The following is a 72,089-nucleotide window of genomic DNA, read 5'->3' on the forward strand; positions in this document are numbered from 1 at the left end:
ACATATACTAGAAGCCGCCCTGGGGGACTTCTAGTATATATACTTTGATCTCTCATTGAGATCTCTGAGATAGGCACTGCTGCAGCCGGAAGTAAACGAGTGCCGAGTCAGGGACGGCGCCATCTCGGACGAGTCCCCGGCCGGCATCAGACAGGGAGATCGCTCCTCCGGGACAACGTCCCGGAGGAGCGATCTCCCCCACTAGACACCAGGGAACGATTGCCTCCGGTAATCGGAGGCAGCTGTCAACTTTGACAGCTGCCTCCGATTAGCTAATTAGCGGGCACGGTGATCAGACCGTGCCCGCTAATAGCGGCGGTCCCGGGCTACACGCGGCACCTGGGACCGCGGCGCTTCAAAGCGGGGTCGCCGCGCGGCCCCGCTTTGAAGTGCTAATGAGGACATATGACGTACGGGTACGTCATATGTCCTTGAGAGGTTAAGCCTAGATTTCTCAAGAGAAAACAGGATTTGCCCTCCTAAGGACCACCTGTGCCACCTCAGCAGTGACCACTGCAATCCAGATTTGCAGTACATTTTTATTACACTGATGGTGACTTTATGTAGGTTTAACTCCAACCTGGTTCTTGAAAGTTCATGATCGTATAGTGGTTAGTACTCTGCGTTGTGGCTGCAGCAACCCCGCTTCGAACCCGGCTCACGTTATCAGTTTCCATTTTTATCAGTGGAAGAATCGTCTGGGTTTTTCAGGAAATAGAACCCAAATTTCGTCTCCTCCATGATTTCTTCTTCTATTTTATGGCTCCTGTCTGCAAAGTAGTAATTTCCCCTCTTGTACAAATGTGTTGTAAGGACAATAGAGAGCTCACGTGAGGTCTGATCGTATGAAAATGGTGAGGCTGGTTCTGATTCGAGGTGCAAGAAATGAACGGCACTTATGGCAATGGTACCCTGTCGCAGGTTTTTACAGTGATTGTCAATTGTGGCGCAGGAGCGGCTGAGTTGTTTTCCACAGGACCAGCAGCAGAATGGATAAAGCGTCTGACTACGGATCAGAAGATTGTAGGTTCAACTCCTACCTGGCTCAGGAACACTGCCGTGATCGCATAGTGGTTAGTTCCAAGTTCCATCTTTGCCTCCATGAACACATTATCCCAAAAGGCTTTGGAATAATTTTTGGCATGCTTGTCGTAGTTGGCTCTGTTCACACTGTAGTGCATATTTTTTGAAGTGTGCAACTTCAACTACCCCAGCATAAGTGACATCCATGACCTCAAGTAAAATATAGGACAAAATCAGAGGTCACTCCCAGAATTCCTGTTCAGCCAGCTAAGGCTGAACAGTAGAGTTGGGCCAGCTTGGAGGGCACTTGGGTTCATCCGAACCAGAGCATGCGGCGTTCGATTAGTGGTGGCTGCTGAAGTTGGACGCCGCCCAAGGAGTCCTGGAGAAATAACCAAATTTGCTCACGTCTACTGAACAGCATTTATCCTTTAATAAATGAAATAATTATTTAAAACCAGCATTCTGATAATATAAAACTAACAGACAACCCGACCTGTAGGGTGAATGCCGGCCTACTAGATCGGCCCTCGCTTACAAAGCCTATTACACGGCTCAATATTCGTGTCATCAGGCCTGCACAAACATTGCTAGTGATGTCCGTGCAGCCCTTTCCTGTAATCAGCCATCGGTCACACATCACCTAATACTTGGAGAGATGTGCAGTAGACAGAATATCTCTTGACACGCTAAAAGACAACGATCAGGCGACCAACGAAAGGTGACTTGTCGGCTAATCGATGGCTATATTACACTTTTGCCTAATTTGGCACATAACCTCTCCATTAAATAGGACATTTAATATGGATTTATCAACCACATGTGCCGGAAGGTTGTTCCAAGCATCTACTACTCTTTCAGTAAAATATTTTGTCACCTCGCTACCCATTAAGAACAGAAAGCAACTATTTACTTCTCCTGCACTTACCCAGCTCTATTTTATGCATATTTCTTCTAAAATCTTGCCAAAGGCCAACTTCCTATCCTTGGGTAGAAAAAAAAAATAATAATAAATAATATGAAACAAACAGATAATACTGCATTTCCCTTACGTCCTCAGCAGCAGCACAAATGGGGAAGATCCTATCTTCCTGCAATGGTAGGACAGATGGTACTAATAAAAGATTGATTAGGAGCCCTATAAGAAGGCCATACAGACCCCTCCTCCTTGTGTTTTTTTCTGTCCTCCTGTGGGACAGGTGGTAGGAGAGGGAAGCAGGCTCAGGCCTATGTTTGTGTCTGGCTTTCCTTTCCAAAGATTCTTCCTTTCCACATGGTCGTGTGGAGAGGGGAAATTTATAGAAATGTTGTTTTTCCTGCTCTGCTGTATCAGAGAGGAGATTATTTACTTTTTAGTAGAGTTATCGCTCAGCTTCTCTGCTGTATGGAGCCGCTGTGTGAGGGAAGCCATGAGGCTGCCGCAGTAAGTATCATGGTGCTGCCAGACCTGTGTCCTCACCTGGGCGGCTGCTAATGTTTCTTGATACTTCAGCAAGGTAAGATATGCTGTTTTTTCTTTTGAGCTGGAAGCCTGGCATGTGTATCAGGAGGATTATTGGATATATATATATATATATATGTTGTATGAGGCTTTTATGCCTCAAATGTTTCGTTTCAATGTTTTTCACTTTTTTTAACATTGGTTGTGCAAGTCCTGTTAGACTGCTTCACTATATGAGTGACCTATGTAACTATAGTGAGTATACATGAACACAGCTTTAAAGCTGCTAGTTGGGTATTTAGTACACCTGCTGTCTCATTATTTTCTCCAGTACTGCTACAATGAAACTGTGTATGTGTGTGAACACAGCCCTAGAGCTGCTAATTGTGTACACCTGTTGCCTCATTACTTTCTATAGTACTGCCATCGGATGATGCAGTGAAGCTATAAAACTGTGTGTTTGTGTGTGCACACAACCCTAGAGCTGTTAGTTGTGCAGTGTGCACACCTACTGCCTGATTACTTTCTATAGCACTGCTACCAGATGATGCAGTGAAGCTCTGAAACTGTATGTGAACACAGCCCTAGAGCTGCTAATTGTGCACACCTACTGCCTCATTACTTTCTATAGCACTGCTACCAGATGATGCAGTGAAGCTATAAAACTGTGTGCTCACAACCCTAGAGCTGCTAGTTGTGCAGTGTGCACACCTGCTGCCTGATTACTTGCTATAGTACTGCTACCAGATGATGCAGTGAAGCTCTGAAACTGTATGTGAACACAGCCCTAGAGCTGCTAATTGTGTACACCTGTTGCCTCATTACTTTCTATAGTACTGCCATCGGATGATGCAGTGAAGCTATAAAACTGTGTGTTTGTGTGTGCACACAACCCTAGAGCTGCTATTTGTGCATTGTGAACACCTGCTGACTAATTACTTTCTATAGTACTGCTACCAGATGATGCAGTGAAATTGTGTGTGTGAACACAGCCTTAGAATTGTAGTTGTGTAGTGTGTATACCTGCGGTCTGATTACTTTTCCAGTATTTCTATCAGATGATACAATGAAGCTATAAAACTGTGTATGAACACAGCCTTAGAGTTATTGTGTAGTGGTAGATACACCTCCTGTCTAATAACTTTCACTAATACTGCTAACAGATGACGCAGTCACCCTATGGAGCGTCTGTGTGCTACTCCAGTGCTGCCATTTAAGAATGCAGTGAAGCTACTGTGTATGAACACGGCCTTAGAATTGTTAGTTGTATACTATACACCTGCTGTCTATTTACTTTCACTATACTGCTATCAGATGATATAGTGATCATGTGGACCTTCTGTGTGCTGACATTTAAGAATGCAGTGAAGCTACTGTGTGTGAACACTGCCTTAGAATTTAGTCGTGTACTATGTACACCTGCTGTTTAATTACCTTCACTAATACTGCTATCAGATGATGGTTATCATGTGGACCTTCTGTGTGCTGCTATTTAAGAATGCAGTGAAGTTATGAAGCCACTGTGTGTGAACATTGCCTTAGAATTGTAGTGTACTGTGTAACACCTGCTGTCTGATTTCTTTCACTATACTGCTATCAGATGATGCAGTGCCCTATGAAGCTACTGTGTGTGAACACAGCCTTAGAGTTGCTAGTTGTGTACTGGATACATCTATCTAATTACTTTCCCTAATACTGCTATCAGATTATATAGTGACCATATGGAGCTATGTGTGTGAGCACATGCTTAGAGCTGCTGGATGTGTACTGGATACACCTGCTATCTGATTACTTTCCCTAATACCGCCATCAGATGATGCAGTGATTCTATGGAGCCTTTTTGCGCTGCTCCAGTGCTGCTATTTAAGAATGCAGTAAAGCTACTGTGTGTGAACATGGCCTTAGGATTGTAGATGTGTACTATCTGATTAGTACTGTTATCAGATAATGCAGTGACCTATGAAGCTACATTCTTAGAGATGCTGGATGTGTACTGTATATACCTACAGTCTAATTACTCTGTAATACTGTGTACACCTGCTGTCTAGTTACACTCTGTAATACTGATATCAGATGATGCAGTGACCCTATGGAGCTTCTGTGTACTGAAGGATGCAGTAAAACTATGAAGCTGCTATGTGTGAACACTGCTTTAGGATTGCTGGTTGCATATTCATTGCACCTGTGTGTCTGATTCCAGGCACTCTGCACTAGTCTGTTAGTCGGCCGGTCAGTCTGGCACAACTTCCATCCTTGGATGTAGCAGGATTCTGGTAACAGAACTTCTGGGGAAAAAGCTTTCTTGGCGTACAGATCCTGCAAGATTCCACTTTAAGGTGGCAGAGAATTCATTTGTGGATTGCAACTTTTTCTCAGAAGAGACAATGACTGCTTAAGATTTTACATCTGAATGATAATCTACAGGCTGAACTGGATGGAGTCCGAGGTCATGGCTCCTTCAGACGCACAAAGTCCTTGTTCAAAAAAAAAAAAAAAAAAAAAAATTTCTTAGTAATTTAAAAAAAAAAAAAATAATAATAATAAATAAATTAAATAAAAATAAATAAATAAATAAAATAAATGTCTATATTACTATAGCTGAGCAGTATACTTGGCTGCCCGATCCCCACAGTTTGGAGACTGGACCTTCGTTGTAAGGGGGCAGATGTTCACTCCAATATAAAGATAGTTGGATCTGTATTGGACATTCTCATGAAAGTCTAATAAGAGAAGGAACTTCTACTTTGTTCGACATTCCGTAGGAATTCTAGTATGGAAGGTAAAGGAAAGAATCCTGCACAAGAAGGACCAGACGTCTCGGAGGCCTTGGGGATGGGGACAAGAACTTGTGACTACGTCTTTTCTGACAATTTATTTCCATAATGAGAGAGGTCTGTACCAGTGTTATATGATAGGAAAGGCTACCATATTGAATTTTGATCTGTGGGTCCCTCCTAGAGGGATGTTATCTGACCGTGTATACCTGTATACAGCCTCCTCTGAGGAAGGTGCTGTATGTGGGATCTATGATCTGTAGGTCCCTCCTAGAAGAAGGATGTTATCTGACCAGGTATACCTGCATGTACCTGTATACGGCCTCCTCTGAGAAGGCGGTTGTATGGAGGATTTATGCTCTGTAGTTCCCTCCTAGAAGAAGGACGTTATCTGGCCATGTATACCCGCATGTACCTGTCTACAGACAAAAGCTGCATATTGCTTTACATCAAGACCTTTTGTACAAGGCAATTGGCATTCTTTTCAATTTACAGCCCTTCTATCTGGAATAATCTTGGCTCCATCTACAGTCACCAAGAGGATGTCTATTGTACTTTGACTGTTTGAGAAAATTGAAGCTCATCATTGTTTCTGGCATGGGCCAATTCCTAAGGAGGAGAATAGATCCCCAGTCTGTGACTTTCTTCCTCCAGAGAGATTACAGAAGTTGACACAAGTCGGGGTTCTCAGTACTCCCCAGTTGCTGTCACTTCATCTGATACCCTTGGGTCTTATGTCTACACTGGAAATAACACCCAGAGACAAGGATAGCTTTTCCTGCTCAATGGCAACAGTCTCCCAATGAAGTGGGTAGAGAAAACCATTGATATATCAAGCAGTGGGGCGCTTGTATGAGCAACGGGCAAAGGAGCCTTAATCCCCATCAGAGATGTTGCTGGCATCCAACATATGAAGGGAATACTAGTCCACTCCAGCACACCAATCTATGGTAAGCTATCAGTATAAGATCAAACCGCATCTAGGATGGCGCATACCGATCTTTATAGGGGCACTACTGGAGGCAGGGGCATTTTGTCTGCTGGCAATCTATGCTGCGATGTAACCCTGTCGGAGGAACGGTCTCTGGACCAGAAGCTTTCTGGAAAATCGCATGGAGGATAGACCTATTCCTATTCAAGGTTCAAATTGGAAACCCTTTTTTCCTCACTCCTAAAAAGCCCAGAGTCTTGCAGAATCTGAGACAAGGTTGGGCCTTGGTCAGCCTCATTTGCCCCTATTGACCCAAGAGGGCATGGTTCACAATGGTGAGCCCCCTGCCTAAGAATCTTCTGGGAAGTCTCCCAGTCTCCCCAGCTACTGACAGAGTAGCAGAGATTACTCCCAGCGTCCCTGCCAGGTGTGGGCAGAGTCTAAAAATCTTGCAAGTAGCAAGTCTCTGGTTTCATGATGGCCTCTTATATTATCTAAAAGCATGGCGCTAATTCCATAGGAATAATCTGGAGGCTTCTGTATACCCTCAGTTAATAACTCAAGAGGGCAGGCTTGTACGAAGCTTGACTGCCGTCAACAAGGTGGGAATTGATATGCTGTCAAAGTGGTGACCACTCTTCTGTAGTCCAGAGCCACAACTGCCTACAGAACCTACCTGAAGGTAAAGAAGATGAAGCCTGGTGGGTGAAAGTCTCTTCCACATCTCCATTGTTACAATCCATTACTCCTGCCAATACGAGAGAGAAGGAGCTTCATCCCTTAGATGTGGGAAGGGCTTGGAGCATGTATATTGAACGGGCAAACTCCTTCAGGAAATCTAACCACTTGGTTTTATCCTTTGCAGGGAAAAACAAAGGATGCAAGTCATCCAAAGCTTCTCTGTCCAGATGGATAAGGGAAGTCATCTCCATATGCTAACAAGAAGCTGGATTACAGGTACCTGGTGCAATCAAGGCATATTCAACGAGGGCAATATCCTCCACATGGGCTGAAAAAAGATCTGTACCCTTGGAACAAATATGCAGGACTGCTTCATGGTCGTCCGTCAATACCTTTTGTCAAGCACTATAGACTAGATATTCACGAGTCAACCAGTTTTTGGCTCAGCCATTCTGTCTTCTGTAATGTAATGGCCCTCCCTAGTCTGTTTTCATAGCTTGCTATATCCCCATTTGTGCTGCTGCTGAGGACGTAAGGGAAAGGATAATTTTTTACTCACCGTAAATTTTCTTTCCTGTAGTCCGAAGCAGCAGCACAGACTTCCCGCCCTGATTTAAACAAACTATTATTTATGCAGCATACCTTGATTGTTTTAATGCCTTATTAACTAAGTTTTTATTATGAATTTTAAATTTTTTTCGTCGTTAGAATTAACACAAGGAGGAGGGGTCTGTATGGCCTTCTTATAGGGCTCCTAATCAATCTTTTATTAGTACCATCTGTCCTACCATTGCAGGAAGATAGGATCTTCCCCATTTGTGCTGCTGCTTCGGACTACAGGAAAGAAAATTTACGGTGAGTAAAAAATTATCCTTTGTTCAAACAATAACAAAAAAATCAGCCTTTTTTTTTAAACAAAACTTTATTGGTAATTTTGTCTCAAATGTTTACAGTATAACACATGTAAGAAGTGAATGTGTGTGTGTATATATATATATTTATATATATATAGAATTTATTTAAGTGAAAACGCAATAGAAATTCACAGATCTGCCCCCAAATTATCCCACTTCCCTCACCATCAATGACTGCTCAAAAGCCAAACCCCCATTCATTTGCCATAATGTAACAGGTTGGAAAAGGAGCGGCCAATCATTCATGTCTCATCCGCCTTCATGCTGGACAATAATAAATAATGATAAAATAAAAAAGAAACAAAAAAAAAAAAAAAACACCACAACTTGTACCTCCAACTTAGGTGCCGACTATGTACTGCCATGAGGAAAGCCAGGGGCGATTCAAAGAACACGTTGAGATTTGGCATTTTATTATAGAATACTCTGGTAGCCATGTTCCCAGCCAAGTAGCTATAGGGTCCCTTCATCCAAATCGGAACCCTTCTTCCTCATGTATCCGAGCTGACTTCAAGGGACTGTATGAGATTACAAATCTATGGCTGTTTTTTCCCCCCTAAAACAGCACCACCCTTGTTTGGGGGCTATGTCTGCTATTGCAGTCATGGATGCGACTCATGGAAAAGGTGGTGCTGTTTCTTTAAGAAGGCAGCCATTTTTTTTCCCTTCCAATTTCATACAACCCATTCCAACATCCATTTGGAAGGGGAGAGGTGAGGAACAAGCCTTCATTTCCAGGAAGAATATGGTGTCCTATATGTCCTGGTCGGACAGTCCAATTTTCTATAGCTATCCCAGACATAGACAAGATATAAAATAAATAAATATATCGTGACCTCACTAAAAAGTGAACTACACATAGCAAACATGTAACTATGACCACTACAATACTGTGGATAACATTTATGACTGTACCACGCTAGTGTGTCATGGGCCAACAGGTCCTTTGTCAAGATATTAGAATGTTACGACTGCTTTCTTCCAGAAACAGCACCACATCTGTCTATAGGGTGCGTCCGGTACTGCAGCTTGGCTCCACCAACTTAAATGAGGTCAAACTGCAAGACCAATCACAACCTGTGGACTAAAGTGGCACCATTTTGGTAGAAGGCAACCCTGAACAACCCCTTTAGTCAAAAAACATTTAAAAAAAAAGCCCATGTAAGGTATGTAACAGGACGGACACAGTTCACCTAAGCAATGGTGCTTAGACCTGGCGTACACCTAAAGATGCCCTCATTGTATCCTCTGCCTCATTTAATGGCATTATACTACTAAAAGCACCAAATCCATGGAGTAAACAAGACTAACGAAAGCCAATGGCATGTGAACAATAAGTTAAAATCTGTCAATGCCCGTCTAATGTGTAAGCGAGTCACCAAACCTGATGACAAGCGGGCAGCTCATGCCAACACTAAAGATAATGCCACACTGCCTTCAGTCCAGTGTCGAGGTAAATAGGACGCAGGCTATCTCTGCGTAACATAGACTGCTCAGGACCTCACTAAACAGATGGCAAAAGCCCCAATAACACACTGTAACAACCAGCTTCCTGTAAAAAAATATGACAAAAACTTCATCCTGACCAGCGAAGCACGTGAGAATTTCCTCTACTATTACCACCACCAACCCTCCTTCTACTCCGTAGGCAGCCAATAAAGATATGATTGGACCTACCGGAAGGTGGTTATGGCTTCAATGATGGGAGAAGGGGTTAACCCAGAGGCAAAAACGTGGGTACGTGAACTAAACAGTAGTGCGAGGTGGAGGAGGATCATGGGTGTGTTTGGGAAGGGAAGGGGTAAAAACTGGCACTTCAGTTTAAAAGTCATTCTAGGACAAGGAAAGCCGGGGTAACGGGATAGTGATTGGCAGGGAATAGAATTCAGATTAAAACAGTTCAATATTTATAAACTATGTAAACTAAATGATTAAAAACCAGTAGCCAAGCTCTTCGGATGAAAATGTTAAAAAAAAAAAAAAAAAAATTAAACAAAACGAAAATTAACATAGGCCACATCCTGAAGGATATAGGCCCCGCCCCTAAGGTTCTGACTCCACCCTAGAGGAACCAGTCACATTTAAATAACTTTCTTGGCCCCTCTGATCTGTCAAGGAGAGAAGCAAAAGTGTGAGGGAAGTGGGGATGACAGAGACTGGGGGGAATCTCCAGGACCAATCGAAACCAGCACCACCAGATCCAGGATAAAATAAGATGGCCGCCAAGTCGATTCTGCACCACTAATAAAAGCTAGAGAGGTGGGAAGTGTGAAAGGGAAGGAGAAGTTTGTGTGCCGGTCAGCGGCGTTCTCTCCATCGGTCTCGCTTGATCTCAGGAGGTCTTGGGTAATGGTTCCTCCTCTCGACACGCTCTTCAGAACTCGGAAAATTCTTTGGCGCACTTATCTGTAATGGAGACTCTGATTTCCTCTTCTTCATAATCATCAAAATTACTGGTGTCACCCGGGCCCTTGCACTTCGGTATGAAGGGAGCCTCCACCTGAGAATGATGAAAAATGAGGAAGTGAGGACATTAACCCCTTCCCAGCCAGAGACATAATATCAAGGCGCTAGAGCTAGGCACTTAAAACAGGCTGCCAAAGCCAAAAACACAGTATCATCTTGATCCTATCTCAGAAAGAAAGAAAAAGGAACTATGGGACTGTCTAATACAGTGAGCGGTGTACTCAGCAATTCAGAAGGCCCATAAAGTGCGAATTGAGCATTCACACTGCACCTCCACTCGGGTAAAAAGGGATCTTTGTTTCCTTTGTGATTGGTGAGGATTTCATTGGCTGGACCCCCAGTGTTCAGCTAGCTATTACCCATCATGTGGTAGGCGATAACTAGAGATGAGCGAATCTTGAGCATGTTCCAGTTCATTTCAAACCAGAGTGTGCGGCATTTGATTACTGGTGGCTAAAAAAGTTGGATGCAGCCCTAAGGCTACCTGGAAAACATGGACACAAGCATAGGCCGTATCCATGTTTTCCAGGACTTCCCAAGGCTGCATCAAACGCCGCACAATCGGGTTCAGAAAGAACCGGAACATGCTCACTAATGGCTTATCTCTAGGGATAACACTTTAACCTTTCTAATAAAAGTCTGGTGGTGTAACCTCTCCTAAATACTCTATCTAGCCGTACATGATCAGATACATCAATAAACAGGCCATGATGCAGGTCGGTACCTTCTTCTGATAGACGGCGATCCAGTCTGTGGTGCTGAACCATTTATGACCCTTGATGTCTGTCACGCCATTCTTTAGGTTTCCAAATCTCTTGGTGAGGTCGACCTGTAAGAGGTTTCTGAGGAGATCCTTCAAATCAGAACTGAAGTGTGAGGGGAAGCGCACCTGTCAACAGAATGATCATCAGTTAAGCCCGTAAACCAAATATGTTAAAAAAAAAAGATGTAAAAAAAGGTGTGGAAAACACGTTTGTAGCTACTTCAATATGTCAAAAAAGTCACAGATAGGTGGCGCTATTCAATATTCAATATAATTTGAATAGATAAGGGATGAGGAACCTTTATCAATCCAGCAAAACTACAATTCCCATCATGCCTGGACAGCCAAGGCTTCGCTGACATAGATTGAAGCTTTCCCAACTGCACAGGAGATCAGCTGTAATTTTCCAACCACGCGGCCTCCTCGCTCACCTGTTCTCACCCCATGTGACTTCTGGTTATGGGGTTCCTTAATGGTGCGTTCACACCTACAGGATCTGCAGCTGATTTTCTGCAGCAGATTTCATTTAAATAAATGAACACAGCATCAAATCTGCTGCAGATCCTGTAGGTGTGAACGCACCCTAAAGGATCAGGTCTTCTGACACACCAGCATACGTCGGCATGTTGTAACGGTTAAAGTATCACGGTTGTTTATTTATTTTTTTTTTTTTGCAGAAATCAATAGTCCAGGCAATTTTAAGAAACTTTGTAATGGGGTTTATTAGCCGAAAGATGCATTTTTATCATGAGAAATCATGGGCTCTCCCCCCTGTCTTCCTGGTTTTCTATGGAGAGGGGAGATGAAGCACCAAAACAAGACAACAGAGTTAATTTACAGCTACATCACCAGGCTATCTCCTCTGAAGTCAGCACTGACCCCTGAATACGGCTATCACACAGCTCCCACTGTGTAATACTTTGTTCTCTCCTCTCTGCTTCAGACTAGTCTCCCCCCTCCCCTCTCCATAGGCTACACAGGGCACATCTGATGTAAAAGAGTCGAGATTTCCTGATAATGAGCAGTGGATGAGAGAGAGGGGGGGGGGACCTGGGGAAAGTCTTTTTGAATGTAGATAATGCCATATTTGCCTAATAAACCCAATTACAAAGTTTCTTAACTCTTTGGCGACCCTGGACGTACCTGTATGTCCAGGGCCGCCTACATGTGTTCAGAGCGGGGCCGCGCTCTGATCCGCCGCGGTCCCGGGTGCCACATGTAGCCCGGGACCACGGCTATTAGCGGGCACGTTCCTATCGCCGTGCCCGCTAATAAACTAATCGGATGCAGAGGTCAAAGTTGACAGCTGCATCCGATTACTTGAATGCAGTCATCCCTGGTGTCTGGTGACGTTGTACCGGAGGAGCGATCCACACATCCTACTCCTTCCGGGCTCAGCGCCGTAATGGCGCTGATCCCGGCTCGACACTCAATTGCTTCCGGCTGCAGCAGCCGGAAGCAAAGTGCCTATCTCATCGATCTATCCTGTATTAGTGTACAGGAGAGATCTCAATGAGAGATCAGAGTGCTTATACTAGAAGTCGCCCAGGGGGAATAACCCTAACCACAGGGGGGCTTCTAGTTTAAGTGTAAAAGTAAAAAAAATCATGGTGCAAAAAATGACACCTGACACAGCCCCATAGACCCAAGGATAAAAGCGCTATAAGCCTGGGAATGGAGCGATTTTAAGGAACATATATTTGTTAACAATGGTTTGAATTTTTTACAGGCCATCAGATACAATAAAAAATATGCATGTTACATATCGTTGTAATCGTAGCGACTTGAGGAACATATATAACATGTCAGTTTTACCTCAGGGCGAGCAGCGAAAAAACAAAAAAAAACCCAAATAAAATGCATTGGGTTTTTTTCAATTTCACCACACATTGAATTTTCTTCTGGTTTCGCAATGTACTTCATGGAAAAATTCAGCCTGTCATTGCAAAGTACAATTAGTGGCGCAAAAAACAAGGGCTCATGTCGGTTTCTAGGTAAAAAAAAAAAAAAATGCTATGGCCTTTTAAGCACAAGGAGGAAAAAACGAAAATGCAAAAATTGAAATTGGCCGGGTCCTCTAAGGGTTAAAATCGCCTGCACTATTGATTTCTGCAAAAAAACAAAAAAAAAAACAAAAAACACAACAGTGACACTTTAAGGCTGACTATGTTTAATGGAGGAAGACATGATCTTGCGAATACTGAGTGCTGTTGAAAGCCAAGGGGTACATTTGCAGCAGGATTTGCATAGCTAAAACGCCACCTAATGGCAAACTTTTGAAACTTTTTTTTATTTAAAAAGTAAAAAAAAAACAAACTATTGAGCACATTATCGGAAGTATCCGCCACCCAATTTTCATCTCGCTTGGGGCTGCAGAATGTTGGGGAACTCACTAACCTGTTATATCGTAATATAGTAGCGTGATCTCTATAAAAAGATTCGATGAACTTGGACACTCACCTTCCCAGATACGATCTTCTCATAGATCTGTATAGGCTGGTCAGCAAAAAATGGCGGATAACCTGCAGCCATTTCATAAATCAGGACACCAAGAGCCCACCAGTCCACCGCTTTATTATACCCCTAGGAAAGAGGAGAGGGGAATTATTTCACCTTAAGCTAGGACAGTGCTCTACATCTACTAGGCATGTAGTTTTGTTCATACAATCAAGATCACCCTCTAATCCGGGGGTAGGAAACCTTCAGCCCTCCAGCTGTTGCAAAACTACAACGTCCATAATGCCTGGACAGCCAAAGCTTAAAGAAGCAGTTCACTTTTTATTTTTTTGGCCCCCCCCGGGTTGCCGCTGTCATGTATACTTACAGAAGATGATTGGTGTCCCGTTCCCGTCGGTCAGTTCCGTCCCGCGGTGCCGTTCACATGGGGCGCACGCTCACTTCCGCCGGTTGCTGCGAGTCCTCTTCTCTGCCCAGTGATTATATGCCGGAAGTCACTCGCTTCCATGCATTCTCTATGGAAGCGCGTGACTTCCGGCGTTCAAATGACAAGGGAGAGAAGAGGAGTCACAGCGCCGGCGGAAGTGAGCGCGCGCCCGATGTGAACGGCACCGCGGGACGGAACTGGCCGACGGGAACGGGACACCGATCATCTTCTGTAAGTATACTTGACAGCGGCTACCCGGGGGGGAGAAAAAAATAAAAAGTGAACTGCTTCTTTAAGCTGTAGAGCCAAGGTTCCCTACTCCCGCTCTAATCCTAGGAGAGAGCACACCACCATGATTGATAGCTAAAAGTAGATGCATACATTTACCAGCCACTAAAACATGGGGGCTCAGCATTGTGCCCCTTACTTCAGATTTTATAGGAAGTTTCAGGAACGTTCTATGATTCTATACATTGCATGCTTGGCTCTTCAAAAACCAATACGAAATTAAGGGCCCAACACTAATCCAAACTTCTGAACAATAAAAAGTTTTTATAAAAATGATCGGAGGAGGAGAGAGGTGCACACTCAGCACTTCTGGTATTGCTGTTTGCTTTCTGCCATATACAGTAGCGGGTGCCCAGAGGTCCGAGATAGCTAGGGACTCTGGGTAGAGTGTGCAACTGTTTCTGTCTTCTATTTCCAAGCTTCCAAAAGACTTAAAGTGACACTGTCACCTCCTTTTGCGAGTGGGCGATGCTGCGCGGGATTAGCGCCACTTAGCCCCGCCCACAGTGCCACCATTGGCCCCGCCCCCTCATCGCCCATTGGAACAGGCTGGCCTAAAGGTCTAGGCCCCACGCCCTCTAGGTCAACCCACCAATGGGTGTCAAGGGGGCGGGGCCAACGGTGGTACAGTGGGCGGGGTTAAGTGGCACTATTGCTGCGAGGCCCAGCCCAGTTAACACAGTCTGCAGTTGATAAAAAAATCACTTTTTACTTGAGCAAGCACCACGACGTATGATATAAAATAAGGTATGAAAAACGCTAAATTTACCCTTTACACCTGTGTAGAGGTGTCAGAATGCACAAAGGGGGGTGACAGTGTTACTTTAATTGATGCTATGTAATAAACTGAGCAGTAATAATCTCGCCTCTGTTGGTTCCCACGATCATATGATGTCTCAAAGTCTCTGATGTTCTCTTGGGGAAAGGGGGGGGGGGTGCATTAACAAAATAAAGGTCTTGCCCATAAGAGAAGGAAAAGGGACACTAGACCACCACATGACCACGATAAATAATACGGACGGAAACCCTCTGGTGACCATAAAATTAGCTGTAACCCCTTTAATGATCAAATGCAGAGAAAGCTGGATTCTCTTATAGTATTTTGCTCAGTAATTGTCACCAAAGCCAGGAGTGGATCAGACAGAGAAAACTAAAATGGAAACATTAGCAGCTTTCTCTGTGTTTTGGCTAAAAATACTGACTAAGGGTATGTTCACACTGAGCAAGTCAGGTGGAATTCTGTGGCGGAACTTTCCACCGCGGAATACAGCCTCTCTCAGTGTGTCATTGCTATGGGAGAGTGCACGCTCCTCCGCTCAATGTAGTGACATGTCACTTCTTTGAGCGGAGCGGGGAGGAAGCGGACACGCGCGTGCCCTCACATTCACTCACTGCAGGACACTGAGCACAGCGGGATTCCACGGCGGAGAGCTCCGGAATTCCACTTGATTTGCTCAGTGTGAATATAGCCTAATATAGTGACCAAAGTACTGTGTGTGAACCCAGCCTAAACATATGGCAGGAGGGGGATCTCTTTGTTAGTGCCAGCAGTGAGTTCCTGCACAGGGACAAGAAAGGGACCTCTTAGCTAAAGGCAAACCAGGGAGAGAAGGGTGCTGCTTACCTTGCTAAGGATGATTTCAGGGGCCAAATACTCCGGGGTCCCACACAGAGTCCAAGTTCTTCCCTTTACTCTCTTGGCAAAGCCAAAATCTGTCACCTATGTAAAAAGGTCAGAATGTAGTTAGAAATAATAATAAAAAACACTATTTCTGGTTCCCAACAAAGCCTCCAGATGGCGCCATGTCAAATATGTAACCAGACATATAAACAGGAAATGCAGCTACATGTAAGAAAAACACAGACACAAAAAAAAAAAAAAATGAAGCTCAAGATGAGTCCTATGATATGCAATGTGGCCTTTCGTACCTGTATGTAACCTTGCTGGTCTATAAGCAGATTCTCTGGCTTCAGGTCTCTGTATATAAGATCCAGGGAGTGCAGGTATTCAAAGGTTAATACAATCTGGGACGCATAGAAGCGGGCGTGAGGTTCACTGCATAGAAAGAAAGGGCTCGGGTCAACCATCATGGAGGATGCAACCAAGTCAAAACCATCAAGCTCCTGCCCAGCAATATACAGCGGCATAAAAGTAGTATGCCCCCCCCCCCCTAATCGCTGCTGTGCCCGCTTCCCCAATCATTCTGCAGGTGGTGGGCAGCGGCCTGGAAACACAGAAGCGGCCGGAGAGCGGGAGAACAGATTGTCGCAGATCCGCCTCTCTGTCAGCCCGGGATAAAGAACGTTTTCTAGCAATACACCCGATCCCGCAGCAGCAGTGAAGGTATGTATGCCATGCTCGTGTAATCAGCTATAGGATCTGCCAGAGTAGACAGATGCACATCCATGCTGTCAGTTCCCCTTTAAATTATTTCCAAAAGGCATAAAGTTACAGGTGACACTTTCCCTTTCTATTTTTAAGAAGTCCTGTGAAAGTAAACAAAAAAGCAGAAGGAAAGGGGTGTGTGGGAACATAATAAACAATGTAAACTCACCTGTCCTCGTGGCTCCATAGCACTGCTCCCAGGTCCCGCTGACGGTCGCCAGCTGTCATGTTCGGCTGGAAACCGGGTACGTTGTGTACCACTGTCTTCCTCTCTCTCCAGGTTAGCTGTCTATTGACTTGGTAACCCGACCCCCAGGAGACATCATCTGCATCATCTCCATGCACCTGTGCTGCTTCCATAGACTTAAATGTGTCCCTGAGCCTAGGTTTCTATAGTATAAAAAGTTACAACACTCTCTCTCTCTGCTTGCTGTCAGTGAATGCCAGTACATGCAGGGCCGTATTTACCACTAGGCACCCATGGTCAGATCAACCTGAACCTCCCGTTCAGACTTGCCAGTAAAACTGGTGTCTTTTTTTTTTTTTTGGGGGGGGGGGGGGGGTATGGTGTGATCGGTGAGGTCTGGTATGGCAGTGTTTTAAGCAGTTAAAAACCATGAAAAACGGTTTCTACATGTAGAGAAATACATGTGGCCGAAACGAGGGCATGATTAGGGGCCGCCTTCCGAGAAGAATGCCTAGTCTGTAGCTATAGACAGTGCTTGAAACACTCAGCAGAGAGAGTCGTGGTGAAGACTACCAAAACGTGAGTCAATCCTTTTTCATTGTAATACTTACAAACATTGAGATAAAAGGGAACTTGAATACTGAAGGTGTATATAGGTCGAAACCAGCCTCCCATTTCTTCCCCAGTAGTCATGTGCTGTTACCTGGATTATTGGCCATACACCTATTGGTTGCTGCATAAGGGTCTGATTTCGGCTGCATGTGGTGACGTACAGTAAGTGTGGAAATGCGGCCTAAGACTGATCAAATATCAATATAATGCTCAGAAAATAGAAAATCCTGATGCTAATTGGTGAGTGAAGATGGGGCGTCTGCTGTTAAAGGGGTTGTCCGGCGATAAAAAATTATTCACAGAATAACACACATTACAAAGTTATACAACTTTGTAATGTATGTTATGTCTGTGAATGGCCCCCTTCCCCGTGTTTCCCCCCACCCACGCTAGACCCGGAAGTGTGGTGCATTATACTCACCGCATGTCGTGTCGTCCACGGTCTCCGATCGTCAGCAGTGACGTCTTCTTCGTGAGTCCGGCGGATCTTCCCGAGTGCCGGCAACCCTCTGCAGCGTCATCCGAAGCTCAGCCGCGATTGGCTGAGCATAACTGTGCTCAGCCAATCGCGGCTGAGCGGCTGATGACGCGGCCACGTCATCAGCTGCTCAGCCGCGATTGGCTGAGCACAGTTATGCTCAGCCAATCGCGGCTGAGCTTCGGATGACGCTGCAGAGGGCGGCCGGCACTCGGGAAGATCCGCCGGACTTACGAAGAAGACGTCACTGCTGACGATCGGAGACCGTGGTCGGCACGTGAGAGGTAATGTATAGCGCACCACACTTCCGGGTACACGGGTGGGGGTGGTGGGACACGGGGAAGGGGGCCATTCACAGACATAACATACATTACAAAGTTGTATAACTTTGTAATGTGTGTTATTCTGTGAATAATTTTTTATCGCCGGACAACCCCTTTAATACGGTCTTGGGTACATGTACCTGTCTTTGTGTCACAGCTCTGTATATTGTAGTCTGGATGGAACTAGAATGTTGTCATTCACAGTCAGCAAGCAGATATCTAAACCTACACTACACCCCCCCAGCAAACAGATGCCGGTTATGCAGCACATAGCTACACCATGCACGTGTCAGCTCTGCTACCTCATCAGCCATAATGGAATACATACTAGGGTGATGGGATGCAGAATCGGTGGGGAAAAAAAAAAAACAGTCCCGTGTTTACTGTGCAATAGTAATGACATCAGGGGGCAGAAAAGAAAGCTAAGGGAGCGAGTACATAAATGGACCAATCAGGGAGATGCATAATGGGAAATGTAGTTTCCTATCCTGGTTATAGATCGGCTTTTAGAAAAAGTTGTAACTCAGACAAGAGACAAGAGACTGCTCCAAATACTCAGGGGGACTTGGTGAGTAAGAGCAGCTAGCAATACATTTTTTCACTCTTAAGTGGATAACCCCTTTAATCAAAGTTATCAGAGTGCTTGAATCTCCTTGGGTTCCCAAAGTTTTGCACGGTCCTTTTCTTTTTTTCAATCTAAAATTGTACAAAACTAAAATACTTCAGGGATAGTGCTTAGAATGCTGAAAGGGGTGCTTTATCTGTAACTTTATGCCTTTTGGAGATTTTTTTTATCTTTTAGGTTGGGATCACACTGCCTTTTTGCAATCCGTTCAGTGCGTCCATTTTTAATTGGTTACTTTTAACGGACAGAAAAACATAGTCAACACTACTTTTGTGTCCGTTAAAAGAAAACGAACTGTTGATCTTTTTTTTTTTATGGACGTCAATGGAAAAAACGGATCCAAACGAATGACACACAATTGCATCTGTTTTTTTCCATAAAACGTATACGTTAAACAGATTGCAAAAACGCAGTGTGAACCCAACCTTACTTGCTTTACTGTTTGCGGTTATTCTGAACAGGGGGCCTAAACAGTTACAGTCCCCATTGTAACTAAAGAGTCCTGTTCTGTACCTGAAACGTCCGATCCTACGCAGGTGAGAGAACATCTCACCTCCTGCTACATATTCCATCACCATGTACAGGTTAGTATTGTCCTAAGAGAAGAGAAGACAGAGTTAAAAGGCGGCAGCAATATACTGTACTCATACAAAGAGATGGCATTAGCTAGAAAATCTGGACATTAGGGGAGACTAGCAATAAGGTACGGGTGGTGAAAATGGCAGAAGTAGTGGAGGGGCCAAGAAACAGGAGGATATGTGAGAGGAGCAAGAGGAGGAGATGAGGGTAGAGTAAAAGGGCAGAGGGAGATGGGGTACATAGGAGATGGGGATAGAGTAGGAGAAAAAGGGGACAGGGGGAGTAAGAGGAGGAGATGGGGGGGGCAGAGGAGTACAGATGTGTATTAGGAGAGATGAGTAGGGCGGAGTATTAGGAGAGATGAGTAGGGCGGAGTATTAGGAGAGATGAGTAGGGCGGAGTATTAGGAGAGATGAGTAGGGCGGAGTATTAGGAGAGATGAGTAGGGCGGAGTATTAGGAGAGATGAGTAGGGCGGAGTATTAGGAGAGATGAGTAGGGCGGAGTATTAGGAGAGATGAGTAGGGCGGAGTATTAGTAGAGCTGTAAGACAAAGAAAAGGTATAATGGGGTAAAAAGGTGAAAAAGATTAAAGCTGAGGTCACAACCATCACCTTAAATGAATACTCCAAGCGCACAAGAAAAGGGAAGTTGACGGCCTGTAGGATGCGCTTCTCATTCAGCGTGTGCTCTATCTGCTTCAACTTTACCACCTGCCAGGATGACAAGGAAAGTATTAGCCCGTCTCATAGGCGCCTCCATAGCTATAATACCTGGTAATATCGGGGTACCCTGTAACAATAGAATATATAGCATCATCTCCCACACATTGTTCCTTGCTGTAGTGACCGCCAGGAAACACAATAATCCCCCAGAAGCCAACATCGCTGATCATAGAGTTCTGTCACATGATAAGTGTTCTGCCCCATACACAGAAGTGTAACTCCTCATAGACTTCACGACACATATTTCCAAGATTTGACGGGGGAAAATTAAAAGGGATTTTTCAGGATTTAAAATCCAGAACCACCCCTGTCTATGGGTTGTGTGCGGCACGGCAGCTCAGCTCCATTTACCGAGCTGCAATACCAGACAATACATGAATGGGTGTGGTACGAAATTTTTTTATTTTTCCTTTGGAAAATGCAGCCAGTTACCAAGGGTGAAGAGTTCTTGACCCTCTAGATCAAGGGTCTCCAAACTGCGGCCCTCCAGCTGTTGCAATACTACATTTCCCATCATGCCTGGACAGCCAAATCCAAAGCTTTACTTGGCCAAGCATGATGGGAATTGTGGTTTTGCAAAAGCTTGGAGCCCCATGCTCTAGTCAGACCAGTGAAGGTGCCGTAAATGTTCAGAGCCAGACAAGGCCAGGAAGGACACGCAGAAGGTATGGGGATGCTAATCCTATATACACATTGGCATTATATGCCGCTTACCTTGGCGCTGTATAGTGGTGTTATTTATACTCTGTACAAGGTAAATAATTCAAATCTGTTCAGCTATAACATAAAAACCTTATATCCTATAGGTTTCCCATGTGATACCAAAACAGCACAGAAATGGCCCGGACGGGGACTCCATACAGAACCAGCCAACACGCAGACTCCTTACAGCTGTGAAGGTGTCCTGTAATAACTGGCAGCAGATCCTGTGCGGTGTGATGTGCGGTCTCCATGGATCAGTCTTGTTTTCCCAGCACATCGCACAGATGATTGATAGAATTGAGATCTGGGGAGATGACATATTGGCCAAACCCTTCCTGATCCATGTCTGCAGTGCGGCCGGGGCATTGTCCTGCTGTATGACACCACTTGCATGAATGACGGGTGGGCTAGGTGTGTACAATGGTTAGGTAGGTGGTACATGTCAAGAGTAACCATCCACATACCAGGACACAAGAATTCTGGCGGAACATAGTCCATCACTCCGCCATCTTGTCTCCTTCTGGTGTCACCATTTCCCCAGGTTAGTGACACACACCCGACCGTCCACATGAAAATGAAAATATGACCAGGTCACCTTCTTCCATTGCTCTATGGTCCGGCTGTGATGCTCATGTGTCCTTCGTAGACATTTCGAGGATGGAAAGCGGTCAGCAGCACTCAGACCCAGTCCATAGCTACACAGCCCCATATACAGCCAACTGTGATGTGTTCTGCGGGCCGACATCTTCCTATCACAGTCAGCAGGACCGGCCAGGCTAGCCTTCAGACCCTACACATCAATAAACCTTACACATCAATAAACCTTAGGTGTCCATGACCGTGTTGTCTTTTCCTGGGCCTCGTTTCGTAGGTGTTGACTAGAGATGAGTGAATCGGGTTCGAGTCCATCGGAACCCGAACATTCGGCATTTGATTAGCTGGGGCTGCTGAAGTTGGATAAAGCTCTAAGGTTGTCTGGAAAACATGGATACAGCCAATGACTATATCCATGTTTTCCACATAGCCTTAGGGCTTTATCCAACTTCAGCAGCCACTGCTAATCAAATACCGAAAGTTCGCGTTCGGATGGACTCTAGCATGCTCGAGGTTCGCTCATCTATAGTTTTGACCACTTCATATGAGGAACACCCCGCAGGACTGGCATTCTGGAGACAGCTTGGCCCGGTCATCAGGGTTGTGTAGGTAAAGAATGTTGGAATCATAACATCCATCATTTCATAGAATGGTGCTGCCACCTAGTGGGCAGTAATATTCCAATTAGCGGCACCAGTTTTTCCCATGGTGTCTATTACTTGTATAATCCTGCTTCCGGGTCTCTGTCCTGCCAGGGATATACAGCACAGGCATATACAGCACAGGGTACCCTGTGCAGAGCACCATGCTAAGAAACACGGACTAACCTTCTGCTTATCCAGGATTTTCATGGCGTAGTGATGGCCATTCTCCTTATGTCTGACCAGCATCACACGACCGAATGAGCCTGTGCCCAGAGTCTTAATGCGTTCAAACTGGTCCAGGTGAGCAGTGTTCTGAGGAGGGAGAGCAGCAGAGGTGAGGGGAGCACAGCACTACTACACCAACCATCCACACCTATACCTCATCAGCTATGAAACCGGATCTACGAGAGTCCCTACACTGCCCCTAACTACAGACACTATATGTGGGACTTCATTATACACACACAGTACCCTACCAGGGCCAACATGTTATCCCCTATTCCCTCACAGTACCTGATCACCAAGCCTGCTCCCTGACATTACCCCTTGAGACAGATTTTGCTTCCCAACAGTACCACCATGTTATTCACCCATTTATCTTGGCAAGTATCACTATGTTACCAATCCTATTCCCTGACAGTAATACAGTTACCAATCGTGTTCCCTGACAAAACTATATACAACGTGCTCCTTGACATACCACCATATTATCCATCCTTCTTCCTGACCGTACCACCATATTACCCATCCTTCTTCCTGACCGTACCACCATATTACCCATCCTGCTTCCTGACCGTACCCACCATATTACACATCCTGCTCTCTGACCGTACAACCATATTACCCACCCAGTGTCCTGACCGTACCACCATATTACGGACCCAGCTTCCTGACCATACCACCATATTACCCATCCTGCTTCCTGACCATACCACCATATTACTCATCCTGCTCTCTGACCGTACAACCATATTACCCACCCAGCTTCCTGACCGTACAACCATATTACGCACCCAGCTTTCTGACCGTACCACCATATTACCCACCCAGCTTCCAGCCCATACCACCATATTACCCACCCAGCTTCTTGACCGTTCCACCATATTACCCATCCTACTCCCTGACCGTACAACCATATTACCCATCCTGCTTCCTGACGGTACCCACCATATTACCCATGCTGCTTCCTGACCATACCACCATATTACCCACCCAGCTACTTGACCGTACCCACCATATTATCCATCCTGCTTCCTGACCGTACCACCATATTGTCCACCCAGCTTCCTGACCATACCACCATATTACCTATCCTGCTTCCTGACCGTACTACTATATTACCCATCCTGCTTCCTGACAATAGTACCACGATACCCTATTCCCTAACCTTACCTGCCCTTTGCCATCACCATTGTATTGCGATGCCAGGGCAGCTTTACCTGCACTCTGGCCACTTAGTTATGCACACTGCTACCACAATATCGATGCTATAGATTGTCAGGGTCACTAGACATTCCTGTATGTACTCTGTACTCCTCTAGTGCCACCAGATTACCCTACCCTTACCCTTCATATCACATTAGCCTGTCTAGATGTGCCAGCTACCACACACAAATACTCCCCAGTAACCAAGCGGCATCCATACTGCTCATACCTGAGCTGGGTTCTCCCATTTCTTCAGGAAGTCTTCTTTTGCTTTGGCCAGAAATTCTTTCACTGTGAAAAGACGGACAAAGATTAGAGCAAGTCCGGGCACCGAGGGCACAGTCTCACATACACAGAGTACCTCAGCACTCACAGGGTTAACACCCTACCTGCAAAACTCATCATCACAGATGTCAGCCCTACATGTGGGCAGATCCCCGGGCACTTCTACAGACCCCAGCAGAATGATAACAAAAAGGTAGAGGCGGCGTTCGCCCCCGCATGCTGTACTAGCAGAGAGCGCCTCTCATCGCACACTTCCTGGGTAGATGCTGGAAGGGGTTAGAGGGACTTTGGCCTCTGCAGAGAAAAATATCAACCTGCGTGACCCCATACAGGGGACCCTTCTCTCCCTGGACAGGACGCACTACATGGCACTGGCTCCCTCTGCTGGTGACTGTTCAGAACAGCAGCCACTACATGAGCACTGTACAGAGTCACAGCCCCCGAACACACAATACAACAGAGGAGACCATAAAAAGGAGGAAATATTGCAAAGAACTTCTAAATCCCACAAGGCTCCTTATAACATAACCAAGAAAGGGCTGAAAGTGTTACTGTCGGTTACATTTTTTTTGAAGAAATCAATAGTCCAGGCGATTTTAGGAAACTTTGCAATTGGGTTTATTAGCCGAAAAATGCATTTTTAGCATTAAAAAGCAGTTTGAAGCTCTCCCCCTGTCTTCATGGTTCTCCTATGGATAGTGGGGGGGTGGAGGGAGATGAGGCACCAAAACAGGACAACAAAGAGTTAATTTACAGCTACATCTCCACTGAAGTCAGCACTGATCTCTCTGACTTCTGAATACAGTCTTTCACACAGGTCGTGCTGTGTAATCCTTTGTTCTCTGTTCTCTGCTGGCGACTAATCTCCCTCCTCCCCTCTCCATAGAACAGACAGGGCCCGACTGATGTAAGAGTCGAGATTTCCTGATAATGAGCAGTGGATGAGAGAGAGGAGGGGGGGACCTGGGGAAAGTCTTTTTGAATGCAGATAATGGCAGATTTGCCTAATAAACCCAATTACAAAGTTTCTTAAAATCGCCTGGACTATTGATTTCTGCAAAAAAAAAAAAAAAAAAATACGACCGTGACACTTGAAGGAGTAAGATTTATAAGAGCTACACAGATTAGACTATAGTCTGCTGGACCCAGTGATTTTACTGAGAGCATCCGTCCGTCTAATGCAGGGGTGGGGAACCTCCGGCCCGCGGGCCGCATCCGGCCCCTGACACCTCCGGATGTGGCCCGCGGCTCCCCTGTGACATGCGCCGCTCTGGAGGAGAAGGAGCCGACACACACGGCATCCTCCTGTGTCTGTGACAGCTGCCAGGAGGATGCTGTGAGCGCCGGCTCCTTCCCCTCAGAGCGGTGCACATCTTCTGACTCCTGCCCTCCTGTGACGTGCGCCGCGCTGGTGAGGCAGGAGCTGGCACAGACACAGGAAGATGTGTTGTATGCCGGCTCCTGCCTCACCAGCGCGGCGCAGAGCAGCGCACGTCTTCTGACTCCTGCGGGCCGCGCGCGATGACGTCATTTCATCGCGCACCGCCTGCAGGAGAAGACCGGCACAGAAGAGAGGAGGGAGAAGAGGACCTGGACAGCATGGGAGCGGAGGAAAGGTGAGTGGGATGTTTATTTTTTTCATTTGGGGCAGACACTGGGGGTTAACTAGGCCACCAGGGACATGACTGGGGGGGGGGGGGTGTTAACTAGGCTACCAGGGACATGACTGGGGGGTTAACTAGGCTACCAGGGACATGACTGGGGGGGTTAACTAGGCCACCAGGGACATGACTGAGGAGTTAACTAGGCTACCAGGGACATGACTGAGGGGTTAACTAGGCCACCAGGGACATGACTGAGGAGTTAACTAGGCCACCAGGGACATGACTGAGGAGTTAACTAGACTACCAAGGATATGACTGGGGGGGTTAACTAGGCCACCAGGGACATGACTGGGGGGGTTAACTAGGCCACCAGGGACATGACTGAGGAGTTAACTAGGCTACCAGGGACATGACTGAGGAGTTAACTAGGCCACCAGGGACATGACTGAGGAGTTAACTAGGCCACCAGGGACATGACTGGGGGGTTAACTAGGCCACCAGGGACATGGCTGGGGGGGTTAACTAGGCTACCAGGGGCATCACTAAGGATTCAAATCAGGTACAAGGGGCATCACAGAGGGTTAACTACAATAGCAGGGGCATTAGGGGAACAATACTTTGCCTTGTTCGGGTGCTGCAAACCCCCGCTACTAACTGCCGCGCACGGTATAACATTGAGTGCGGCCCTCGAATGATTTTATTAAGGCCCGACCGGCCCTCGACATGGAAAAGGTTCCCCACCCCTGGTCTAATGCATATGGGGGCCACCCAACTCTCCACTGTTATAGGGGGAGACAGTGGTCAGCTGGACTGTAACTGTATGGATGCCCTCCTGGGAGATCCAGGCAGTCTGCAGTCTGACAGCAGCTTTCTGTTTATAACACATGGACCCTCGGCCGAGCCAACGATGCATGTGTATGAGGGGAATCAGGAGACCACCGTGTGTCTAATGGGGTAGATTGGGTAATAGTTTGCAACCCTCATAAGGTTATGTTCACACACGAGATCTCTTGCACCATTACATGACACTTGTTTTTGCATTGACATAACAATGTGAACCGAAACTTTCCACTGTGTGTAATGGTGAAGTGAATGGCCTTCTGTATAGTTATATGTCCCTATGTGTGCTGGTAGATAATACAGATCACCTGACCAACACAAGAGTCCAGAAGGCGTGCCCCACATGCTCAAGTGCCAAGCTCATCCCTGAAATCCAGAGCTGTAAAAATGCCCATACCCAGCGCCAACACCCAGCCTAGTGCCGGAGCCTCGCAGTGGGGGATTATAATGTGGGCGGCTCGGGTGGCCGCCAGGGGTCCACATCTGATCTCACTGGACAATTTATATTTTTAATGATGTGCCGCTGCAGTGACTGCGCTAAAAAGAACAACTAAACTCACCTGCCACACAAGCTCCGTCACTGCAGATCTCCCCTGTTCTCTCGTTCAGCACAGGCAGCGTGGGTTACAGACACTGCCTGCGCTAGATGTCCCGCCCACTTGTCAGGAGCATCCAGGACTTCCAGTGCAGACAGAATCTGTAACATATGTAGCCTGTGCCGGACAAGAGAGCAAGGGAGAGAAGATCCAGGAGATGTGCATCAAAGGGGGAGAGTGGGGGAGGAGAGTTTTGTTTTTTCCTTTATTTATTTATGTACAGTTGGGGGGCGTCTACTAAAGGGGAACTAGACTGGGGGCCATCTACTAAAGGGGAACTAGACTGGGGGCCATCTACTAAAGGGGAACTAGACTGGGGGCCATATACTGGCAGAGGGGCTAGACTGGGGCCATCTACTAAAGAGAGAATATACTGGGGGCCAGCTACTAAAGGGGAACTAGACTGGGGGCCATCTACTAAAGGGGAACTAGACTGGGGGCCATCTACTAAAGGGGAACTATACTGGGGGCCATATACTGGCAGAGGGGCTAGACTGGGGCCATCTACTAAAGAGAAGACTACACTGGGGGGCATATACTTACAGGGGGACTACACTGGGCCCATTTACTAAAGATAGAGAATATACAGGGGGCCACCTACTATAGGGTAGTAGATGGCCCTCTAAGGGGAGGTTGCCATCTCCCTCTAAATGGGTAAGTGTATTGGGGGGTGGGGGGTACTCATTTCTACAGTGGATGTTGGTTTTACTGTTGCTACAAAGGGGGCCCACTGAGGCTCTGTTTCCCAAGGGCCCACAAAAACCTGGTTCCAGCCCTGACCCATACCCCTTCAATAGCTGTCAGCTAAACACTTTATGAGTTCTGAATGAGGACATGGAAGGTAGTCGGTGTTTAGCTCAGACCCCAACCAATCACTAGAAAGAGTGAGAGGAGGAGCATGTGACTGAGCGCTTCTCTCCCTTCCATCCAACACACTTGCACTGGGAGTCTGTCTTCACATAGCACAGATCAGGGAGAGAACACGCTTAGCTTGCACTTCTTCTGGTTTGTTCGAGTGACTGGTCAGGGTCTGAACACTCTATCCCCAACCGAAAGTGACAGTACCAATTTAAGCCAAACCCAAACTGTTAGGACAGGATAAGGACACTTATGGGTCTGAATAGAGCTTGGACTTTTGGAATATTAAACACAATTTTGCTCCACTTTCTTTCCAACACTGCCATTGCTGTCTGTTGCCACGTCCATCTTTGTGACTTAACCCCATCCAGCTGAATGAGGAGGCAGCGCATTACCAGACAATGCCCACAGACAGAGAGGGCGCTGCAAACAGCTATTGTGGTCAGCCTCACACAGAAACCAGAAGACTCAAACTGGGGAAAAAGATCTATGGGTCTGAGCAATAGGTGTCTGTCTTGAGAATACACCTTTAGGCTATGTTCACACCACTTATATTTTCGTAAAACCATTGCACATTGCAACAACGGCCGTGATTATTACAAAAATATACGTTACCTTGCCGTCTATGGGATCCCGGCCGGAGTGTATACACAGTCAGTTTTGTCAGCCAGTTGTCAGTTTTCTGCGGCTACTCTTTATTGAATAGCGGCTGCAGAAAACCTTGTCAGTGCACACTATGGAACGAGTGGCTGCGGCTGTACGCTCTATAGTGTGCAGTGAGGAGTCCTGATGCGGGCGTGCATGGATGCGCCCCCATCAGAATTCTGCGGCGCAAAAGATCATCCCGCCAGTACTGCAGTATCGGCCGGGATGATCTTTTGAGACCAAACGCTCCGTAACCTGGCCGGGTCACGGAACGGCCGGTCTCTTACGAGGTGTGAACATAGCCTTAAAAGAGGTTGTCCAGGCTTAACAATAAAAAAACATGGCCGCTTTCCTCCAGCACCACTCCTGTCCCCAGTTTGGGTGTGGGGGTTTTCAGATCAGTTCCATTAAGTGAATCAAGCTAAATTGTAATACCAATACAAACCCTTAACACAGGTTGGCGCTGTTTCTGCAAGAAAGTGGTTGTGCGTTTCCTAATCCTGGATAATCCCTTTAAATTGCCCAGAGAGGAGGCGAGATATAAAAAAAATTTATATTCTGCAAATTCCATATGTTAGGGCTAAAAGAGACCATGTAGCCCATAGGAGCAGGACACGACCATCATGATAACTGCAAACTAGAAGTCTCTGACCAAAGACCATTCTACCTACAATTGGAAAGACGGCGCTGGACACATCAGCACTTACATAGAGTGAGAATTGCCCCCAGCTGCTAGAATATCCCAGATCCCCAATTATTCCAACGATAAAGGGAGAACTGTGTGAGGAATACTACGGTGTCCGATAGGAGTCAGACACACACTCAGTTATCCCTCCATTCATGTCCTCGGAGAGATCTGATCCTTATATTTCATAGGCCAGAGATGGGGAAACATTCAGCCCTCCAGCTGTTGCAAAACTACAACTCCCATCATGTCACAGGCTGCCCAGCCATGTTGGGAATTGTAGTTTTGCAAAAGCTGAAGGGCCGAATGTGATGTCAGGGGAAAGTCTTAGCCTTACTTGTAGCAGCTTCTATCCCTCTCCCTGGTGAAAATACATGGGTGCTGAGCTAAGTGGAGCGTGCATGTATGTACACAGAGAGAATGAGAGCAATAGTGGTTGGCGGAGCAACAGCTATGGTGACTTAACTTTTCTGGCTTGTTGTTTATTGACGTCAGCGGAAGTTCTTAGTGCCAACCACTTCAGAGAATCAGACGGGCACCTGGCTCCAGCGACATGCCCACCCCTGGCATAAGCTGAAGCCAAAGGGACCCAGCTCCCTGTACCTGGAGATAAGAACCTTCTATAAATTCTTTCCACAAGGTCCTACAAGGTGACAGCGGCGGGACGGTCACTTAACCCCTGCAGTTGTATACACTCCATAGAGGGAGCAGACGTGAGGTATACAGCGCTGACCCTGCAGGGATAAATACTCCATAGGGAGCAGACGTGGGGTGTACAGCGCTGACCCTGCAGGGATATATATTTCATAGTGAGGAGACGTGATGTATACAGCGCTGACCCTGCAGGGATATATACTGCATAGTGAGGAGACATGGGGTATATAATGCTGACCCTGCAGGGATAAATACTCCATAGACGGAGCAGACATGGGGTGTACAGCGCTGACCCTGCAGGGATAAATACTCCATACGGAGCAGACATGGGGTATACAGCGCTGACCCTGCAGGGATATATATTTCATAGTGAGGAGACGTGATGTATACAGCGCTGACCCTGCAAGGATATATACTGCATAGTGAGGAGACATGGGGTATACGGCTCTGACCCCGCAGAGATGTATACTCCATAGAGTGAAGAGACATGGGGTATACAGCGCAGGATATATACTCTATCGTGAGGAGACTTGGGGTATATAATGCTGACCCTGCAGGGATATGGTGTATACAACTGTGACCCTGCAGGGATATATACTCCATAGAGTGAGGAGACGTGGGGTATACAGCTCTGACCCTGCAGTGGTATATACTTCATAGGAAGGTGGTGGGGGTATACAGGTCTGACCCCCTAAATATTATGGTCTGACCCTAATAAATAAATAAATATATAATAATAAAAATATATTATATATATATATATATATATATATATATATATATATATATATATATATATACACACACACACACACTCCATAGGGAGCAGATGTGGGGTATACAGCTCTGTCCTACAGGGATAGATATACCATAGTGGAGAGACGTAGGGTGTACAGCACTGACCCTGCAGTTGTATACACTCCATAGAGTGTATACCCCACACCCCCTTCCTATAGAGTATATACAACTGCAGGGTCAGAGCTGTATACCCCATATCCCCTTCCTATAGAGTATATACAACTGCAGCGTCAGAGTCATATATACCCAATGTCTGCTCCCGCTATGGGGTATATATCCCTGCAGGGTCAGAGCTGTATACCCCCACACCCCCTTCCTGTGGAGTATATACAACTGCAGGATCAGAGCCATATATAGCCAATGTCTTCTCCCTCTATGGGGTATATATCCCTGCAGGGTCAAAGCTGTATACCCCAAAGCTTTGGCTGTTCAGGCATGATGGGAATTGTAGTTTTGGAACAGCTGGAGGGCCTGAGTTTGACACCTATAGTGTATACAACTGTGACCCTGCAGGGATATATACCCCATAGAGGGAGCAGACATTGGGTATATATGGCTCTGACCCTGCAGTTGTATATACTCCACAGGAAGGGGGTGTGGGGTTATACAGCTCTGACCCTGCAGTTGTATATACTCTATAGAAAGGTGATATGGGGTATACAGCTCTGACCCTGCAGTTGTATACATTCTATAGAGGGAGCAGACGTGGGTTTATACAGCTCTGACCCTGCAGGGATGGATATATTATATATATATATATATTTCACAGGGAGGGGGTGTGGGGTATGTATGGCTCTGACCCTGCAGTCATATATACTCCACAGGGAGTAGGTGGGGGTATACAGCTCTGACCCTGCAGTTGTATACATTCCAGACGTGGGGTATACGGCTCTGTTATATGAGGCAATTGCATTACATAAGCCCAGTCCCACCCTTCCAGGCTATAGCCACACCTGGCAGCGGCGGCGGCACAGGGAAACCGGTTAGGGCAGCTGTGCCCATCATCATCCGGGGTCGGGGGCATTCGCTCTGCACCCAATGTGACATTGCTCTCACACTGATAAACACCCAGCGTAACAATACAGGAAGCTGCAAGGAAAGATTAAGCTACAGAGCATCGCAGAGCAGCGTGTGACAACAGATTGCAGAGCGTTGCACAAGCAGAAAGTTATTTTAACCAAACATTAAGAGGGTGAGATAACAGCGGCATGCAGAGCATTGCGTACTGTGGCTGCAGGCATGCTACGCTGATATAGGACGCCTGGGCAAAAGTAAGGCAGAGCGTTGCACGACACTCCGCAGACTGTCACAAGCCATTAAAACAAAGTCGTGCTGCCGACACGGACCGCAGCAGAACGTTACAACCTTTCACAGCATTGCACAACAGCAATTATTTTATCCTGCAGAACATTACGCCTCTGCCCCACGGCATTTATAACTAAGCTCCAAAAAACAAGTTCTCCGAGATGGAAAGAAGAGCCCAGCGCGGTCAATGTTGGCTCCCTACCCCGCAGAGCATCGCGCACACTCACTCTCCCGATCCCAGCTCAGTACGTTGGTGGGCAGACTGGGCGACTGAGGACTGCTGGGGGGTGCCGGATCCCTCCCCGGAGCTGGACTGCGGGGTCCACGGCTGAAGACCCTCGAGGCAAAACTCTCCAACTTCTGCAGAGCCGACATCCTGGGACCACCAAGTCAAGTGAGGACTAGTACAGGTGCCGCGACATCCAGGCAAGAGGGTGCAAAGGTGGACGGAGGGGGAGACAAGGTGTTAGTGGCAGACCCCTAAGCACATGGGGCGCTGGAGAAGAACAAGGGGTCTATAGAGGGGTGTATGGTGGGCAGGCATGGTAGGAAGAGGGAGCGAGGCGAAGGGGAGGACGGAAAGTAACACTGAACAAGTAGAGGAAGATCATGTCAAGAAGTAGGGAGAGGTAAAGAGGGAGGGGGGAGGGAGGGAAGAAGCTGCAGGGCAAAGTGAGTGATACAGGAGCAATACACTAAACATGTGAGACAGGAGGAGACAAGACAGGACACGGAGAGACAGATGCACCACCACCGCCAACACCAGTGCCAGGCGAGTAACCCACACAGTGCTGCCCTCTTATCAGCTGGCTGCAGGGGGTGGAGGGGCCGGCCAGATCCATCCAAAGGGGAGGAGAGCGACCTGAGCCCAGGAGAGAGGAGGGGGGAGAGAAGACAATGAGAAGGTGAGAGGGGGGAGGAGGGGGCAAAGGTGAAAGGGGAGACAAACAGGTCAGGGATGTATGGACAAGCACAAGAGGGGGAGCTAGGGCTGAGGGTACGATTACGCAAAGCGATTTTTTGAGGATCAACGATTAACTAAAACGACCAGAAATCGTTCACCCAATTACACTGAATGATGATAGTTATTTATGATCGTTATTGCGTTCGTCCTGTCGTCGCCACTACTGCGAACGACTGGACGACGTCTTATTACATGCGAACGATCAACAACAAAAAATAGGTCAAGTTCTATTAAACGACCAACGATTTCTCGCTGGTCATTTAATCGTTGTCTTCTATTGCACTAAACGATTATCGTGCAAATCCGAACGATTTAACGATTTTTCGAACGATCATCGTTCTGTGTAATACCACCCTGAGAATAGAAGTAGTGCTCAATTTCCCAGGAAAGACCCCCAACTACTGGGCAAACCCATGATACGCAGAGAGAGGGGAATGGAGCCGGGTGTATATAGGGTAGACCCCCAACACATGGAGACAAGGAGGCTGAATCCTGTAGAAGTATGGGGAGTGCCCAGTCATCTCCTTTATAGAGAAGACATGGACGCTCAATGAGACTGAGCAGGCATGTATATGAGGGAGGGGCACTGCTGGTGACCGGGTCGGAGCAGCTCTAGGCTATGTGCACTGGCTATCCAGCTCACATAGACACTCCTATTATAAGCAGTGGGAGCCTCATATCCAAGACTTGGGTTACTTTTCCCGCTTTGTCTAGGCATCTTATGCCGCATCTTGAGGAGTCGACGTGCAGAGCGGCACATATGTAGCTATATAACATACGCCATGCATTTATTTTTACGGCCGGTGTAATTACGACTATAAAATCATGTAAACCTTCAGGCGGTATCCTATTGTATTCAAACATAAAATGTTGAGAAATGCATTTAAAGCTCAGGGTATGCTGGGAGTTGTAGTTCTGCAACAGCTGGAGATGGGTGACTGAGGGAAGTGCGGAGGATAGAGCAGGGTCGGCCAGCTGTCTCCCTGCCAGGTGTCTGCTCTCTTATCTCCCGGCACCGCCTGGTACTACATGTTCCATACACAGACATGCATAGGAAGTGTATCCGTGTAATACCTACATGGACCGCCTTCTACTAAGGCATGCTGGGAGTTGTAGTCTGATTACAGCTGAAGGCCTGCATGTTGCATAAGCTCTCCAATGACCTTGTTGGTGGCGCAATGGCTTTGTCACCGCACAGGTGAACCGGCCGGCTGTTCTAGGAATGGCACGGCCGCTGTCATTTATAATGTAGGTCAGGCGGGATTCTTGCTGCGTATATACAGATACTATCTGAACTTGTACGGCCGCTTTCCTGCAGGTCGAGGGGAAGTACACTTCATACTGACGCCAAACTTTGAGGGATTACACTATGACGCTTTATGGCAGACGCTGTGTGTACAGTATCGGGCCATTATAGTGTATAAGGGCCGTACTACTACACGGCCTGATGACTAGTGTAAGCGGTCTGCTAGATTACTGCTCGCTTACTGAGCTTATTACAGGGTGCGATGATCGTGCAGCAAAGGCTGAATAATATATATATTTAGTGATGTCTGGGCATCCCTCGCCTTAACTGTAAAAAAAGTAAAAATTAAAAAAAAAATAAAAGCTTTGGCTGTCCAGGCATGATGGGAGTTATAGTTTTGCAACAGCTGGAGAGACAATGTTCCCTATCCCTGCCTTCTGCTCCCTCCCCGCAGCTATTCTCTGAAGTGACAGGCCCCTCAGCCAATCACTGGCCAAGATGGGACAATGCTGTTGTCAGTGATTGGCCGAGTGGCCTGTCACTATAGAGACCCACTCAGAAGTGCTAGCAGCGGCCGCGGGGAGGGAGCAGAAGTGAGGAGAACACCGGGGAACGTGAACTGATAAGAATAACGTTTATTTTCTTTCTTTTATCATCGGCCGATGATTTTTCAGCTCACTTAAAACGACATAATCAGCTGCTGATGGTTGGTGGCTCATTGGTTAGCGCTATAACCTTGCAGTGCAGGGGTCCTGGGTTCAAGGGCAACATCTGCAAAGAGTGTGCGTGTTTTTCCTCTAAGTTCTCCGGTTTCCTACCATACAGATTGGGACAGGGACCAACATTGGCCAACAATGGAAAGTGCTGCAGGATGAGTTGGCGCTATGCAAATAAAAGCATTATTATTATGATCACTACTGCACAGAGTTATAAGCCTCACGTTGGCCTGGCGCAGCAGATTATCGCTATGTGTAATAACGATTTTGAAGCAACGATTTGGTTGTTATAACGATCAGCGTTTAGACGAATAAACCGTTAGAAAAAACGTAAGAAAAATCGTTATTGCGATCGTTTTTAAGATCGCTTAAGCCCATCTTTCACATGGGGTAAATCGGTGAAAGACTTTACACAAAGCGATCTGCGAATTTTCAGCGAACGACGATTTAAGAACATGTTGAAAGATCAAAATGAACAATTTCTCGCTCATCGTTTGAACGATTGCTGGGCTTACACCATATGATTATCGCTCAAATGCCATCGTTTATGCGAAAATTCGAACGATAATCGTTCCGTGTAAACGCTGCATTATAGGACACTTTGAGCCAGAGCCCCGCCCTGCTTTCTGTTAAGCCCCACCCACTTTATGGTTTTAAAGAGTAGTACATTTTCCACACAGCAGAGTGTTTTGATAACTTTTTACATAACTATATAAATCCCCCATTGTGTTTCTGGAGCCAGTCACTGGCACCAGACCTGTAGGCTTTCTCAGCATGTACGATGTATGATTCTCAGGAGAGGGTAAAGGCTGGGTTCACGCTACGTTTTTGCAATCCGTTTTTTTTTTTTGCAAAAAATTTATAAAAAACAGATGGGAAAAAATGGATGCATGTGTGTGCATCCGTTTTTCCATTGAATTCCATAAAAAAAATAAACGTACACAAAACATAGTCGACCTCATTTTTGTGTCCATTTAAAAAAAAAAAAACTGATCCGTTTCCATAAGTTTTTTTTTTGTTTTTTTTTAAATAATGGAATGCAATAGGAAAAACAGATCAAAACAGATACACACACATATGCTTCCGTTTTTCCATCAGTTTTTTGCAAAAAAAAAAAAAAAAAACAGATTGCAAAAACGTAGTGTGAACCCAGCCTAAGGGAAATGCTTTTCAGGTGCATTATTTGGTGCAAATGTTATTAGGAAACAGAAGTATTTGTAGCAATGTCCATGCTCCACAGGTGTCACGCTCAGGCCCCTCCAGCTGTCACAAAACTACAATTCCCTTGTAGCTTGGTCTGTCCAGGCATGTTGGGAGTTGTAGTTTTGCAGCAGCTGGAGGGCCCGAGTCTGACACCTGTGCTCTAGAGATAACACCAGGGTGAAGACCATTCCCAGCTCTATAGTGACACCTATAGGTGACTCTCCTGTAATGCGGAACTGTTGTAAAACTACAAATCCCAGCAAAGCTCTAATATGTCAGACGTCAATGGAATCGATCCCCAAATGTTCAGCAGTGCTGCAGCTACCAGAGCCAGATGGGGTCCTAATTCTTTTGGGTCACATGATGTATGACATGGTGTCTCTCAGCCAATCACTGGCTTTGAAAGAACTGATCACAGCTGCCCTAATGTTTGTCCGTCACTGTAGACAGGGCACATTTATCAGGAGTTGTACAGACACTCATAGGAAGCTGAGATATGAAGAGCTGTTTGATACATATTGTGCCCTGGAGGGAACACTGGTTAAAGGGGAGCTCTAGAGAAAGAAAATATTTTTTTTTTGTCAGAAAGTTATACAGATTTTTAATGTACTGTATTAAAAAATCTCCAGTCTTTCAGTACTTATCAGCTACTGGATGTCCTGCAGGAAGTGGTGTATTCTTTCTGACACAGCGCTCTCTACTGCCACCTCTGTCCATATCAGGAACTGTCGAGAGCAAGAGAGGTTTTCTATGGGGATTTGCTACTGCTCTGGGTAGTTCCTGACATGGACAGAGGTGGCAGCAGAGAGCACTGTGTCAGACTGGAAAGATAACACCTGCAGGACATACACCAGCTGATAAGTACTGGAAGACTGAAGATTTTTAAATAGAAGTGCATTACAAATCTATATAACTTACTGACAATGATTTAAAAGGAAAAAAAAACTTAGTACTCGAATCACCTCGTTCCCTTCATATGACAAGCAGCTCTACAGAGTGGGAACCCCACTAAACAGCCCTTCATATCTCAGCTTCCAGGACCCTATAGGTGTGAATTGGAGGAAATAGAGGTTAAAGGGGTTATCCAGCACTAGAAAAACATGGCCGCTTTCTTCCAGAGACAGCACCACTCTTGTTTCCACTTTTTGCATACTCACACTGGGTGGGGTTTGTAGCTCAGTTCCATTGAAGTGAATGGAGCTTAATGGAAAACCGCACTCTAAGTGGAGACAAGAGTGGTGCTGTCTCTGGAAGAACGTGGCCACGTTTTTGAAGCGCTTTAACATGCCTCACCAATAGTGTAATATGAGCAACCAATGGGTTCCATTTTTGAGAATGAGTGGCACATTCACCCCTATACCATAGCGCCACCTGCAGGAACTCCTAACTGGTAAGGTTGGAAATTTCCACAGGTAGAAGCAGACTGCCAGGGGGACATGCTTGATTTATAGTTGGTGCTCGGTGTAATGTGCCGCACCCAGGAGTGCCGAGGTCAGCGCTGTGTACACACAAACATCAGACCTTCCTCTATCCCAGTCCCTTATTTCATCCCAGTGACATCCAGCTGACACCCTGCAGATTACAACATGTCGCCACTCCCGCCCAGGAGCACCACACTATAACACCGGAACAGACACCCATCACCCGGCTGCGGGGTCCCAGCAATCACCAGAACAGAGAATAAAACAGTGGTCAGGCACCCGCTCCACTCAGCTCTAGGGGCCTGTGATATAGATGTAACAGAATGAGTTTGTCCTCACAGTTCAGCTCTGCTATATCTGTACTTAAAGGGGGGAGATTTATCCAACATGGTATAAAGTGAAACTGGCTCAGTTGCCCCTAGCAACCAATCAGATTCCACCTTTCATTCCTCAGACGCTTTAGAAAATGAAAGGTGGAATCTGATTGGTTGCTAGGGGCAACTGAGCCAGTTTCACTTTACACCATGTTGGATAAATCTCCTCCAAAGGCTGTAAAACTGGATTATACTTACCTGCAATCCATCTTGTTCAGTGTTGGCTACTTATTAGCTCGGCCCTATAGGGTCACATATACAATCCGTAGCCTGTCTACTGGAGAAAGTGGAGTCCGCAAGCCATTTCTTCTATTAGGTATACATGTATAATAGCTGTTATCCCCATACACATGGACGCTAAGTTCAGCGGAGCATTTATGTGTCCTGAATGGGGAAAGGAGAGGTATTTGGTATAATGGACCTTCCCCTACATTGTATGGAGGGCCCCCGCGCCCCTTCCTATACATACTAGGCGGTTAGTCGGCCCTGTGGGTTTGACCACCACGTCTTAGGCCAGGGTTAGACTGCCACTATATGTCCCAGATCGGATGTTCTCTACGTAAGTGGAATTCTCCAGTATCTACCAGTGCCCCGTGTATATTCCTGGGATTATTGGGAAGTTTACATTACAGGGAACATCCTTGACATTTCTCAGAATCTCTGGAGACGAAGCAGCAAATCTCGGCAGAGCTCCCCGCCACCGACGTGGTTACTTAACCGCTTCACAGCTGGGGTCACAACTAGGATTTTTTTTTTTTCTTTAATTTCTTCTTTTGAGGTTTCCATTACATTTTTCCAGCAAAAATCGTGGCCACCGAATAGCTGTAGGAAGAAGGGAAGTGGCACCCCCTGCTAATCAGTTCCCTTTCAAAAAGAATCAGTCTCTCTGCTGCCACCTATAGAAAGGTTTCATTCTTTATAAGAGCTAATTTACAGCCCTGTACTCTGACCCAGCAAGTCTCCCTCACCTTCCAGATCATAGCAGATCCACTTCAGGCTGGGGCTTCCATCAGAGGACAGGACTGTGGGGGTAATCTCTTTATAGCTGTAACCCCTCTCTCCCCAGACAGAGCGTTGCATGTATGTGCCCACATCTGCCCTGCTCATTCCTTCATGCTCCGTGCACTCTCTGTCAGCCCTTGTGTTTCCCATCCTCTCCATTCCTTCTATAATGTGCCTGCACTCACACTCAGCTATACACACTGCTACTATAATGTGCCTGCACTTACACTCAGCCATTCAAACTGCTGTATAGAAAGTTTCTCTATCTGTCCTCCAGCACAGCTCTGAGATTCTCACTTCCTGATTGGTCCATGATGAACACACCCCTTTCCCCATTGCTGTCATGTAACCACACAGACCTCTGACAGCAGCCCTGCTTCTCTATTCTAGCCTGTTGTACTACACTACTTCATTATGGGGATCTGCATCTCCATCCTGTATCTACAAACTGCTGCGGTTTTTCAGGTTTATGCAGGTACTATACATTATACACCACATGATGATTGCTATACTGCACAGTAACTTATAATATCACATATTCAGCTGTTTCTCATTGTTTGTTTCATTTGTTCTACATCTTATTTAGAATAAATAATTATTTTTTGGGGGGGTGTGGGACCAATTGTCTGCATTTCTATGATTTCTTATGGGAAAATTTGCTTTGGTTTAAGAATGGATTTGGATTACAAGCACGGTCCCGGAATGAATTATGCTCGTAATCCAAGGCACCACTGTGTGTATATATATATCTACTTTAAATCTATGGGCAGTCACATACAGCAAGTATAAGAAGTTATAGGCAGTCATATGGTCTCTATAAACAGTACAAAGAGCGGGCTGTACACTTTGGGAAGGGCCACTAGGCAGCGTCATCTGGCACACGGGGGGCACAATAAACCTACTGTTTCCCAGAGATAAGTGACGCCATGATCCCCGCTATCCATCCTCTCTATAGAAACAGCATGCAATGTCAAGAATAGTTTTGCAGTCACATCTAAGATGGTGCTCTCTGCAGGTGCCTAGTTAGAGGAATGAACTACTTTTCTCTGCGAGTTGCTAGAAACGGCACACGTAGTAGGTAAACGTAGTAGGCTATGCCAAGCAAATAGGGCGCACAATGTAACGCAACTAGCCTAGGCACAGGCCCGCATTTCTGACGTCCAATAGAGCAGGCGAGTGATCCCCAAAAGCCCTATACCCCTATACAACCCTGACGTCCAAAAGCGGTAATGGGTATGGATCAAGTCAGGGTCTTTGCATTTGTAGATACAAGACCTCACAGTGACCAATCCCATACATCAGCCCTTGCGTAGTCTGCAATCACTCCTGTACCGTAGCGTTCCCACCCCTCTCGGTCCACAGCAGGGGTCGAGGAGCTGAGCTGAGATGTAGCCAGTTTCCAGCGCCGAAAGATGCCCGCGGTGGAGGAGAGCATCGGCTGCGGAGACGGAGCATCCGCTGTGCAGGGGGTGCGATGCTCTGCAGACCACTGGACAGGAGGTGGGAGGAAGAAAGGGGGGGGCAGGAAGAGACGCAACAGCCCACCGCTGACCCTGTTATGAGGGGACGGGCTAGCTATTTTTATCTGCTAAAGGGGATTAACCCGGGATAAAAGCTCATTACAAGTGACCTGCAGCATGCCACCATTAACCCATTACTAACACATGGCCCTTCAGTCCGGTCACCCGGTAAATAACATCCATCAGGTGCCGCCGCATTATATGTCACCACATTACCTGTATATTGTATCTGCTGTTCTCGTAGGGTTTTACAATGACACAGAGACCGACTCCATTAAATCCCCGCTCACAACAGATGTAAACCTCACACTAATATCCTGGACACTGACCAGCGTCATCCCCTGACTGCAGTGGTAATGGGCGGCCCGGGGCTGTCACCCACACAGTGTAACCCAAATGTATCGCAGCCCCCAGTGTAACCCGTCCACCCCACATGTATCCCAGAGCCCAGTGTAACCCGTCCACCCCACATGTATCCCAGCCCCCAGTGTAACCCGTCCACCCCACATGTATCCCAGAGCCCAGTGTAACCCGTCCACCCCACATGTATCCCAGCCCCCAGTGTAACCCGTCCACCCCACATGTATCCCAGCCCCCAGTGTAACCCGTCCACCCCACATGTATCCCAGAGCCCAGTGTAACCCGTCCACCCCACATGTATCCCAGCCCCCAGTGTAACCCCTCCCCCCCCACATGTATCCCAGCCCCCAGTGTAACCCCTCCCCCCCACATGTATCCCAGAGCCCAGTGTAACCCCTTCCCCCCCACATGTATCCCAGAGCCCAGTGTAACCCCTTCCCCCCCCCACATGTATCCCAGCCCCCAGTGTAACCCGTCCACCCCACATGTATCCCAGCCCCCAGTGTAACCCGTCCACCCCACATGTATCCCAGCCCCCAGTGTAACCCGTCCACCCCACATGTATCCCAGAGCCCAGTGTAACCCGTCCACCCCACATGTATCCCAGCCCCCAGTGTAACCCGTCCACCCCACATGTATCCCAGCCCCCAGTGTAACCCGTCCACCCCACATGTATCCCAGAGCCCAGTGTAACCCGTCCACCCCACATGTATCCCAGAGCCCAGTGTAACCCGTCCACCCCACATGTATCCCAGCCCCCAGTGTAACCCGTCCACCCCACATGTATCCCAGCCCCCAGTGTAACCCGTCCACCCCACATGTATCCCAGCCCCCAGTGTAACCCGTCCACCCCACATGTATCCCAGCCCCCAGTGTAACCCGTCCACCCCACATGTATCCCAGAGCCCAGTGTAACCCGTCCACCCCACATGTATCCCAGCCCCCAGTGTAACCCGTCCACCCCACATGTATCCCAGCCCCCAGTGTAACCCGTCCACCCCACATGTATCCCAGCCCCCAGTGTAACCCGTCCACCCCACATGTATCCCAGCCCCCAGTGTAACCCCCCCTCACATGTATCCCAGACCCCAGTGTAACCCGTCCACCCCACATGTATCCCAGACCCCAGTGTAATACGTCCACCCCACATGTATCCCAGCCCCAGTGTAACCCGTCCACCCCACATGTATCCCAGACCCCAGTGTAACCCGTCCACCCCACATGTATCCCAGAGCCCAGTGTAACCCGTCCACCCCACATGTATCCCAGCCCCCAGTGTAACCCGTCCACCCCACATGTATCCCAGCCCCCAGTGTAACCCCACCATCCCACATGTATCCCAGCCCCCAGTGTAACCCGTCCACCCCACATGTATCCCAGAGCCCAGTGTAACCAGTCCACCCCACATGTATCCCAGCCCCCAGTGTAACCAGTCCACCCCACATGTATCCCAGCCCCCAGTGTAACCCCACCATCCCACATGTATCCCAGCCCCCAGTGTAACCCTCCCTCACATGTATCCCAGAGCCCAGTGTAATACGTCCACCCCACATGTATCCCAGACCCCAGTGTAATACGTCCACCCCACATGTATCCGAGCCCCCAGTGTAACCCATCCACCCCACATGTATCCCAGACTCCAGTGTAACCCCTCCCCCCCACATGTATCCCAGCCCCCAGTGTAACCCCTCCCCCCACATGTATCCCAGACCCCAGTGTAACCCCTCCCCCCCACATGTATCCCAGCCCCCAGTGTAACCCCTCCCCCCCCACATGTATCCCAGCCCCCAGTGTAACCCCTCCCCCCCACATGTATCCCAGACCCCAGTGTAACCTGTCTACCCCCAGAAATACACAAGCTACTCTCTGGATTGTTCTTCTGGCCCTCTGCTGATCATATAGTAATGGTATATCCCAGCTATACACCAACACTGTACATGATGGAAATACCCCTTTAGGGTAGCTTCACACGTACCGTATTGCAGCTCATTCTCTGCTGCGGATCCGCAGCAGATTTGACTACATGAATGTACACAGCATCAAATCTGTACCATCAAATCTGATTTTACAGTGCGGATTTAATACTGTGTTCATTCATCTAGTCACATGTGCTGCGGATCCGCAGCAGAGAATGAGCTGCAATACGGTACGTGTGAAGCTACCCTTAGGGTGGGTTCACACGCACAGGATCTGCAGCAGATTTGATGGCACAGAATTGATTTGCTTTGAATCTGCAGCTTCAAATCTGCGCCATCAAATCTGCTACAGATCCTGTACTTGTCAACGCATCCTTAATCTGCTGCGGATCCGCACCATCAAATCTGCTGCGATACAGTACGTGTGAAGCTACCCTTAAATAGAATCCCCATAATGAGGAATTGTGGCTAATTTAATGGATCAGCATCAGAACTAAGGAAAGAAAACCCAGTGTCTGCTAACTGCATGAGTTGTAGAGTCTCACTGTACAGGGATGGAGGGATGATGGGTGGGCTCATGTACACCACCACAGTAATAATGGGGAGAGCAATAGTCATACAATAGCACTGCTGACTCACGGCTATGGCCAGGACAACGGACGTGCACCCGCAACCTGTCAGTGGCTGCAAGGGACTCCTTCATTCACTATAGGGAATCCTGTGGGCGGTATTACAGCTCGCCAGTATTTTTACGCCATGGGGCCCTGCCCCAACACGGACCCGCAACACGTACGAATATGCATGGAAATGAATCGGCCCGCATTCTGTCCGTATCTGAGGAATTAACAGATGTATGAAAGGGACCTTAGGCTGGGTTCACACTACGTTTTTGCAATTATTTTTTTTTTTAAAGGAAGAACAAAACTGATACCTTTGTGTATCCATTTTTCCATTGACTTCTATTATAAAAAAAAAAAAAAACTTTTTTTAACGTACACAAGTTGATCTTATTTTTGTGTCTGTTAAACAAAAAAAAAACAGATCCGATAATGGAAGTCAATGGAAAAAACTGATCAAAACGGATACACACAAAGGCATCCATTTTTTTGCAAAAAACGGATAGAAAAAAAAAAAAAAGAAGATTGCAAAAATGTAGGGTGAGCCCAGCCTTACCGGGATAATGAAAGTAGTAGTAATAGTCATAGTGGCAGTAAAATGAAAGTAGTAGTAAGAGTAGCAGTCATATTAGTAAAATAGTAATTGTAGCAGTCATATAATGACAGTAATCACAGTAAGTGACGGTGAAAGTTGTAGTAAAAGACTGTAGCAGTAATAGTTCAAGCACATGTAACAGTAGTAGTAATAGCAGCTGTAGTAACATTATAGTAAAGGAATCATAGCAGTAGTATTAAGAGTAATAGCAGTACTACTACTAATAATAGTATAGTACAGTCTTATAGTAATTATAGTATCGTAGTAATAGAAGTTGTAGTAGTAATGGCTTTTTTTCATGGTAACTGTAGTAGTGGTAAAAGTACTATAAGTATAGAAGTAACTAGAGCACTAGCAGCAGGTATAGTACTGACAACTACAGTACTACTAACAGTAGTGGTAAAAGTAGTATGGTAGTACCTATAGTAATAGCAGATGTAGTAGTAATAGCTATTGTAGTGTTATAGTAGTAATAGAAGCTATAGTAGTGGAAGTAATAGAAGCTGTAATAATACAAGACAAAGTAGTGTCAGCAGGTATAATACTAGCGGTAATAGTAGTATAGTAGCTGCGGCAGCTAATAAAAGTGTAACAACGCAGCAGCTGTAAAAGTTGTAATAGTATTAGTACCAGCAGCAGTAGTAATAGTTATAGTAGTACCAGCAGTGGTGGTAGTAGCAGTACCAGCAGTGGTAATAGTATATTACCAGCGGTGGTAGTAGTAGCAGCACCAGCAGTAGTAGTAATAGAAGTAACAGTAATAGCAGTAACGGCAGTAGCAATAGTAGTAGTAGAACCACCACAGGCAGTAATAATAGTACCAGCAGTAGTAATAGTATAAGTAACAGTAATAACAGTACCAGCAGTAGTAATAGTAGTAGTAGCACCACCACAGGCAGTAGTAATAATAGTAATAGTAGAAGTAACAGTAATAGTAGTACCAGCAGTAGTAATAGTGGAAGTAATAGTAGTAAGTAGCACCACCACAGGCAGTAGTAATAATAGTAGTAGTACCAGCAGTTGTAATATTAGGAGCTATAAAATAGTGGAAGTAATAGTAGTTGTAACAGCAGTAATAATAGTAGTAATAGCCGTTTAGTATGCCAGTCAACGGGCTCCTGAGCATATAAATAGTGGCTGACCACAGGTATAATATTATATTATAATAAAGATGTGACACAGTAATCAGTTTATGGGATTAAAACATAATAAAATGATTTAAAAGATTGTCTGCAAAAAAAAAAAAAAAAGCCTTCTCAGGATGGGTGGGCATCCCAGTGGTGGGTTCTCCACTGATGGGCTTGTTAGAACTCTTCAGAATGGAATACTCCTTTAAGTGCCTATCAGGTCTGATCCCCATGCTTTCTCTATTTGGAACCGTTTGGCCCCCCTATAAAGAACTAATGGAGTGCTGGGGAGGTGAGGGCGATGCAGGTGTGGCAGCACTCCATTCATTGCAGGGAGGAGTGCAGCCCGATTGAGGTGCGGAGATCCTATAGTGCATGACGGTAACAGACAGTCACGGAGGGCTTGGCCTACTGCTAAGTGCCTAACAGATAATGCCATCTCTGATTTGACACAAAATGCCTTCCACCATAACCCACCCACCCACTCCCACCATCTATACCCTATAGAGACCCGCAGAAGATGCAGGTATAACTAACGGATGACCAGACATGTACTCACCACTTTCAATCTCGCCCCCTTTCTTGGCCGTAGCGGCGTTGCCCATGGTGGGGGGCGGGCAGGACCTCTGGGATCAGGACAGGCGCCCCCCACCTATATTTCTAGAACCTAAAAATGACAAAGAACAAGGTTATTAGTGTTAGGAGACAAGATTGTACATTCACATCCATCAGAGGGACAAGGTTTTGGCTCTACAAAGACATACACCAGAATCCCTGTCACCTGGCCATGCCCTACAGGCCGCAAAGATGGCCACTACTTTACTAGTAAACGCCACCTAAGATATATATTATTTGGCTAAGTGTACAGGGTAGTGTAGACACCCAACCCCAGTCAGTGCACAGTCTAGTGTAACCCCTCCCCCAGTGAGTGCACAGTCTAGTAGTGTATACACACACATATATATATATATATATATATATATATACACACACACACATACACATATATATATATATTATATATATATATACATATACATATATATATATATATATATATATACATATACATATACATATATATGTGTATATATATATATATATATATATGTGTATTGTGCTGCATTCCTCTTTATTGGCCATGTTAAGCACCTTGATAGTGATCCACACAAGTTCACAACCATAGATCTGTAGCTCTGATGTATAAATCACCACAATACAAAGAATTTCACTGCCACTACTATCACTGACCACTACTAGAAGCCACAGTGATAAGTCCTCTAAACCTCACACAAGAGAGGCTAGGATTTGGATAGACCCTAATAGAAGCCAATAGGAGCAGCCATCAATAGAGAAAGTAGGTGCTAGGAACAATTTGGGGATATTGCTGAATAACTATAGCAGATCCCCCCCGAAGAGAACAGAATTCTATCCTCCTCTTTATAGTAATAGATCTCGTAAACCTCTAGGCACACGCTCCCGCCCTGCGTCTACACGCTCCCACCCTGCGGGCAGCCCCCCCCGCGCACAATCCCGTCATGCAGGCACACACTCCTGTCCTGCGGGCAGCCCCCCAGGCGCACACTCCCGTCCTGCAGGCAGCCCCCCCAGGCACACACTCCCGTCCTGCGGGCACATGCTCCTGTCCTGCGGGCAGCCCCCCGGGCACACACTCCTGTCCTGCGGGCAGCCCCCCGGGCGCACACTCCCGTCCTGCGGGCAGCCCCCCGGGTGCACACTCCCGTCCTGCGGGCACACGCTGCTGTCCTGCGGGCAGCCCCCCGGGCACACACTCCTGTCCTGCGGGCATCCCCCCGGGCGCACACTCCCGTCCTGCGGGCACACGCTGCTGTCCTGCTGGCAGCCCCCCCAGGCGCACACTCCCGCCCTGCGTCCACACGCTCCTGTCCTGCAGGCAGCCCACCAGGCGCACACTCCCGTCCTGCGGGCACACGCTCCTGTCCTGCGGGCAGCCCCCCGGGCGCACACTCCCGCCCTGCGTCCAAATGCTCCTGTCCTGCGGGCAGCCCCCCGGGCGCACACTCCCGCCCTGCGTCCACACGCTCCTGTCCTGCGGGCATCCCCCCCCGGGCGCACACTCCCGCCCTGCGTCCACACGCTCCTGTCCTGCGGGCAGCCCCCCGGGCACACACTCCCGCCCTGCGTCCACACGCTCCTGTCCTGCGGCCAGCCCCCTGGGCGCACACTCCCGTCCTGCGGGCACACGCTCCTGTCCTGCGGGCAGCCCCCCGGGCACACACTCCTGTCCTACGGGCAGCCCCCCGGGCACACACTCCCGTCCTGCGGGCACACGCTCCTGTCCTGCGGGCAGCCCCCCCAGGCGCACACTCCCGCCCTGTATCCACACGCTCCTGTCCTGCGGGCAGCCTTGGGCACACAGTATGAGACCAGCTATAGCCACACTCTTTATCGGTCCTCTCCAGGCATCATCATCCCACAAGTGATCTGTCATATATCATGTACGGCCACACATACACACACCCTACTCCATCTACAACCAGAGCCAAGCCCATCACCCATCCTTAAAGGGGCACCAGATTGGTAAATAATACTATGCGCAACAGTGTGACCAACTTTAATACATACAGTCAAAATCTGATTGTCTATGGTTTTAAGAGGACTTAGTATGTAGTTAAGGGACTGTACAGTATTAGAACATGACTGAACAGAAAGTCTCAGCTTGTTACTCGGCCTGACCCAAATGAAAACGTACACGTTTATGGATTTTATATCAATAAGAGAGAAAATAAAAAATAAAAAAATTAAAAAAAAAAATCACAAAAATTCCTAAAAATAAATATGTTTAATAATGAATTAAATAATCTGTCCTTTTTTCCATAACAAGCTCAATTTAAAGGGGTATTCCAGTATCCGAAAGAAAAACCTGACTCACATTTACATTCTTTCGAGACTTGAATAGGAGCCTGGGGCAAGGTGTGAGGGGCCATGACCCAGACATTCCCTCTCTGATGTAAGGGAGAGGTGACAGAGGAAGGCGGCGGCTGCTCAGAGAGACAGAGACATACAGGACAGGGCACAGGTCATCAGTGTCAATCTCCATGTGACAAGGAAGGCTCAACACTGCCCACCATGTTTTTGTGATACGTCACACTGATCCTGAGTTACATCCTGTATTATACTCCAGAGCTGCACTCACTATCCTGCTGGTGGGGTCACTGTGTACATACATTACATTACTGATCCTGAGTTACATCCTGTATTATACCCTAGAGCTGCACTCACTATCCTGCTGGTGGGGTCACTGTGTACATACATTACATTACTGATCCTGAGTTACATCCTGTATTATACTCCAGAGCTGCACTCACTATCCTGCTGGTGGGGTCACTGTGTACATACATTACATTACTGATCCTGAGTTACATCCTGTATTATACCCTAGAGCTGCACTCACTATCCTGCTGGTGGGGTCACTGTGTACATACATTACATTACTGATCCTGAGTTACATCCTGTATTATACTCCAGAGCTGCACTCACTATTCTGCTGGTGGGGTCACTGTGTACATAAATTACATTACTGATCCTGAGTTACATCCTGTATTATACTCCAGAGCTGCATTCGCTATTCTGCTGGTGGGGTCACTGTGTACATACATTACATTACTGATCCTGAGTTACATCCTTTATTATACTCCAGAGCTGCACTCACTATCCTGCTGGTGGGGTCACTGTGTACATACATTACATTACTGATCCTGAGTTACATCCTGTATTATACACCAGAGCTGCATTCGCTATTCTGCTGGTGGGGTCACTGTGTACATACATTACTGATCTTGTACTGATCCTGAGTTACATCCAGTATTATACTCTAGAGCTGCACTCACTGCACTGGATGTAACTTAGGATCAGTAAAGGATAAGTAATGTATGTACACAGTGACCCCACCAGCAGAATAGTGAGTGCAGCTCTGGAGTATAATACAGGATGTAACTCAGGATCAGTACAGGATCAGTAATGTAATGTATGTACACAGTTACTCCACCAACAGAATAGTGAGTGCAGCTCTGGAGTATAATGCAGGATGTAACTCAGGATCCGTAATGTATGTCCACAGTGACCCCACCAGCAGAATAGTGAGTGCAGCTCTGAGGCACTATGTCTTACAATATGATACATAGTCTCGGAGGGCTGTTATAGGTTTTTCCATCTCCATTGGCGACATTATACAGACTAAAGATTTCACGACAAACATGACAAATACTGTACACCAATGGCGGTCGCTGTCATAGTGTCTACACATACAGGCCCACATTTATCAAAGGGTATAAAAATATACACTGGTGTAAACTGCCCACAGTAACCAATCACAGCTCAGCTTTCATTTTACCAAGACTAAAAGCTGAGCTGTGATTGGTTGCTGTGGGCAGTTTACACCAGTGTATATTTTACACTCTTTGATTAATCTCCCCCCAATGTCTCCTCCAGTCAGATAAATCATCTTATGGCCGGGAGTTGTATATGGGTGGCGGCCGCTCACATACAGTGTCTCACATAGACCACAAGGAGAAGACCAGGGATGAAATGCTATAGCGGAGCAGTCACTGCCCATCACCCGGGTACCGGGCTCCATAGTGGGGCACTCTCCGCCCATAGTGGGGCACTCTCCGCCCATAGTGGGGCACTCTCCGCCCATAGTGGGGCACTCTCCGCCCATAGTGGGGCACTCTCCGCCCATAGTGGGGCACTCTCCGCCCATAGTGGGGCACTCTCCGCCCATAGTGGGGCACTCTCCGCCCATAGTGGGGCACTCTCCGCCCATAGTGGGGCACTCTCCGCCCATAGTGGGGCACTCTCCGCCCATAGTGGGGCACTCTCCGCCCATAGTGGGGCACTCTCCGCCCATAGTGGGGCACTCTCCGCCCATAGTGGGGCACTCTCCGCCCATAGTGGGGCACTCTCCGCCCATAGTGGGGCACTCTCCGCCCATAGTGGGGCACTCTCCGCCCATAGTGGGGCACTCTCCGCCCATAGTGGGGCACTCTCCGCCCATAGTGGGGCACTCTCCGCCCATAGTGGGGCACTCTCCGCCCATAGTGGGGCACTCTCCGCCCATTGTCCGGATACCATAGTAAGACACTCTCACCACCAGGGCTGTGGAGTCGGTAAGCCGCAGCTCCAACTCTGACTCCTGAATTTTATCAGGACCGACTCCTGCTCCTTCATAAATGGCCGGTCATATACCAGGGGAGTTATTTATCACACTGGCTCAGCAGCTTCTCCCTAATGTCCTACATGATCCTGGGGCGACTCCTGAGGGAATAAAGGAATCCTGTATATAAAGCAGCTTCTCCTGTGTGTGCAGTGGATGCAGCCAGTCTCCAGCCTCCATGTCCTGAACTACTCACAACTAGACTAGATGGAGCAGGTGGTCTTTTCCTGCTGACAATCTTCTGTGTTTCTAACTAATATTCACCATACACAAAGAAACACTGCTAACAATGCCAGATCCCTGTGATATACAGGGGGTGACACATAGCGATATACAGGGGGTCACACATAGCGATATAGAGGGGTCACACATAGTGATATAGAGGGGTCACACATAGTGATACAGAGGGGTCACACATAGTGATACAGAGGGGTCACACACAGTGATACAGAGAGGGGGTCACACACAGTGATACAGAGAGGGGGTCACACACAGTGATACAGAGAGGGGGTCACACACAGTGATACAGAGAGGGGGTCACACATAGTGATATAGAGAGGGGTCACACATAGTGATATAGAGAGGGGTCACACATAGCGATATAGAGAGGGGTCACACAGTGATATAGAGAGGGGGTCACACAGTGATATAGAGAGGGGGTCACACAGTGATATAGAGGGGGGTCACACATAGTGATATACAGGGGGTCACACATAGTGATATAGAGAGAGGTCACACAGTAATATAGAAGGTCACTGTGGGGGCACGCAATAGCACACACACACACACACACACACACACACACACACACACACACACACACACACAGCCTGCTGCAGCCATAGCACAAACACACAATGGACTCTTCCAGTTCAGAAACAAACTGCCAAATAGTGACCAACAACTATTACTGAAATATCCCCCGACCACCCTTATGTAATAGGGCCAGTGTCCTATTACTGATATATTCCCCCGACCACTCTTATGTAATAGGGCCAGTGTCCTATTACTGATATATTCCCCGACCACTCTTATGTAATAGGGCCAGTGTCCTATTACTGATATATTCCCCGACTCCCCTTATGTAATAGGGCCAGTGTCCTATTACTGATATATTCCCCCGACCACCCTTATGTAATAGACCAGTGTCCTATTACTGATATATTCCCCGACCACGCACCCTTATGTAATAGGGTCAGTGTCCTATTACTGATATATTCCCCGACCACCCACCCTTATGTAATAGGGTCAGTGTCCTATTACTGATATATTCCCCGACCACCCACCCTTATGTAATAGGGCCAGTGTCCTATTACTGATATATTCCCCCGACCACCCTTATGTAATAGACCAGTGTCCTATTACTGATATATTCCCCGACCACCCACCCTTATGTAATAGGGTCAGTGTCCTATTACTGATATATTCCCCGACCACCCTTATGTAATAGGGCCAGTGTCCTATTACTGATATATTCCCCGACCACCCTTATGTAATGGGGACAGTGTCCTATTACTGATATATTCCCCCGACCACCCTTATGTAATAGACCAGTGTCCTATTACTGATATATTCCCCGACCACCCTTATGTAATAGAGCCAGTGTCCTATTAGAATGTTGCTCATAATATATATTCATGAGAAAACTTGTAAAATTTAATTCTACAATTTTTAAAGATTTTTTTTTAAAGCTGGAGTCGGAGTCGGTACATTTTTTTCCGACTCCAACTCCGACTCCAGCCAAAGCTAGCTCCGACTCTACAGCCCTGCTCACCCCGTTACCCGGGTACAGGGCTCCATGGTGGGGCACTCTCCTCCCTCCCTCCCTCCCGTTACCCTCGGGGGGCACTCTCCTCCCTCCCGTTACCCTCGGGGGGCACTCTCCTCCCTCCCGTTACCCTCGGGGGGCACTCTCCTCCCTCCCGTTACCCTCGGGGGGCACTCTCCTCCCTCCCGTTACCCTCGGGGGGCACTCTCCTCCCTCCCGTTACCCTCGGGGGGCACTCTCCTCCCTCCCGTTACCCTCGGGGGGCACTCTCCTCCCTCCCGTTACCCTCGGGGGGCACTCTCCTCCCTCCCGTTACCCTCGGGGGGCACTCTCCTCCCTCCCGTTACCCTCGGGGGGCACTCTCCTCCCTCCCGTTACCCTCGGGGGGCACTCTCCTCCCTCCCGTTACCCTCGGGGGGCACTCTCCTCCCTCCCGTTACCCTCGGGGGGCACTCTCCTCCCTCCCGTTACCCTCGGGGGGCACTCTCCTCCCTCCCGTTACCCTCGGGGGGCACTCTCCTCCCTCCCGTTACCCTCGGGGGGCACTCTCCTCCCTCCCGTTACCCTCGGGGGGCACTCTCCTCCCTCCCGTTACCCTCGGGGGGCACTCTCCTCCCTCCCGTTACCCTCGGGGGGCACTCTCCTCCCTCCCGTTACCCTCGGGGGGCACTCTCCTCCCTCCCGTTACCCTCGGGGGGCACTCTCCTCCCTCCCGTTACCCTCGGGGGGCACTCTCCTCCCTCCCGTTACCCTCGGGGGGCACTCTCCTCCCGTTACCCTCGGGGGGCACTCTCCTCCCGTTACCCCCGGGGCACTCTCCTCCCGTTACCCCGCCGGCACTCTCCTCCCGTTACCCCGCCGGCACTCTCCTCCCGTTACCCCGCCGGCACTCTCCTCCCGTTACCCCCGGGGCACTCTCCTCCCGTTACCCCGCCGGCACTCTCCTCCCGTTACCCCGCCGGCACTCTCCTCCCGTTACCCCGCCGGCACTCTCCTCCCGTTACCCCGCCGGCACTCTCCTCCCGTTACCCCCGGGGCACTCTCCTCCCGTTACCCCCGGGGCACTCTCCTCCCGTTACCCCGCCGGCACTCTCCTCCCGTTACCCCCGGGGCACTCTCCTCCCGTTACCCCCGGGGCACTCTCCTCCCGTTACCCCGCCGGCACTCTCCTCCCGTTACCCCCGGGGCACTCTCCTCCCGTTACCCCGCCGGCACTCTCCTCCCGTTACCCCGCGGGCACTCTCCTCCCGTTACCCCGTTAGAAGCTGCAGGCTCTGGATCGCTGTGATCGGATGCAGAATGGTCGGTCAGGGAGGACGGATCCGCCGCAGTGATGTGATCCCCGGGATCGGCTGCAGCAGGCCCGATCATCCCGCCATTCCCCGCAGCCTGTCAGCTTAGGCCTCCCCGCCTCCTGTCATCGCTCCCGGCAGTCACCCAGGCCCGGCCGCCCCCTCCTCCCGGAGCTCCCAGCCTCCTCCCCGAGCTCAGGCCCCGTTAGATCCCCCTCCCGCCTCTCTCCCCGCTAGGACGTTCCACCCCAGGCCTTCCCATCCCCTCCATCGTTACCGTAAATAACTGCCCGCACCTCGGGGTCTCCTCCTCGGGCGCTGACACGTCCAGAGCCCGCACACAGACTCCCCCGTCACCTCTAGGACCCGCAGGCCGCGGAGCCTCTTTCCTCCTCCTATGCGATACCTCTAGGACCCCGCTCACCTGCAGGCCACGCCTCCACTTGGCGTCATTCAACATACGTCAGCCAATAGCCACCGGAGTCCCGCCCAGGTGTCGATGGAAGCAGCCAATCAGAGAAGACTTCTTTCCCACCTCTTTCCGGCCGAGTGTCCCGCCTCCTCCTTCCTTGTCACCCGGGAGACGGAGAGCGTGACGTCACTCCGCGTAGAAACCAATGAGAGGGCGTGGGAATCATAAAGCCCCGCCTCCGGCTAATCGTCTTTGGCTGAGACCACAGTTGAGTGACAGGGAAAGGGCGGGGCATTGGGGATGTGTCATTGATTGGGCTTAGCCGGGGTGGACGTCAACGGTCTATTTATAGCAACGTTTATTCCCCGCCTTTTAAAGGGGACGTACTGCTTAACCCCGTCACTACACTGCTGGCTATGAGCAGCGTGCTGGCTGAGCCGTGCGCTCTGGAAGCGAAGGAGTTAAAAGACATGCTCATGAGGGCTCCAATAGGAAGCGTCCGGCATTTAACCCTTACAGCCCCGTGATAGGTGGCGCATAGCCTGACAAGGAGCTTTTGTCTGTCAAATCCACCATAGACCAGGCCTGCAATGTAGGCCAATGCTGAGCCTGGTGTTACCGGTCTGTAATAGCTGCAGAACTACAACTCCCATCATGCAGGCATAGCTGCCACTTCCTATCATGATTTAGGGCATAAGCAGCCCCCCAGCTGGTGCAAAACTACAACTCCCATCGTGCCCTGACTACCCGCAGCCTTTTTAAAAAAATAAAACCTTTTAAGGGTGCGTTCACACCTACAGGATCTGCAGCAGATTTGATGCTGTGTTCAGTTATTTAAATGAAATCTGCTGCAGAAAATCAGCTGCAGATCCTGTAGGTGTGAACGCACCATAAAAAAATATATATGTTCCTCAAAATCGCTCTATTCCCAGGCTTATAGCACTTTTATCCTTTAGTCTATGGGGCTGTGTGAGGTGTCATTTTATGCACCATGACATGTACTTTCTATCGGTACCTTGATTGCGCATATGCGACATTTTGATCGCTTTTTATCACAATTTTTCTGAATTTGATGCGACCAAAAATGTGCAATTTTGCACTTCGCAATTTCGTGTAAGATCAGGAATGTGACAGTTTAAAGCGGTTTCGCTGTTAACCCCGGCCGCCATCTTGAGTCGACGACGTCATCTTTGGGAGGCCGGCCGCACTGCTCCAGCCGTCCCTCATGCCGGCCCCCCTCTGCCGCGTCATCATAACTATGTAATGTGTGTTATTTAGTGAATAAATGTAGAGCGCCGCACTACCCCTTTAATAGTTCAGGCGAAATGGGAAAAGGGGGGTGATTCAAATTTTTATTAGGGGAGGGGATTTTTTTTTTTAAAAGAAACATTTTTATTTTTGTTACACATATACTAGAAGTGCCCCTGGGGTTAGGGTTATTCCCCCTGGGGTTAGGGTTATTCCCCCTGGGGGACTTCTAGTATCACTACACTGATCTTAGTATATATAGATATACTGCATAGATCAATGACATCGGTGTTACCGAGCTGTGATCTGCGTCATTATGGCGCAGACCCCCGGCCGGATAGGTAGCAGGGACTGCTCCTCCGCGATCGTATCGAGGGGGGAGGCGGTCCCCCCACTAGACCACCAGGGATGGGGTAGAAAAGGTATTTAGATGCAGCTGTTAACTTTGACAGCTGCATCTAAATACCTAATTAGCAGGCACAGCAATCTGACCATGCCCGCTAATAGCCATAGTCTTGAGCTGCCTATAGCACCCGGGATCGCGGCGGTTCAGAGCGGGGTCCCCGCGCGGCCCCCTTTTAAACTCCCCTAGTGACACCAGGACGTTATGTCCTGGGTCGTCTAGGGGTTAATTACCATTTGAATACTGGTGGCTGAAGAAGTTGGATGCAGCCCTAAGGGCCCTATTACTTGGAGCGATAATCTGCCAAATCAGGCTGATTCAGCAGTATTATCGTTTGTGTAATAAGAGACAACTATCATCTGAAGAAACGATCATCTGCTGATCATTGTCTTTTAACATGTTTAAAAATCATCTGCCAATGACCAGCTCATGTTAGGGTAAATAAAAAGTATAAAAATTATACTTACCTGTCCAGGCTCCCCCAGTGTCCTGCTGCATTGTTCCTGTCTTCTTCGCTCACCACAGCTGCCTACAGAACTTGCAAACTCATTTCTAAAGTGACAGGTCGGTCAGCCAATCGCTGGCCGCGGCCTTGTCCCATCTTGGTCAGTGATTGGCCAAGTGGCCTGTCACTTCAGTGACGGGATTGGAAGTCTCCAAGGCGGCTGCGGTAAGCGGAGAAGATAGGAACAAGGTTGGAGGACACCGGGGGAGCCTGGACAGGTAAGTATTCTCTTTATTATTTTAACACCAAATCAAGGGCCCTTGCTGCACAATATTCGAGCTATGTATAGGATTAGTAAGCGACCGCCAATCTAGCTGATCAGCGCTCACTAACAGTGCAATATTGGACCGCGTAATACGGCCCTGAGGCTCCCTGGAAAATATGGATATAAGCCACAGGCTGTATTCATGTTTCCAGGACTCCCTACGGTTGCATCCAACTTCTTCAGCCACCGGTAATCAAATGCTGAACGACTGCTTGAGTTGTGCTCATCTCTACTCGGCATTTGACTCCCTGCATCTGGATAACTTGGATGCCACCATAGGGATATCAGAAAAACATGGCTACAGTTTATGGCCTATGGTTGTATCCATGTTTTCCAGGGCTCTCTAGGTAGGCATCCAACTTTTCCAGCTGCTGGGAGTGAAACACAGAGGTTTCGGTTGTGAAGAATATTGCCAAATCCCGAACGGTTTGGCAGGACTGCTCAACACTACTCACAAACACATAGTGCTATGGGAGATAATCTTCTCCACTCTCTCCACCAATCTCACCACTGGTGAGTGGTGGTGAGTAGCAATGAGCAAACTTGTCATACTGCTTAGGTTCGACACTGCTCGCTCAGCATTTGACTCCTGACTACTGAAGAAGTCGGATGCCGCCCTAGACATAGGCTGTATCCTTGTTTTCTTGGCAGCCCTAGGGTGGCATCCAACTTTCCCAGCCAACGAGTGTCAAATGCCGAGCGTTCAGGTTGGGAGTACATTGCTGTACCCAAGCCGTTAGACAAGTTCTCTCAACACTAGTGGTGATCTCAACCCTATGGGAGGTTGTAGTTAGATTCCTTTCAGGGTGGGAGAGAAACTCTGGTACTGGTAGGCCAGTATACAGCTACCACAGGGTCTGGTTGCCCTGTGGCCAGTAAAGTTGCCAAGATAGTGGGCTTGAAATGGGGCCTGGTTGTCACAATCCTGAGGGCAGGGGGTTGGGCCCAGTAGTTAGCGGGTAGGGTAGTCCTGACAGTGCTGGGGTTGGCTTTAGAGAGACCTAAAGGCATTAGAATGATATAGTGGCATTGAGGAGACAGCACCAGGAAGAGAGACAGCCACCAGACAGAGGACAAGTATGAGACTAGTGGTGACCTCTTTAAAGTACCTCAGGCCTAGGAGACAACAGGGACCTAAAATAAAGTGTTGTCTATTTATATTCAACCATCAGCAGCACTTAGTATGACTGCAACCATGAAGCATCCATGTCTCTTCTGAGAAGTGTAACTATCAAGACTAGAGATGAGCGAATTTACAGTACAAACAAAATGAGTCGCTTCAGTAGCCCGGCAATCTGCTTATCAGCCTGCTGCTTTTGAAGTCCATGCCGCTCCGCCCCTAGTGGCTGAAAAAGCTGTATCCAGTCCTGGGAGAAGTTTCCCAGGACTGGATCCAGCTTTTCCAAGCACCTGGAATGGAGTAGCACGGAGCGGCGTGGACTTCAAAAGCAGCAGGCTGATAAGCAGATTGCCGGGCTACTGAAGCGACTCACTTTGTACTGTAAATTCGCTCATCTCTAGTCAAGACTGCAGTGCCACCGTATTTCTTTCAGAAAATTTGAATTAGACTGGGTTCACACGATGCTTTTTTCATTTGTTTTTTTTTTTATCCCTTTTTGCAAAAAAAAAAAAAAAAAAAACCGCGAATGAATGAAAAATAGATGCTTTTCTGTGTAACCGTTTTGATTCATTTTTCCATTGACTTCCATTATGAAAAAAAGCATCAAAATGAATACGTCTCTTTTTTTTTTTTAACATACAAAAAAATAAGGACAGCTGCATTTTTGTATACGTAAAAAAAAAAAAAAAAGTTTTGACCTGTATTTTTATAATAAAAGTCAATGGAAAAACAGATCAAAACAGATGTACACCAATTGATCCGTTTTTCTATTGACTTCCATGATAACACATGCTTTTTTTTAAATGTATACAAAAATTTAGATGTCCTTATTTTTGTGTACATTTAAAAAAAATGGATGCGATTTGATCTTTTTTTTAATATAATGGAAGTCAATGGAAAAACGGATGCACACAAATGCATCAGTTTTTTGCAAAAACGGATAGAAAAACAAATTGCAAAGACATAGTGTGAACCCAGCCTTACTGGCTTTGCCACTTTACAGATGGAATAGAAAAATTTTGGTAATTTATGAAAGCTTAATATCTTGTTCTGTAACTGTGCTAATATCAGATGTTTACGATTCTTATAACTATCTTTAATTTCAGGTAGAACATGAGATGGACGAGGCTCAATCAGTTTTCACGTCTGTGGAGTTACGGGTCTCCATGAAGTTTTTGTTTCTCCAGGGAAAGTCACAAACAAAGAGATGTCACTTTGTTCCAAGACTTAGAATTTCACCGTTGAAAATGAACCCCCCAGTGGGCGCCCAACAACCTCAACAGACCCAGCAACAAGTGATGCTGTCCATAAGCTGATTTTTGAAGACCGGCAAATATCTGCCAAAAAGATAGCCCAGATACTGGACTGGACTGTGTTGGTTTCATTACAACCGATATCCTAGACATACCCAAGCTTCCTGCTGGGTGATGAAATTTATGGTTGATCCCCAGTTGGGTTTCCAGTTGGTCCACCCCCAGTTTGGTTTACAGTTGGTCTACCCCCAGTTGGGTTTCCAATTGACCCAACCCCAGTTGGGTTTCCAATCCTCCCCCCCAAAGTTGGGTTTCCAGTTGGTCCACCCCCAGTTTGGTTTCCAGTTGGTCCACCCCCAGTTGTGTCTCCAGTTGGTCCACTCCCAGTTGGGTTTCAAGTTAGTCCACCCCTAGTTTGGTCTCCAGTTGGTCTACCCCCAGTTGGGTTTTCAGTTGGCCACCCCAAGTTGAGTTTTCAGTTGGTCCCCCCCCCCCCCCATTTACCTGACCTGACCCCTTCTGACTGATATCTGTTGTCGTTGTTTCAATGACATTGCTGGCATTAAACCTGCAGCTCAGAGCTGGTTTCACCACCTATCACATGCTTTCTTTTTGAATGGACTTGAAAAGCTGCGACAACGATATAACAAGTGAATCGGCCCGAGGGGGCATAGGTCAGATAAATGCGTACTCCGACTCAATCCGTTCTGTGCAAACTTCTCTGCACCCCCTCGGAACTTCATGGTCCATGGTGTAATTGGAGTTAGCTATGATGGTGCTCTATGTATGTGATTATTACAGGCACTATGGAGGCCAGGTTTATGGAAGGGTTACTGTTTTGGGGGGCACATAGTTCACCTCCTGTTTTCACACTGAGTTCATTATAAAGGCCGCGGGATACAGGCCGTATGTCTCTTTCTGGCACACGCTTGTTATACATTTGACTACAATATTCAATACAAAGTGATTGTGTAAAGATATGGAGCGACATATGCAAATGTATGGCAGACGTCCAGAGAGTCTCCCATAGCGAGTGCTGAACATCCTGCTGAATGAGAGATGAACGAGGCCTTGTGGAGGGACTGCGGCTGTCAGTGTTATGGTGGGACTGTGCCTGTCAGTGTTCTGGTGGCACTGCGACTGTCAGTGCTATGGAGGCACTGCGGCTGTCAGTGTTATGAAGGGACTGTGCCTGTCAGTGCTATGGAGGCACTGCGGCTGTCAGTGTTATGAAGGGACTGCGGCTGTCAGTGCTATGGAGGCACTGCGGCTGTCAGTGTTATGGAGGCACTGCGGCTGTCAGTGTTATGGAGGGACTGCGGCTGTCAGTGGTATAGAGGAACTAGGGCTGTCAGTGCTATGGAGGAACTGCGGCTGTCAGTGTTATGGAGGAACTATGGCTGTCAGTGTTATGGAGGAACTGCGTCTGTCAGTGTTATAGAGGAACTATGGCTGTCAGTGTTATGGAGGGACTGCGGCTGTCAGTGTTATGAAGGGACTGCGGCTGTCAGTGCTATGGAGGCACTGCGGCTGTCAGTGTTATGGAGGCACTGCGGCTGTCAGTGTTATGGAGGGACTGCGGCTGTCAGTGTTATGGAGGGACTGCGGCTGTCAGTGTTATGGAGGCACTGCGGCTGTCAGTGTTATGGAGGGACTGCGGCTGTCAGTGCTATGGAGGCACTGCGGCTGTCAGTGCTATGGAGGGACTGCGGCTGTCAGTGCTATGGAGGCACTGCGGCTGTCAGTGCTATGGAGGGACTGCGGCTGTCAGTGCTATGGAGGCACTGCGGCTGTCAGTGCTATGGAGGCACTGCGGCTGTCAGTGCTATGGAGGCACTGCGGCTGTCAGTGCTATGGAGGCACTGTGGCTGTCAGTGTTATGGAGGAGCTATGGCTGTCAGTGTTATAGAGGAACTAGGGCTGTCAGTGCTATGGGGGGACTGCGGCTGTCAGTGTTATAGAGGAACTAGGGCTGTCAGTGCTATGGAGGAACTACGGCTGTCAGTGCTATGGGGGCACTGTGGCTGTCAGTGTTATAGAGGAACTATGGCTGTCAGTGGTATGGAGGCACTGCAGCTGTCAGTGCTATGGAGGAACTATGGCTGTCAGTGTTATGGAGGAACTATGGCTGTCAGTGCTATGGAGGAACTATGGCTGTCAGTGCTATGGAGGCACTGCGGCTGTCAGTGTTATAGAGGAACTACGGCTGTCAGTGGTATGGGGGCACTGCGGCTGTCAGTGCTATTGAGGAAATATGGCTGTCAGTGCTATGGAGGAACTATGGCTGTCAGTGCTATGGAGGAACTATGGCTGTCAGCGCTATGGAGGAACTATGGCTGTCAGTGTTATGGAGGCACTGCGGCTGTCAGTGTTATGGAGGGACTGCGGCTGTCAGTGTTATGGAGGCACTGCGGCTGTCAGTGTTATGGAGGGACTGCGGCTGTCAGTGCTATGGAGGCACTGCGGCTGTCAGTGCTATGGAGGGACTGCGGCTGTCAGTGCTATGGAGGCACTGCGGCTGTCAGTGCTATGGAGGGACTGCGGCTGTCAGTGCTATGGAGGCACTGCGGCTGTCAGTGCTATGGAGGCACTGTGGCTGTCAGTGCTATGGAGGCACTGCGGCTGTCAGTGCTATGGAGGCACTGCGGCTGTCAGTGCTATGGAGGCACTGTGGCTGTCAGTGTTATGGAGGAGCTATGGCTGTCAGTGTTATAGAGGAACTAGGGCTGTCAGTGCTATGGGGGCACTGTGGCTGTCAGTGTTATAGAGGAACTATGGCTGTCAGTGGTATGGAGGCACTGCAGCTGTCAGTGCTATGGAGGAACTATGGCTGTCAGTGTTATGGAGGAACTATGGCTGTCAGTGCTATGGAGGAACTATGGCTGTCAGTGCTATGGAGGAACTATGGCTGTCAGTGTTATGGAGGGACTGCGGCTGTCAGTGTTATAGAGGAACTACGGCTGTCAGTGCTATGGGGGCACTGCGGCTGTCAGTGCTATTGAGAAAATATGGCTGTCAGTGCTATGGAGGAACTATGGCTGTCAGCGCTATGGAGAAACTATGGCTGTCAGTGCTATGGAGGAACTATGGCTGTCAGTGCTATGGAGGAACTATGGCTGTCAGTGCTATGGAGGAACTATGGCTGTCAGTATTGTGGAGACACTGTGGCTGCCAGTGTTAGAGAGGCATGTCAGCTGTCAGTGTTACAGGGGCATTGCGGCTATCAGTGTTAGAGGGTCACTTCAGCTGTCAATTTTATGGGGAAAATATAGCTGTCAGTATTGTGGGGGCACTATGGCTGTCGGTTTTATGGGGGCAGTGCGGCTGTTAGTTGTATGGGAGCACTATGGCTGTCAGTATTGTCAGTGCACCGCGGCTTTCAGTGTTATGGGGGCACTGTGGTTTTCAGTATTGGGGGGCAGTGCGGCTGTCAGTGTTGGGAGGCAGTGTGGCTGTCAGTGTTGGAGGGCACTGTGGCTGTCAGTGTTGGAGGGCACTGTGGCTGTCAGTATTGGGGGGCAGTGCGGCTGTCAGTATTGGGGGGCAGTGCGGCTGTCAGTGTTGGGGGGCACTGTGGCTGTCAGTGTTGGGGGGCACTGTGGCTGTCAGTATTGGGGGGCAGTGTGGCTGTCAGTATTGGGGGGCACTGTGGCTGTTAGTGTTATGGGGACCTGCGTCTGGAACCTTCAGCGAGCCCAAGAAAGAAAAACATAGACGTTTAAACAAGACCTATTGTCAGAACAATGTCGCTCTGTTATACCTACAAGGTCAGCTCTACAAGCTCTCACAGTGGTAGTGACACTTAGTAGCATACTGCTATGTGGCCAAATTGTCTTAAAGCGGTAGTTCACAAAAAAATCTTTTAAATCTCAAGTCTTCCCATACTTATCAGCTGCTGTATGTCCTGCAGGAAGTGGTGTATTCTTTCCAGTATGGAGAGCAGGAGAGGTTTTCTATAGGGATTTGCCACTGATCTGGACACTTCCTGACATGGACAGAGGTGGCAGTAAAGAGCACTTCTTGCACGACATACAGCAGCTGATAAGTACTGGAAGACTTGAGATTTTATTTTAACAGAAGTAAATTACAAATCTCTGGCACTGAGACCAGTTGATTTGAAAGATTTTTTTTTGTGAACTACCCCTTTAAGACAATTTCCAAAAGTCAAACCTGCCAACTACAGTGGGACCAGGCGACGGTCTAGTGTATGGTGGCCTCCCCATCTGCAACATGGCACGTTCTGCCAGTCCACGAATGCCCGCCAGCTTGTACGAAGACTAAGTACTGACAGGTCGCGGAGCAGCATGCCGCTCCGAGCTCACAAGCAGCCATGTTTACAAGGCAGCTGGCAGCGTCTCTTATCACAAGCGGAACATGGTAGTGTCTCATACTGTATGGTAATGTTCAGAGCATCTCTCTTCCCCTAATGTGCATTACGTATGCAAGACTGAAATGTCTCATCCAAGCAATGTGGAGCCAAGGATGAGATACAGTTGCCAATAGATTTTGCAGGTAATTCCCCTGCAGGTGAAATGTGGTATTACATGGAGGCAATTGAGATGTAAGATTGGAACAGCCTCTATATAGACTTACAAATCGAGCTGCATAAATGATCCATGTATCGTTCAAGCCGCCATGGAAGCTTATAGCACCGATATACATGTTGTCAGTTTCCAGATCACACAGCAGGACATACTTACCTAGTGCTCCTGCTGTGATCCGGCATCCTGTTCCTCCTGCTTTCCCATCTAGCTGCTGTGTTCAGGCCCCACCTCCTCCAGCAGTCAATCATTTTGGAGGAGGCGGTGGCCTGAAGACACAGGGGCTGGACAGGAGAGTCGGAGGAACAGAATGCCGGATCACAGCAGCAGCAGGGAACTAGGTAAGTATGTCCTGCAAACTGACAGCATGACTATGTACATCTGTGCTGTCAGTTTCCCTTTATCGTTATTAGCCTCTCATCCGTTTACACAGGAATATGTGCGGCCGATAAATTTTAAATCAAGCACTATATACAGTATCAGTCGTGGATCAGGTATTTTCCCCGCCCTCTAGTGATCGCTGTCACTTTTACAGAGGCCAGTTGTCAGCCGCAGGAGCGTCCCTTTACTCTGCGGATATACAGGTTGTGCAACGAAAACGTGTGTGACCTGAGTCACTGGTGCGGCCACTGTCTTCAGCTACGTTCCTCTGTTGGTCAGTATTTGTAGCCAAAACATAGAAAAGGTGAAGAGTTTATGCTGTCTCGCTTTATACAAAGATAGCCTGCGTTGTGAGGTAAGGCGGCTGTCCAAAAAGCAGAAAACAGATGAAGACCTGCCCTCCGAGAGCTCGCTTCCAGTTAATGTACATCTTCTAAGTAAGTCTTCCCAGATGTGGAGGAGGCAGGTGTATATCTCGATCATTGCGTTAAGGTAAAACCACATTCTCACATAATATTGAATAGGTGTACAATGTTGCTGCAACATCGTTGAATTTAGGTGTTTCATCCAGTCCTGTTGCCACAGGTGTACAACACCCAGCCTTCTACCAAAAACAAAATGGCACTTGTGGTCTAGGCAGTAGCATACTGGCATTATTAGACTGGTGGGGGTCAAAATAAATTGCCCATCCTATTCTTGTACTACTAGGCTGCTGCTGTTTGGTTCTTACCTGGTTGGTTATGGCAGCGGGGGTGGGTCCTACACTTTTTTTTGTGTGTAGAGGTGTTTCAGGTTCAGGAGCTAAGGAAAACCTATTTGTACTATAGGATAAACATTTTAGAAGAACAGATAGATACATGAAAGGTACCATGTGTCTTCCTGTCCAGCATCAACAGTTTGGAGTAAGAAGCTGAGATTCCCTTAAGGGCAGCTTCACAAGGGACGGATGGAAATGGAAATCTCGCTGTTTTGCATCAAAATCCGTTATGATTCAAGGTCCTGGCAGTTCTTATTTACATACATACTTGCAGTGGATCTTTCAGACTGCTGAAAGTATGTAAATCAGGCCCCCCCACACCTTAACCCACAGGCTGCCGGTGCATACATCACCCATCCTCAATCTGGCTTGCTGCATGGGGCCCTGGCATTCTTCTCATGGAGCAAGCCAGATTGCGGACAGGTAATCTATGCGCTGGCTGCGCGTAGATTAAAGGGGGGGGGGGGGGGGGGTTGATTTACATACTTGCAGCAATCCGTCCTGTGTGAAGCTGCCCTAAAGCAATGGTTCAACATGAAGAGAAATGCATGCAGACAAAAGCATGCCCTTGTATGTTCAGCAACTCTGCTACGGCTGTCTGCTTTAGGCACATGGGAAAATGGCCTCAGTAAAAAGTCAGCTGACCCCCTAATATGTATGGCGGCTCTCCAACAGGTGATGTCAGTGGAGACAACCATCAGGCATGGTACTTTTGGTGCTCCTCTCACATTCAATTTATCATGATTTACATTGCAGGCATAAGCGTACAGGTACGCAGATCCTGATAACGACCCCCCCTTTATTCTTACCTTCCCCAGTGTCCCCCTGGGACCCTCACCACCAACACAGACCAGTCTTTGAAGTGAAAGCCCACTCAGCCAATCACTTACTAAGACAGGACAGCAGGATTGGCTGAACGGGATGGCATTGCCGGGACAAGTTTCTTAGCGGCAGCACAAAGGTACTGGGAGTATTACCTGCACCCAAACCTTCTGCTTCCCACTGAAGCGTAATGAAGGACACGCACATCGTAAGGCACTTTGCTCAAGTGCTTTTATTTAAGTAAATCCTAATCACAAATATATAAAATAAGAAAAAAAAAATCATACATATAGAAAAGAAGACGTCACCTGCTTCTAAATACGACACAAGCAAAACGTAACATTGTGTGTGGGAGGCAGACGTGTCAAAAATCCTGCCTCTGATCAGACATGTGATATAAAGGGCCCATCGTATCTTAGAAAAGCCTTCCTCCCCATGGACGGTCCTTACAGTGCCGCATACACTAGACTTTCCACCGTGGAGCAGGTGTAAGTGCTGAGTTTGTTCTGTGAATTGAAGCACCAAAAAAAAATAACTATACTGTAGTCAGGGTTATGGAGACCGGACATGAATCTTCCTCTCGGTAGAAATCCTTGCTCTACAGGAAGTCTTTTGGCTCAAACCGCAAGGCAGAACAATGCAGCTTTTACTGGCAGTGATAATGTCGCTGTAATGTGTCCCTGAAGAGACAAAGACGTCTCAGAGAGGCCATGGATGGAGGAATGGCAGGGACTCAGGTGAGTGGAGGAAACCTACAAAGAACTGTAGTCAGGACAGGGGTGATCTATGCCACCGAACGCTAACACCGCTGCCAAGGAGGCCCGCTGCTAAACAATGGACCAATGGTGCAGCAGAAGGATGTATGCTTATTAGGATGGCAGTGCCAAGTCATCATCGTATCATCTTGAAAGGCAGTGGCCATATTACTCGCCTAAAAGTGGGCAGTGTGAGACTAAAAATAAGTATATACATAGGACGTGACCACCAAGGCATTGTCTGAGGACATCATGCACAATAAGAATGGCTGCGGTCAGACAGGCCGCAGCCTGAGGTGAGATGATGCTGCTGCTGCTGCTCTTTCTTCAGGTGTCGGACAATGTAGTCTGTACGCAGGTTCCCTTTGGAAGGCTGACGTGCCCCAGCGCTGATCCATTCACATGCAGTCCATAGAGTTCTCTGGGATTGTGTTAAGCGCTCCAGACAAGCCTTTGGTAGGGGCACAAGACGGGGGATGCATAGCGTGAGAAGCAGGGTCCACGTTCTCGATGTCTTCCATCTTCGATTCGCTGGCGCTTTCCCAATTGATGTGGAAGCGTGTGACGCGGGGATTCGATGCCAGGATGTTCCTCTGTAGCTGAAAAAGATAGAGACACATTTATAACACAAAGCTCAAGGGGGGGGGGGGGGGGGGGGGGGGGGGGGGGAATGGGGATTTACAAAGGATATGCCAGAGGCGTACACCAGGAAGGTGCAGATTCGCCCCTTCTCTCTGGCGTACGCCTCCCGTGCGCCCCGCTTGTCAGATGGGCGGGCTGGGAGAGCTTGCGGGGGTGTGATAAGGCCTCCTCCCACACTTCATTTACTATGACTTACTCCTGCTTGCAGGCGTAAATCATGACGCAAATCTACACCTGCTTGAAGCAGGTGTAGATTTGGTAGGCTGGGCGCAGATTCGTGCGCCTTAGTGAATCCAGCCGGGGGAAAGGGGGTGGGGCCTAATATAAGACTGGCGTGAATCCCCCCCCCCATAGCGTTTAAAAGGGGAACTATCAGCAGGTTAGATGAATCTAACTTGCTGATGGCTCCCCCCCAGTGGGCATGGGGTGATGAGGATGAAGGTGTGTCTTGTGCTGTTAGTCCTGTTAAACTGTTAGGAGCACTGGGTGCATGGCTACCACCCCTTTAATAGTAATTAGAGGGGACGTACTGATAGAGGGCGACAGCCCTGCCCCCTAGGGCGATGAGCATTAGGGGGCGGTTCACCACTCAAGGGGCGGGTCTATGGCACAACTAACAGCACAGGAACAACGCTGAGGAGGAGGGTAAGACACATACCTTCATCCTCAGCACCCTCCTCATCTAACTTGCTGATAGTTCCCCTTTAATTCCCAGTGGCTGGAGAAGATGGATACATTCTGCATTTCACATACACAAATTTCCTATAAATTCACTCATCGCTACTGGAGACAGTATTTTTTTTTTAGTGGCCAGGCAGGAAAAAAGACCAATAGACATTAACAGTGGTATCCAAAGAGTAAAGGCCATGCTTTGGATTGGTGGGGGTCCCGGCAGAGAGACCCCCACTGATCACACAGATGGCGGTTTAGTACCTGGCCGAAGTCTGGCTTCAGAGGAGGGTTTTCCCTTAATTCGGGGTCAGAATATTCGTTGTTGACGTAATAGCCGACTCGGATGAACTCTTGTCCTCTGTAAGTGCAGGTGATCAGGACGACCGTGACTCCAACAGCATCAGACTCTGGGATGAGGCTTGAATTTGGGGCATCTGCCTGCAAAATACAACATGTAAGGTTATGACCTTTACAATTTATAGACAAACGTTATACAAAGAACCAATAGAGGTATTAGGCAGTCTAAGGGCTGATGGTCCCGGCAGGATACACAGGATTCTAGGCTTCACCTTCACTGTAACTGATCAAAACTACTGACAGTCGATCCCGAGATAAAGACAGGAGAAGCAAAGGCACTGTACACTCCCTGACTCGCTGCTCAACCCAACTCACTGCACTTCATAGACTTACAACATCTCCTGCACCCAGACAGATTGAGGGATTTATTTATTTTAATGGCAGTAGTGCGTTAAGTCTTTCCCTGCACAGGAAGATATATGAAGAGGTATGTGACCCTACACCTTTAAAGGGATAAGGACATATCCGTGCTGCCAGTTTCCCCTTAATCATCACATGAGCAGTGTATACTTACCTTCCATGCTGCTCTATGATCTGGCATGTTCTAGAACAGTGGTCTTTACCCCAGACTGACAGCGTCAGAGAGGTGTGTCTGTGATACCATCAGTACTCGCCTCGCACAGTCTCAGCCCACCCTTCAGCCGTGACTAACTTCAGGAAGGCCCTCGCTGTCAATTATTATAGAGGAGGCAGGGCGGCAGATACAGCCTCAGCTGCAGAGAGGGGCAGGCATCTGCCACACTGTTACCCCAGGATAAAGATAGTTCTTCTTGAACACGCCGGATTACAGAGCAGCACAGAATGGTATGTATACACTGCTCATGTGATTTCCAACGGGAAACCAGCAGCACGTTCTCCAGGATTAAAAAAAGCCACTTTCCTCCAGAAACAGCACTTGTCCTCAGGCTGGGTGTGGGGTTTTGCAGCTCAACTCCACTGAATGTAAGTGAATAAAGCTGAATTGTAATACCACACACAACCTGAGGACATGGGAGGCGTTTTTTATATAGCTGTGTTTAAAACCACTTTAAGGAGCTGCACTGCTGAGTGCTGCTATCCCTTAATCTCAGAATCAGAGGAGGGTCCTAAGCACGAGATTGGAGAACCCTTCAAATTCTCTCTGCAGCGCCCCCTCAGACACCATCACTATCTACCATATCAGGCCTGTCCATATACTATATTAAGTGAAGGCCAGCATCCGGTGGTGGTGGTGCGGCCGCGTTTCCCTCCGTTGCAGGAGAAAAACGCCATAGGGAAACGCATCTTTGAACTGATTCCATTGTTTTCAATGGGACCACTCAAAGCAGGCAATAGTGCCACCGCATCGCCAGATGTCTTGTGTGGCAGAACTTATCCTGCAGCGCCTGACGCCCCACCGGTGCGGTCATGCAGCAGTCGCATCCATTGAAGCCTATGTAGCCCCGGAGGCCCTGCCGGTACCAACGCATGCATTTATGCGCCATCCGACTTTTGCCTCCGGCACTCCAAGGAAGGGTGTCCCAGTCCCCCCCCCATATTAACCTTTGTGACCCCAGCCTTGCAGTAGAGGGGGCCCTGGCAGGAGGGGCAGCACTCTATAGGAGCTGTCCCCATGTCAGGATTTGATTTTCACAAAAAATCATTGTACGCAGAGCAGGGAGGTAAAGCGCAAGTGGAGCAGGGCGGCCGGCGCGGTAGAGTGTTGGGCGGTCCGGAGAGAGGTGCAGGGTAAAATTGTGTGTGTGTATGGTGTCCGTAGAAATGCGGCGCCGACAGCCTCAGAGCTGCAACTCACCTGTGTCCCTGCGGGTCCCTGGAGCTGTACAGGGGGTTCGTGCACACCTCAATCACGCTGTATGGCTCCAGGGACCCACAACGACGCTACCTCCTTACCCTGCAGGCCCGGCGTCCTCCTCCACAGACAGGGGACCTGCATATGTGGCTGGGAGGGGAACATGTGTGCGGGACGTGAGGTGCCTGTCACTGCTTGTGCTCACATCCCTGACAGGATCCCCCGTCCTCCTCCACCGCCACTATCTGTACAGTGCAGGATGTCACTGTCACAGCTGGCGGCGGTAACGCTCCTGTCAGCCCAGCTGTGCGGTGTGAACAGGGCTGTCGGTATAGGATGCGGTTACTATATGCGGGGGGAGGTGCAGGTCATTCTTTAAGCAGCTGAGGTGATGCTGGGTATACTGACTTTGCAACACATGGGCGACACTTTCAGTCACGTGACCTACATGTATTATTGCTCTATGGCTGACATCTTCTGGCTCCGCTCCGGCTGCTCCTTAGTCACCTACCCCCCCCCCCCCCCAGCTGCCCCTGTCCCCCTCAGTCAACCCTCATCTTTACCTGTACTACTACACCCCTTAACCACTATACCTCCACTACTACTACCTAGATGAAGGAACAAAGAAGATCTCCTATACTAAATGGGAGCATAGCGTCTCACATATATGGCAAAACTACTTATATGGGGGCTTGTCTACTATGTAGGGGCACAGGGGAGCACTGTCACAGCGGGAAGCAATACAGTTGTCCCAAACGTCAATAAAATAGTATTTTAAATTGAAAATCGTCCAAAATTTTTTTTAAATCGAGATTTTCTTTTTTGGACATATCGCCCAGCCCTAGTTTCTTCCCCAAAAAACCCTGAAAAGCATGCAACCTATATATGTAAACCTATCCTTACTGTTTCTTTCTCATCAGACATGTAAGTAAACAGACAAATAATCGGCCACGTGATACAACAGTAAGAGGCAGCCGGGGGGGGATTAGACTTGGCTATCGCTGACATCCAAGGAAGCCCGCCAGGAGATAAGCTGCTCAGTTCCCAGCGCTCAATATGAACAGGAAACGCTGTGATGTGGAAGGATTTTCCCAGCAGGAGACATCTCTAAGCGTGCAGTCAAGTTGTGCACCAGGTCTCTGCTGCAGAATCACATCAGATGAACCCAACAGGAAGCGATCTGTTATTCAGGAGAGAATGTGGGGCCAATGATCAATGTGACTATGGCGGTCAGTCCTCGTACTGGACCTCTACAAGACTTCACTTACCGCAGGTGGTTATCGGATGAGACAGGAGAGGATCCAATGCAGAAAATACTAAAAATAAGGGTTTATATGTATGTACTAATGCTAAGCTGCCCAAGAAATTCTTATTCCAGCTTATAGTATGTCACACAGTGTCTCTCCTTCTCGTAGTGTAAACAGACCCTCATAGTGGAAAACACTGAAGAAAGGCGGCAGGGTGGTGTGGCCATTGGCCCAGCTCCTGCCAGGTTCTCTCCCTTCACTCCTCCTGTGCTCACAGCTACAAGAGGGAGAAAGCCGCCCCAACACAGAGGCAGCCATGGCTTATACCCCAGAATTTGTGATGGTGGCAGATATGAACCCGGCCTGGCCACTGCTTAGAGTGCAGTAGAGTAATAGTAAGGCTGTGTTCTGTGTCTGTTTTTTTATCTTTTTTTTTGCAATGTATTTGTTTCCATACGTTTTGATCCATTTTTCTATTGGCCTCCATTATAAAAAAAAAAAAAAACCATGGCCGACCACATTTTTCTGTACAGCCGAGAGCAATAGATCTGCATAGATCTCTATGAGAGATCAGTGTGGATATACTAGAAGTCCCCCAGGGGAAATAACCCTAATCCCAGGGGGGCTTCTAGTATAAGTGTAAAAAAAAAAAAAAAAAAGTGTTATCATCAATAAAACCCCCCTCCCCTAATAAAAGTCAGAATCACCCCCTTCTCCCATGTTATAAATAAAAATAAACAAACGTTTGCTATCGCCGTGTGCGTAATCTCCCAAACTATTAATCACATTCCTGATCTCGCACGGTAAACGGCGTAAGCGCCAAAAAATCCCAAACTGCAAAATTGCGCATTTTTGGTCGCATCAAATCCAGAATTTTTTTTTATAAAAAGGGATCAAAAAGTTGCATATGCGCAATCAAGGTACCGATAGAAAGATCACATCATGGCGCAAAAAATTACACCTCACACAGCCCCATAGACCAAAGGATAAAAGCGCTATAAGCATGGGAATGGAGCGGTTTTAAAGGGGTTGTCCGGCGATAAAAAATTATTCACAGAATAACACACATTACAAAGTTATACAACTTTGTAATGTATGTTATGTCTGTGAATGGCCCCCTTCCCCATGTTTCCCCCCACCCACGCTAGACCCGGAAGTGTGGTGCATTATACTCACCGCATCTCGTGTTGTCCACGGTCTCCGATCCTCAGCAGTGACGTCTTCTTCGGGAGGCCGGCGGATCTTCCCGAGTGCCGGCCGCCCTCTGCAGCGTCATCCGAAGCTCAGCCGCGATTAGCTGAGCATAACTGTGCTCAGCCAATCGCGGCTGAGCTTCGGATAACGCTGCAGAGGGCGGCCGGCACTCGGGAAGATCCGCCGGCCTCCCGAAGAAGACGTCACTGCTGAGGATCGAAGACCAAGGTCGGCACGTGACAGGTAATGTATAGCGCACCACACTTCCGGGTACACGGGTGGGGGTGGTGGGACACGGGGAAGGGGGCCATTCACAGACATAACATACATTACAAAGTTGTATAACTTTGTAATGTGTGTTATTCTGTGAATAATTTTTTTATTGCCGGACAACCCCTTTAAGGAACATATTTGTTAAAAATGGTTTGAATGTTTTAAAAGCCATCAAATAAAATAAAAGTTATACATGTTACATATCCTTGTAATCGTAACAACTTGAGGAACATATATAACAAGTAAGTTTTACCCCAGGGCAAATGGTGTAACCCCCCCCCCCCCCCCCCAATAAAAAAAAAAAAAAGTGTTTTTTTTTCCCCAGTTTTATCACACTTTGAATTTTTTTCTGGTTTCGCAGTGTCCTTTATGCAAAAATTCAGCCTGTCATTGCAAAGTACAATTAGTGGCGCAAACAGTAAGGGCTCATGTGGGTCTC

General features: G+C 47.9%; 2 protein-coding genes across 10 annotated transcripts in view; both read right to left on the bottom strand.

Moving 5' to 3' along the window:
- Window positions 1-8,430: 8,430 nt before the first annotated feature.
- Window positions 8,431-53,549, bottom strand: LOC138767893 (cAMP-dependent protein kinase catalytic subunit alpha). 5 transcript variants are annotated; one of them, XM_069945782.1, is made up of 11 exons: window positions 53,457-53,549; window positions 45,335-45,442; window positions 23,674-23,735; window positions 22,203-22,331; window positions 19,969-20,067; window positions 19,290-19,372; window positions 16,095-16,221; window positions 15,790-15,885; window positions 13,454-13,576; window positions 10,955-11,119; window positions 8,431-10,264 (listed from the first exon to the last, which is right to left on the bottom strand). In XM_069945782.1, the coding sequence occupies exons 2-11, from the start codon at window positions 45,378-45,380 to the stop codon at window positions 10,139-10,141; spliced, it is 1,056 nt and encodes a 351-aa protein (XP_069801883.1). In that variant the 5' UTR covers window positions 45,381-45,442; window positions 53,457-53,549; the 3' UTR covers window positions 8,431-10,138. The 5 variants fall into 5 exon arrangements, with proteins under 5 accessions (XP_069801883.1, XP_069801875.1, XP_069801867.1 ...); XM_069945774.1 differs by lacking the exon at window positions 53,457-53,549 and adding an exon at window positions 53,329-53,450; XM_069945766.1 differs by lacking the exon at window positions 53,457-53,549 and adding an exon at window positions 53,310-53,450.
- An 11,404-nt stretch (window positions 53,550-64,953) lies between these two features.
- The window catches only part of LOC138792758 (histone chaperone asf1b), a 15,549-nt gene continuing 8,413 nt past the window's right edge, over window positions 64,954-72,089 (bottom strand). For all 5 annotated transcript variants that reach the window (XM_069970908.1, XM_069970724.1, XM_069970814.1 and 2 more), the window contains exons 4-5: window positions 67,070-67,246; window positions 64,954-66,093 (exon numbers count right to left, since the gene is read on the bottom strand). In XM_069970908.1, the coding sequence (XP_069827009.1) occupies window positions 65,893-66,093; window positions 67,070-67,246 (378 nt within the window). In that variant the 3' untranslated portion in view covers window positions 64,954-65,892. The remainder of the gene's footprint in view (window positions 66,094-67,069; window positions 67,247-72,089) is intronic.

This window comes from Dendropsophus ebraccatus, chromosome 1 (assembly GCF_027789765.1).
Source record: "Dendropsophus ebraccatus isolate aDenEbr1 chromosome 1, aDenEbr1.pat, whole genome shotgun sequence".
NCBI classification, from domain to species: domain Eukaryota; kingdom Metazoa; phylum Chordata; class Amphibia; order Anura; family Hylidae; genus Dendropsophus; species Dendropsophus ebraccatus.

Excerpts from the sequence above, each read along its gene's own strand:
- LOC138767893 (XM_069945759.1), bottom strand. The coding sequence starts at position 32,089 with ATGTCGGCTCTGCAGAAGTTGGAGAGTTTTGCCTCGAGGGTCTTCAGC. Across the intron at positions 23,736-31,941 it reads ACTGAGCTGGGATCGGGAGA|TGAAAGAATTTCTGGCCAAA; the intron begins GTGAGTGTGCGC and ends GTCTTTTCACAG. Across the intron at positions 19,373-19,968 it reads GCTTGGAGTATTCATTTAAG|GACAATACTAACCTGTACAT; the intron begins GTGATGGTTGTG and ends CTCTTCTCTTAG.